The sequence below is a fragment of the Pelodiscus sinensis genome, chromosome W, assembly GCF_052426305.1.
Source record: "Pelodiscus sinensis isolate ZL-2025 chromosome W, ASM5242630v1, whole genome shotgun sequence".
Lineage (NCBI taxonomy): Eukaryota > Metazoa > Chordata > Testudines > Trionychidae > Pelodiscus > Pelodiscus sinensis.
Window position 1 is genome coordinate 7,202,028 of NC_143084.1, and position 71,397 is coordinate 7,273,424.

At 52.3% G+C, this 71,397-nt stretch overlaps 1 pseudogene across 1 annotated transcript; it reads right to left on the reverse strand.

The window, feature by feature from the left end:
- Positions 1-1,117: 1,117 nt before the first annotated feature.
- Positions 1,118-57,359, reverse strand: LOC102456402 (guanine nucleotide-binding protein G(z) subunit alpha pseudogene; annotated as a pseudogene). Its single transcript, XR_016348231.1, has 2 exons — positions 57,117-57,359; positions 1,118-2,899 (listed from the first exon to the last, which is right to left on the reverse strand). The product of XR_016348231.1 is annotated as a guanine nucleotide-binding protein G(z) subunit alpha pseudogene (transcript).
- Between the last annotated feature and the right edge of the window lie 14,038 nt (positions 57,360-71,397).

Below are 71,397 nucleotides of genomic sequence, written 5' to 3' on the forward strand. Positions count from 1 at the left end.
CACAGAGGATGCTGATGCAAGCGCCATGGAGAGTGGGCTGCAGAGCACCGAGGCTAGGGTGCTAGGGACCGGTTCAGTGGACGCCGGTGCATGCGCGTCTGGAGTGAGCCCAGGGGACACCGGCACATGTGCATTGAGGGCAAAGCCGGGAGACGCCAGTGCATGCGCAATAGGGGCAAGTCCGGGGGACGCCAGCGCAGGCGCGTTGGGGGCGGACCAGGGTGGAAGCTGGTGGCCTATAAAATGGGAAGGGCCAACTCGGTACGGGGGAGCGACTGGAATGGAGACAGGTGAGGGGTCACTGGGCCAAGAGAGAGAGGCTTGAGGGAGGACCAGAGAGTGGGGGGTAAGGAAGTGGCCCAGGGCGGGTAGAAGGAGTCTTGCCTGTGGGCTGGCGAGTTTTGGCGGTTAGCCTCGACAGTCAGGTGGGGGAGGAGACACCCCCACCTTAGGGCCCTGGGATGGGACCTGGAGAGAGGGAGGGCTCAGGTCCCCCTCACACCCTGCTCGGGGGTTGTGCACTGCCAAGGATACAAGTAAACCCCACTGCTGGGGTCACGATGTGGGATCAGGGGTGGAGAAGGTGAAGGGGAGTGGACTCCTTATGAGGGACCCCTTCACAATACCTGAAGGGTATGATAGGTAAGTGGTGCACCTTTAGGTAAACAGTAAGTTAGTTGTCTCCAGACAGTGATTTTCTGGGGGTTGATTTTAGTTCCTTCTGATGGTCAGCTGTTTTTGAAGTGGAATATAGGCAAGTAGGTAGCTATAGGAATCCTTACATATTCCTATCAACACGTTTGATTGTTTCTGAAGCATCATGTCCATTTATGGGGCTACAATAGAAGAAACATATAAAAAGTCCAAATAGTACCTATAAAGGTCAAGTTAAACAGTCTGAAAGTGATAGCAAACACATACTTACACACACTAACTGATACAACTATTTCCATAGTTACAGAATCTGTGTGCTAAGCAAATGGAAGATTATAGTATTAGCATTACAAGGGGAACCCTTAAAATTATGCCGTCTTATAAAACATTACTTTTAAACATTTTTAAGGCTTTTTCTGCTCCTGCTCATGCTGATCTTTGTAAGCAAGAACAAAACTGAGGCTACAGGGAAATCAAAACTGACTGTACACAAACTGCTGTCAAATGCATAAAATAGACTGAAATGAATAAAATTATTTTATTAAAATTACTATAAAGGAAAAGTTAAGTGTTATTTGTCACTGTAGTAGATACAGAATTTCCCAATGGAAATGTGATTTTTCTAGTTGACGCTGGACCTTTATGAGAGGGAACCATAACCCCCCAAAGACCTCTTTCAGGTTTTTAATAACTTTTGGAGTAAAACTCTTAGACCAGTGGGTCTGAAGCTTCTGCCTTAGACACAAACACATTTTCCACTCGTGCCACATGAGGAAGTCCTATCATCTTCTATTGATAGTACTGAAGAAACAAAGCCATTGGAGAAAGGCTACATGCACCTTAATAATGCAGAAAAAATACTACTAGGTCCATGTGTGCTATTTTGAGCAGGTGTCTATTTGTAACTTGTGTAACACAGTGGGGCTTGGTCCCCAGGCACTACTGAACTACAAATACCCAGAAGCACTCACCGTTTGGTTATCCTCATACAGCTTCAAGTCATATCCACTCAGCTCCACGCAGAAAATTATTGCTGTAACCCCCTCAAAGCAGTGGATCCATTTTTTGCGCTCAGACCTCTGTCCACCCACATCCACCATTTTGAAAGTCAGCTCTTTGAAAGTAAATTTATTTTCCACAATCCCTGTGGTCATGTCCCGAGAACGCAGAATATCTTCCACTGTAGGGATGTAGTCCAGTGCCGCAATCCTTTCTAGGTCATTTAAATAGTATGCCGCGTTATCCTCTAGGTGGTACTCATTGGATCGGCGAAAGCAGTCCTGCACACCGGGGTCTGCCCAGAGCCGCTTCATGACTCCTAGAAGCTCAGGTGTAATCTCTCCTTTGCTTTCAGCTGGGCCTGTCAGGGCAAAAAGCTGCACGGCATCATAGGCCCTGTCAGGATTGTAGAACTCTATCTTAAGGGTGGCTAGCGCACGAATGATGCGTGTGAGGGAGTCAATGGCATTATAAATAATCAGGGGCTTGTATTCTTTGCAAGCCTCCAAGTTAAAGCCACCACTGTGAATGATTTTCATTTGCTTGACAATAGTACTCTTGCCAGAGTTACTTGTACCCAGGAGTAGGAGCTTGATCTCACGTCGTTGTCGCTGACTCTCAGAGCGCAGGTGGCGATCAATCCTGCGGGACCGCCGCGCTGCCTCTTTCTCCTCAGAGCTTTGCCTACATCCCATGGTATAGCAGACAGTAGCAGAAGAGGAGAACTGAAGATTCTGAGAAAGAGCTGCAATATCTTTCAATTCTTGTGCCAGGTGCACCCTGTGCGGGGCAGGGGGTGGGGGGGATCACTATCCAATACCTGATGGACCAATAGGCCTCGACCAACTAGTTTAGTCCCAGCAGGGGTGCAAACAAATGTAAAAATTCAACCACAGACAGATAGTCTCCTCAGTAGAGCCCATGGCACTCCCCTTTCTTGTGAATAAACAGTGGCACATTCCTGTTAATGAAAGGACATTTCCCTATTCCAGAGTGTGGCTGGATCAGTCAAATATTCATTTATCTTCTGCTTAATTATTTTGCTCTTTTCTGTCCAAAGGTAAGGAGCTGCACCTTCATATGCTCTTCTTTAGTCCAAGTTTTCTTTTAATTGTATTTTCTGGTTGCTATGGTGATGCTGCTAATTACAGCTGAAGGTCTGGTATGGATTTGTTGTATTTGTTTTGTTTCTCCCCCCACTTCTGTAGGCTGATCCAGTTCAGATCCATGAATCTGTGCTCTCCACCTGTCAAACAATGAGAGAAAAGAAATGAATAGAATTGGGAGACTTAGTTTCCCTTCTGCAGAACATACACATTTTCTCTGCACATTGTATTACAACCCTGACAGAAAATGAGTAAAGACAAGCAATAAAAATCTTGAAATACTGCAGAATTTTAGGGCCAGCTTGAGTCTGGAGACTTCAGAAAATGTGTACCCTGAACAATAGTAAATCAAATCCCTTTTTCTCTCCAGCCTTCTGTGTTTTTATTACCCAAATCCAGGCGAAAACAGTTCTGAGCTCTCTTCCAATTCTCTCTCAGCAAGAGCCTTTTCCTGCACGGCCCTGTTCCTGAAGCAAGAGTACATGAGAGAGATTCACAGCCACTTTCCCCCTCCTTGCATTTATATTGCTCTAACTCTTGATTGTGTGTACCCGATTCTTTTGTTTGCATTGAACATTTTTGTAAATAAATGATGAAATGAAAGGTGGGGATTAGGTTTGCATGAGGGTTTTGTGAAAGTGTTTATCGGAAGAGGCACAATTACTGATCTGCACAGGAAATTATTACAAGGTGTATGTGATGTGGTGTCTGCCCCACACTGGCCCTTTAAGGGTTAAAACCCAGCCCTGGGAGAGGGCTGGAGTGGTGGAGTAAGCAGCTGTGGCAGATATTAGCCAATTAGGGCCCAGCTGGGGATGTATAAATAAAGGCTCCTGAAGAGGTAAAGACTTACTGTTGCTCCAGGCAAGCTTCCAGGCAGCAGGGCCTGAAGTGAGGCCTGAGGCTACCAGGGCTGCAGGGAGCCCATCTACACCCATTCCCCAATGATGAGTGGCCATTACAGACTGCAGTTTGCCCCTGTGGCAGGGGCTAGATGATGACTAGCAGTGGGTCACTGAGGTAAGGTGGGTATAGGGGGTTCAGGGTTCCCTGAGGGGGAGGATCCCAGAATGTGGAGGCACTGCAGCAGGGCAGTACCCAGAGGGGAGGATGCCATGGTCTGGGAGGGACGTGGGTCCTAACGCAAGGTGCTGGAGCCATTAACAAGTAACAGCAGGCGAGACACCAGCCAGAAGGGGGCACTACAGCACAGAAGAGCTAATTCTCAAGTGAGTCCTGCCCTGTTCCAGTGTATCAGCCTCATGGTCCTGCCTCAGGGAAAGCGATGCAAAGGTGGACCCTCCAGGTCTGTTTAGAGAGGTTATCTGAGTCTCCTGGGCTCTGATAGAAGGCACTAAAGGGGCTTAGCAGGTCAGTTTCTGGCTAGAATGAGAGGTGCAAGGCAGGGTGCTCCTCTTTGGCCACAGGAGAGCTTGACTGGCTACATTTGCTCAAACTGGGAAAGAGTGAGGCTGTGATAACTTTAACCCTAACGTAAGAGGTGAAGATAAAGGGGACAGATGGGAAAAGGCCCAGGGAAATCGCTGCAACAAAATGAAGGGAACAGTATGTGGCTGGTCTTTATAAGCTCTCTAGGTTGGAAACTGAAGTGGTGGTGTGATGGAGCCGGTGGGCTCCTCACCCCCGAACCGCCGGCCCCCCTGGGCAGTAAGTGCCTGGGAACGCCGACTTCCCTGAGAAGCTCCGGCGGCAGTGGGACCAGGATGCGCACTCTGGCGTCTGGGGAAGAAGCCAGCAGGGGAATGGCGCCATGGCCAGATGCAGGCGCATTAGCGCCCGCAGGTACCCATGGGGGGAACCCGCCTATCGTGGCAGAGGGTGGGGGCACAGGTTCCGGCGGGGAAGTGCCTTGGGGGTGGGGCAACCCCGAGGGCACGGGATTTAAAATGGGCCAACCTCCCAGGAGGGAGCTTGGGGAGTGCCCGGGTTCCAGGGGGCTGAACGCCTCCGGGGAAGTGAGTCTGGGGGGGATGCGATTGTGCTGTGACGTTTAGCCCAGAGTGAGATGAAGTGAGTAGGAAGAAGCCCAAGGCAGGGTGTTAAAGCCCGTGGGTCAGTGTGTTGCAGGCAACGTCCCCACTGACCACAGGAGGTGGCGAGAGAGATCTCCCCCTCCCTAGGGCCCTGGGCTGGGACCCGGAGGTGAGGGAGGGCCTGGGTCCCCCTACTCCCCACCCTGTGTGGGGAAGGCGAGGAGTACTCTGAGAGGTGCTAGAGCCTCAGGGAAAGCCGAGTGAGACTGGAGTTGTGAACAATAAATATGTGGGACACAGCCCAAGCATGGGTGTATGGTACTAATACAAGGAAATAGGGGCAGGAACTTCTCACAGGTCGGTGTAGGAGAAAGAAAGAGCCCTAAGCATAGGCCTGGTGCTTGAACCAAAGTAAGCAAGAGTTATACTATGAGTAATAGACAGGCTGTGTCAAAAGCAAATGTTTGCCTGCAAGTCAGTGTCTTTCAGCACTAGAACTGCTAGCATGAATAGAAGCACATGAAGTATGTAAATACATGCCACCAGGACAGTATAGGGACACCCAGCTGAGTACATGATAAAATAGTTTGAAACAACAAGAGTGAAAGCATAACAATGGGTGGGGAATGCTTTGGAGGAAAGTACAAGGGGGCATACAAAACATGTCATTAATGTGCGAGATAATATGTACAGTGTGTATCATAGATTGTTCATTTCTGTCTATAAATATTGGGGTACCTCAACTTAATTCTTTGGCTGGCCTAGGGGGTGATAGTGGAATCCATACTATTGATTGAGCTGAGTCCATTGTCCCAGGTACAAATACGTAGGGGCTCGGAGGCCATCTGGCTACTGACAACTATTAATGTACTTTGTTCAACAATAAACGTGTCTCAGGTGCCTTCGTATCTCATCTGAGTCTGTGGTCTTTGGGGGGGGTTCTCGTGAAGTCTATGATGCTAGTTACCTGCGCAGAGCTGGCAGGATATACTGAGGGAGCATATGAAAACGCACACAGCTGAATGTTTATCATCACTGATGGAGCAGGAGACCTGTTAGGAGGCCACACCAGTGAATCCTCAATTTACTGTATCACTGTCCTGAACTACTACAGTGGGGAGGCCTGGGTTTCCCCACCAGCCACTGATGAAGTGGCCTAAGCTTGGAGAAGGCTTGTTTAGAAGCCTGAGTGCAGGACTGAATTTAAAGGGCCTAGAATCAGTGTTGACAACCAATGTTCCCTCTTATCTTTTCCATACATGTGTGGAATAAAACTTATGTGCACCGAGGCATATGCAAATGTGTGCCACCAGTAGAAACAAAACCTAGTTGTGGGTGCTCTGCTAATCATCTGGGTGGAATTTGAATCTCTCCTGAGAGGCTGCACAAGCTCCCAGCTTACAGGGAACTCCAACTCTGGTGAGTGTGTGCTACCCTGGAAGGGGTTCATTTTTTACTGTAATACCCAGTCTAATGGGTGAGCCACAGAAAAACCCTCAGGCTGTGTCTAGACTGGCATGATTTTCCAGAAATGCTTTTAACAGAAAAGTTTTTACGTTAAAAGCATTTGCGGAAAAGAGCATCTAGATTGGCACGGATGCTTTTCTGCAAATGCACTTTTTGCGGAAAAGCATCCCTGCCAATCTAGACGCGCTTTTCCGTAAAAAAGCACCAATCGTCATTTTCGCGATCAGGGCTTTTTTTTGCAGAAAACAAATCTGAGCTGTCTACACTGGTCCTTTTGCGCAAAAGGGACTTTTGCCCGAACGGGAGCAGCATAGTATTTCCACAAGAAGCACTGATTTCTTACAGTAGGAAGTCAGTGCTTTTGCGGAAATTCAAGTGGCCAGTGTAGACAGCTGGCAAGTTTTTCCGGAAAAGCGGTTGATTTTCCAGAAAAACTGGCCAGTCTAGACACAGCCCAAATGTTTTGAGATTCATGGTAAAACAATGGAGGAATTCTTGTGAGCCCATGCTTTGCCCACAGTATAAATAAAAAAAAAATCTTCTCCACTAAACATCCTAATGAGATACTGCAAATGGTGAACTGAATTCAACAGCTCCTGATATGAACAGTTATCAACCTAGTTTTTCATATTTGAGATGGGTTACCAGAAATCATACACGACAATATGAACTCTTTCCACACTCAAGTCAGCATATTCACAAAGCACCTATAATTTTGATCCATGCATTTATTGGATAGTGAAAGAGAAAGGAGGGGAATTAGTGTAGGTAAATGTTCAAATTTAAAAACAAAAAAAAGGCTGAAGGAATTAGGACTGGGCTCCTACATGTCACGTTCAGAACTGACTGGGACACTTATGACCAGATTTTCAAAGGGGTGTAAAGATCAGATAGATATCTTTGAAGAGCCGAGTTGGCAACTGTCTCTTTAGGAGCTTAATTACCTTTGAAAATCTGAGCTTAGATTTCCAAATCCAATTTTCAAAAATTACTTTAGTCAAGTGCCTTTGAAAATTTTAACTGGGGGCCTAAAGAGACAAAAGGCAGGAGATACGGTATTCCTTTTAAAAACGTGTGACATCTATTTTTAACTAAATTTTATATTATTTTTCTCCCAAGGGCAACTGACCCCTCTGGCCCCCTCACTACGCCACTGCCCCCCCCCCACCCGCCCCAGATCTATCATCTTATGCATGTGCAAGATCTGTGAGAGCTGTCCCATGACTCTGCAGTTAGTGCCTATGGCGCCTGCTTCTGGGTGGTGTCTCAATGCTCCACATTCACCTCCAAAGAGGGGGCTTCCCAAAGCAGGCCCTTGCTGCAGACCCCCAAGGCATCCACAGATCCAGTCTCCTTTCAATGGGCCCACTTCCCAGGGCTCATTGATCTTGGGCCTGGCTTCCATCCCCTCTCCAACCTTTGCAACTGCCCAGAGGTGTCACCTTCCGCCTTATCCATTCCCACCTCGTTCACCCCACAGGGACAGTCTCTGCCTCTGTCCTAGGGACTATTCTACCAAGATGTAATACAAAGTTTCTATGTACAAGGACTCACTACAAAGCTAAAAGCTTCAATGAGAGAGTGATTAATACAGAGACGTGTCTACATCTGCTGCAGGGAGACACCTCTGCCTGCCCCCACCCCTCTCCCCCAGAGTCTACAGCCCCATTGCAAAGCGGGGGAGGGGAAGAAAAGAGGCTGAGGCCCATCAACTGGACTGAAGCAGTCATGAGCAAGCCATGCCCGGGAGCCATTCTCCTGTCCATTGCTGGTGCTGTGTTGCTTCAGGCACGCTGAAATGCAGTCACCTCTGGGGTGGGCTGGACAGCTGTTTAACACCTGCACAAGGTTTCAGGCAGGGGGCAGGGCAGGCTGCCTTCCTGCAGAGCCCCGATCAGAACTACTGTGCCCTCCTGGCTTAGGAAAAGAATAAACAGGAGGATTGGAAATTAACCCGCCCAGTCTCACGTCCCCTAGGCAGGGAATGAGCCATCTACATTAGGCCCCAGCTGGAGTATCATGTCCAGTTCTGGGCGCCACATTTCAGGAAACGTGGAGAAACTGGAGAAAGTCCAGAGAAGATCAACACAAATGATGAAAGGTCTAGAGAACATGAGGTATGAGGGAAGGCTGAAGAAATTGGCCTTGTTTACCTTGGAAAAGAAAAGACCGAAAAGGGACATGAGAGCAGCTTTCAAGTATCTAAAAGAGTATCATAAGGAGGAGGAAGAAAAATTGTTCTGCTTGGCCTCTGAGGTTAGGATGAGAAGCAATGGGCTTAAATTGCAGATATTTAAGACCAGGTTAGACAGACACCTGTCAGGGATGAGCGAGGGCAACTCAACTTTGGAAGCCCCAGGGGCCACACTGATACTTACAGAACATGCTGAGGCCTCAACTTAAGTGTGGTTGCATATGCAAGCAAATCTATACAAATAGCTTCTCTCACACTGACAGGCATGAATACAAAGATTAAGGCAAAACTACACAACACACAGGCCCCATTTAAGTCAGTTCTGCTGATATTAATAAAATGCAACATTTCCCCGATTTCTACCCATGTGACAGCACTTTTCATGAGCAATGACAGTCCAAGAATTTAGCTACTAAAACACGTATCAACAGAAGATCATTACACTGATTACTTTTTAGTTTTGGCTCCCACTCGCCGGCCATGTGTTGATCCCCACATAAACCCAAACTGCACCGCGGGGCGCAAACAAACTGGCCATGGGCAGCATGCCAAGTTATTAATAAATATTTTATAAACCTTTCCCTTTTCTCTCTGCTGCCTTGTCTCCTCTCCTTGCTCCATCATCTCCCTTGGTGCCTGCTGCCCCCCAACTCCTTACCCTCCTCTGCTGTCCTGACTCCTGCCCTTCTCACTGCCCTCGGCCCGCCTGCGACCTGCCCCCCTCCGCCAGCCCTTCTCTCCCCCCTGTGCCCACTCCTCCAGTAGCCCCACTCTGATCATGTGAGCTACCCCTCCTCTAACACCTCCCTCTACACACCTGCTCTGCCTCTCTCCTCTGGTGCTGGTCCCTCCCCTGCAGGTGTCTGCCCTTCTGCTTCACCCCAGAATCCCCTGGCACCTGCACCTTCCCTTAGCCCTGCACCCTCCTGGTGCCTCCCCCTTCCCTTACTGCCCCTGCCCCCTTTGCCCTCTTTTTCCCTGATGCCCACCCCCTCACCACACTCTGCCCCGTTCCGCTCCTGCCCCTCTGTGCCCTCACACATGACTTGCTCCATCCCCACCTTTCTCATGCCCACCCCTTCTTTCAAGCCTTCTCCCAGCACCTCCCCCTCCCCCTCTAGTCCCCAATGCCCTTCCCCTCTCCTCTCCTCTCCCAGCATCATCCTGCCCCCCCTCCCACTGATACCTCCCCTCCTGCCCTTTCCCTCATTGTCTGCACTTGGCCCCCTGCTATTTGTCTCTTGGTGCCTTCCCCTTTCTTCCCCTTCCCCTCCGCACAAGCCCCGTCTCCCCCGCTGCATAAAACCCCAAGCCCCTTCAACCTCCTACGGAGGAGACAGAGAAAGGGCTCGATAGCGAGAGCGTACAGCTGGTCCGACAGCGGACGCCCCTGACGTACCCCCTCACATGAAGCTGTCCAGCTCGGTCAGGGTCCAGTTGAGCCTGACCAAACACTCCGCGAGGACGTACAACACCCAGAGAAAACCCACAAAATGGGGCCTGAAGCCGGAGGCCTGCAGAGTGCCCAGGAGATACCCGTGGTCCATCCTGTCGCACGACTTCTCCTGGTCCAGGGACAGGAGGGCAAACGACAAGCCGTCCCTACACCCGAGCTCTAAGAGATCCCAGACCAAGTACAGATTATCAAAGATGCTACGGCCCGGGACGGTGTAGGTCTGGTCAGGATGGATCACGTCCGCCAGCACGGACCGCAGTCGCAGCAAGATGGCTTTCACTACAACCTTGTAGTCTGTGCTGAGGAGCGAGACGGGACACCAATTCCAAAGGTCGCGGAGGTCCCCCCTCTTCAGTACCAAGGCGAGCATGGCTCACCTGAACGACAGAGGGAGGACCCCGCTCTCCAAGGACTCGGCCCAGATGGTGATGAGCTCTGGGCCGAGGACATCCCAGAATACACGGTAGAACTCCACGGTCAGCCCGTCCATGCCCGGAGTTTTATTGTTGGGCATGAGACGGAGGGCTTCCGAGAACTCGGCCAGAGTGAGAGGCATCTCCAGCCGGTCCCGGTCGCCCGCGCTGACCGTCGGGAGCTCAGTCCAGAGCGCCCTGCAGGCGTCGGCTTCGGTCGGATCTGGGGAGAGCAAACTGGTGTAAAAGGCCCTGGCCCTTCCACGCATCTCCGCCGGATCCGTGAGGGGGGTGCCGTCCTCCGCCAAAAGGCAGATGACGTGCTTTTTAGCTCTCCTCTTTTTCTCCAGGGCATAGAAGAAGCGGGAACCTCGATCCAGCTCCCAAAGGAACTGGATGCGAGATCGAACGAAAGCACCCCGGGCCCTGTGATCTTCCAGGACCCGGAGTTCCTCCCGCTTTTCCCGGTATGCCTCGCGGAGGGGTGGATCCTCGGGGGCGGATGCCAGGCGCCTCTTAAGCTTCAAGACCTCCCGTTCCAGCTGTTCTACCACCGCATCCCTCCGCCGGCTGGTACCCCGGGAGTAGTCGCTGCAGAAGAGCCGGGAGCGCACCTTCCCCATGTCCCACCATCGCCACACCGAGGGAAAAGTGGGCCACCGCCTCCACCAGGCCTGCCAGAACTCCCGGAAGGATGCCACGAATCCCACATCCTCCAACAAGCTATTGTTGAAGTTCCAAGAGGCCGGCCCCAGCCTCTCCAAACTGAGGGTATGTCTACACTGCATCCCTAGTTCGAACTAGGGATGCAGTGTAGACATACCCTGAGAGAGGCTTTCACGGCCACCAAATAATGGTCCATGAATGGGGCCGGCCGGAGGCTGGAGGAGTGGGCTTGTGGCAGTTGGAAACGGGATTAGTAAACGCGATCCAACCGGGATTGGCTCGACCGATCATCCCCCACCCGATCATCCCCCACCATCATAGGTGAAGGTGGTGGTGTCGTCCGGGTGGTGGTCTCGCCAGACCTCCACCAGGGAGTGATGGTCCACGATCTCCCTGAGGATGCCTGCTGCGGCCTGCCAGTTCTCGACTCCTGCACGGTCCCAGTTCTCAAGGGTGATATTGAAATCCCCGCCCAGGACCAAGTATTCGTGAGGATACAGGGTGCCGAGGAAAGTGGCTGCCCACTGATAAAAGGTGACCCGGTCTGGACCCACGTTCAGGGCATAGACGTTGACCAAGTTTAACGTCAGCCGCTCCACGTGGGCCCGGACGTGCAGCAGGCAGCCCGGGACAACCTCAGTAATCCCCAGCACCTCGAGGAGAACAGGGTGACCACCCTCCCGAAGTAAGGAGAGCACCTGGCTCCTGCGGAGACCCGCCCTACAGCCCCAGGCATTTAATGTCGCAAAGATGGTGCACTTCATGATGAGGGCTGGGGTGGAGCTTCACGGGCAGGGTGATTGTTGGCCTTCTGCAGGCCCCGCAAAAGGCCGCTCCCCGACCCAAAGGTGAGGAGAGCGTCACAGAAATTGCGGGCCCGCCGGTAGGCTGCGATGTCCTGCCTCTTGGTTCGTCTCCCCTCCTGAAAAAGGGCCCTTGTGGCCTCCAAGATGGAATGGAAAACCCCCCAGCGCTGAAGGGCCAGCACCACCTTCCCCTTAGCCCTGCGTGTAGCCGCGAGGAATTGTCAGAGCTTGGCCCCAAGCGCTGAGGGAGTGCCGGAATTTTCCTCTGTCTGGGCCCCATGATAAGCCTTGTGAGCCACGGAGATAGGAAACAGGTATCCGATCCCCAGCACGGTGCTAAGAACGATGGTGCCGTGCTGCCCGTCCCCAACCCTGGCGAGGGAGGGGGCGGCAGAGGGAACATGGCAGCCCCTAATGGATTGGGGACCAGGGATACAAATACCACCCCCTGAGGGCCGCCCACAGCTAGCAGGAATGAGACGGCAGCCGTGGGGGTGGCAATGACAATGGGATGTGGGGACATTGGAGGGGGAGGGGGAACAGGCATCACTGTAGGGGCAGGAGTGGGGGTTGGATGGGAGGAGGGTGACGGAGGAGTGGATATCGTGATAGGGGCAGAAGAGGGGGTGGGCTCAGGGCCGGGCGGTGGGTCGGAAACGGAGGGGGGATAACGATACCAGTGGGAGAGGGGTCAGGAACGGGGAGGGACTCTGTGCTGGAAGTAGCTTCATAGAGGGCAGGGTCGGGACCAAGGGCACGAACAGGGATGAGGGGAGGATCGGGACAGGGAAGGGAACCAGCACTTTGAGCAGGGTCAGGGGTAAGATCTCCTGAGTCTGTGCCACCAGGCTGCGGCGCCTCCCAAATGGGGACTGAGGGGGCAGGAGCGAGAAGGGGGCCTGCGCCGATGCCAGGCTCAGGTGGAGAAGCAGAAGCTACAACCACGGCTTCGTCCAGAGGGGTGTACTTTGCTGGGCCCCTGACAGGAAGTGAAGATGGCCTCCCAGCCTCATTTACAGAAGAGGGGGCGCCCCCAAGCTTGGAACCTGGCCGCTTGGCATGAGCCATCGCCCCTGAGGGCTCGGGGGCTTCAGTTCCAGCGTCCGAGTCAGCCGGGCCGATGGGCAACTCTAGGGGCGCCCTGAGCATAAGGGGCATGGGGGTGAGGAGAGGAGGGGGCAGCGCAGCAGAGTTACCCCCCAGACCGAGACCCGCTGGAGGAGGGTTGTCCTCCCCCTGGGTGAGTGGGGTCAGACCCAGGGCCTCAGTCTCCTCAAAAATGGAGCTAAACTCCATCCCCTCGGCCCCAGAGCCTTCCCCACTGGCCTTGGAGGCAACAATTACCTCGGTGGTGGCAACGGAAGGCTCAGCTGGAACCGGGGCTGGGGGAGCACCACCTGAGGCCTCCACGGCTTCCTCGGCTGGTGCCTCCTGCTGACGCTCGCCGGGGGCATTCCCGGCAGTTCTGGCCCACCTCGGGATTTTTCGGAGGGGGGCTTTCCCACTCTCCTTGTCAGAGGAGGGAGATTGAGCGCGCAGACCACGGGCTCTGCGATTCCCCCGAATGAGCGTCCAACCATCTGAGGTGGAGGTGGAGGTGGAGGTGGAGGTGGAGGGTTGGTCAGCAGGGGCATGGCCAGGGGGCGCAGATGGTTTTCCAGGGTGACGGGGAGGCAAGGGAGGGAAAGAGGGGGGTGGGGAAACCTCCCCCTTGGGGGGGGCTCTCCCCCTTGCCCGGCAGCAATGGCGCCACCCTCTCCTCCTCAGGTCCTGCAGGGACAGACGGAACGGAGGCGGGGCCCGCCTGCTCGCCCAGGCATGTTGGAGGGGGTGCCTCCAGTTCCCGAGCAAAGCCGTCGGTTGGAGGAGGGGCGGCTGTGGGGGCTGGACTTCCAGAGGGGCCAGCGGTGTTAGGGCTGGAGCCCTCCCGGGCCCCAGGGGGCCCAGACACCTCCTCCGACTAGGCAAAGGGGCAGTCCCGCCGGGTGCAGGGCGGGGCCGGCTCCTCCGGCTGCACTGGGGTACAAATGGGGACTATGGGGCTGTCAAGGGGGGACTAAATAAAAAGGGGAGGGGAGGGGAGGGGAGGGGTACAAACGCTCGGGGCAGGGGCCAGGTGCTCTGGGAGGCAGGACAAGCACTACAGCAGGCTAAGCTCGGGTGGGGCAGGCAGCAAACTCAGGGAGGGAGGGAGAAACAGAACTGGTTAACAGGGCAGGGAAGGCAAGCTACTGCAGTGGGGGGCAAGGTGGGAGAAACAGGGGTGAGGGGGCCCCCAGCCAAACACTGATGAGGGAGGGAGGACAAGTCCAAAGGGGGGTGGGGGGAGCACACCCACGAGCGCTTGTGGGGACTCAGTCCTCTCCTGCTGCTGTAGCTGAACAGTCCCAGGTGGAAAAGAGGGGGGCGAGTAGCTTGCCCTGCCAAGGGGTGAGTCCAGGTGGTGCAAGGGAGTTGGTGGAGGAGGTTGCAGGGGTGCTGGTATTGGGGGGGGGGAGCTGGACTGGGGGGAAGGCTCTGCACCTCTCCCCCTGCCCCCCCTCTTGGCAACTCAGTTCACCACCACCCCAGGAGCAGGTGAAAAAGCTCAGGGTATGTCTACACTACAAAGTTAATTCGAACTAACACACGTTAGTTCAAATTAACTTTGATAGGCGCTACACTAGCGCTCTGCTAGTTCGAACTCAATTCGAACTAGCAGAGCGCTTAGTTCGAACTAGGTAAACCTCATTCCACGAGGACTAAGCCTAGTTCGAATTTACTAGTTCGAATTAAGGGCTGTGTAGCCCCTTAATTCGAACTAGTGGGAGGCTAGCCCTCCCCAGCTTTCCCTGGTGGCCACTCTGGCCAACACCAGGGAAACTCGTCTGCCCCCTGTCCTGGCCCCGGAGCCCTTAAAGGGGCACGGGCTGGATACAGTGCCCGTGCCAGGTGCAAGCCTGCCAGCACCCAGCCAGCAGACCCTGCACCTGGCACGGCTCGAGCCAGCCACCCGATGCCCCCCAGCCCTCCCCCTCTTCCCGGGACCAGGCTGGCGGCTCCCGGGAGCTTGCCCTGGACCGCAAGAGGTGGGCACCCGCCTGGTCTAGTGCGGACATCCTGGACCTCGTCCACGACCACCGCACTAGGCACAGGAAAGTGGCCATCTAGGGCAGGAGAGCTGCCAGCCTGGCCACCCAGGAGCAGGTGTGCATGAAAATCAAGGTGGTCCACTGAGACACCCCCCCAACCGTGAGCCCTGAGCTTACAATGGCCATACTGGGTCAGACCAAAGGTCCATCTAGCCCAGTAGCCTGTCTGCCGACAGCGGCCAACCCTAGGGACCCTGGAGGGGATGGACCGAAGACAGTGACCAAGCCATTTGTCTCGTGCCATCCCTCTCCAGCCTTCCACCAACTTTGGGCAGGGACACCACTCCTACCCCCTGGCTAATACCACTCCATGGACCCAACCTCCATGACTTGATCTCACTTCCCTTTAAACTCTGTTCTAGTTGTAGCCTTCACAGCCTCCTGCAGCAAGGAGTTCCACAGGTTAACTCTTTGCTTTGTGAAGAACAACAACTTTCTCTTACTAGTTTGAAGCCTGCTACCCATTCCTTTCCTTTGGTGTCCTCTAGTCCTTCTAATATGGGAACTAATGAAGAACTTTTCTGAATGCACCCTCTCCACCCCACTCATGCTTTTATAAACCTCTATCATATCCCCCCTCCATCTCCTCTTTTCTAAGCTAAAAAGTCCCAGTCTCTTTAGCCTCTCTTCATATGGGACCTGTTCCCAACCCCTGATCATTTTAGTTGCCCTCCCCTCTCCCACCCTCTCTCTTCCCCTCTCCCATCTCCTTTTCCCAGTCTCCCCCAGTTTTGTTCAGTAAAGAGAGATTCTATTTTTGAACACAATTGTCCTTTATTTTGTACATCAGGAAGGGGGGCTAGGGAGGGGTAAGTGGAAGGAGGTGAGGGAGGAATGGGGTACGAGCTCCCGATGGGGAGGACTGGGCTGGCTCTGCGGGCTTCTGGGGGTGGAAGCTCTCCTGCAGCCCCCCAATTGCCCCCTCTCCCCAGATCGCAGCCTGCGGCAAGTGCAGCCGGGATGATGGCCGAGTGCTGTGATGTGCCCAGTGTGGGTACTCCGGGCAATCCAAGCCAGGACTGCTGTGCAAGCGGGGCACCCCTGAGAACTGTCTGTCCGGGGTGGGGGTCGGGTCCCTTTAAGCACAGCCCTCGGCTAGCCTGAGGCAGCAGCTCCATGCTCTAAGTCCTCCTCTGATGCCCTGCTGGCACTGCTTCCGGCCATCCTTAACCCCGGTTCAGGGTCCACTCTGTGTGGACATGCTAGTTCGAAATAGCAAAACGCTAATTCAAACTAGTTTTTTAGTCTGGATGCGTTAATTTGAACTAAGCTAATTCGAACTAACTAATTTGAACTAAGTTAGTTCGAATTAACGTTGTAGTGTAGACATACCCTCAGTTCCAATAAACAAACCCCCCTCCACAGTCTAACTGGTGGTCCTCTTCTTTTCTCCCTCGGCGGGGTGCAGGTGGTGCAGAAGCAGCAGCAGGCGGGTGGCAGCCAGCCGGGGAAGGCCTCTGGGTGGTGGGTGCTGGTGGGGTCCTCTTCCTCTGGAGCAGGGGGACAGCAGCAGCTGGTGGTGGTGGTGAGAAGCGGTAACAGCGGTGTCCAGGGGAGCAGGTCCAGCAGCTGGGGGCCTCAGCAGGCGGGTGGTGGCTGGGTAGGGCAGGGAGAGCTCCAGCTGGTGCAAGGCATCAGGAACAGGGGGAAGAGGCAGGAGAGGAGAAGGAGCAGCAGCCATACCCTGCTCCTCCTTCTCTGTAGCGGGGCGGGCCTATTTGAAATCATGGGAAGGTGGGAGGGCAAAGCCCGTCCACATTCTAAAAGCTCCTCCCCCAGCCTTGCGGGAGGGACAACTGGACCCATGTCCAACTAATCACGGGGGACAAATCATGACAAAAGGATGAAGGGGTGCAGGTCACAGGTTTAAAACAAGGGAACCGGATGGGGACACCAAGCAGAGAACCCCAGACAGTGCCCACTGCTCCTCAAAGCTATTGATTGAGCCCGTGGACACTGCCCAGAGGAACTCTGCCCGGATCCGTGAAGCTAGGGAGGAACGGAAATAGGCCCCACAGTCGCAGAGAACCCCCCCGTCCAACATCCTCCTCCTGGTGTTGTAAATAGCGGCTTTCGCTAGAGCCAGGAGGAGGTTGATGAGGAGGTCTCGCGACTTTGTGGGGCCACGGATAGGGTGTGCATAGATGAAGAGGTGAGGGGAAAAGTGCAGCCAGAACCTCAATAGGAGGTTCTGGAGGAGCCGGAATAGGGGCTGCAACCTGGCGCATTCAAGATATGCGTGCGCCAGGTTCTCCCTCACGCCGCAGAAGGGGTAGGCTTCCGGGATGGGGGTGAATTGCGCCAGGTACACGCCCGTGCTCACGGCTCCGTGAAGGAGCCGCCAACTGATGTCCCCGATGGGCCGCGGGATTAGGTCAGAATAGACGCTGGCCCATCGGGGTTCCCCACCCTCTACAGGTCTTAGATAGTCCCACCACTTGGTATCGGGGCGGGACACGAGGGTGGGGAAATGCAGGGTGTGGAGCACGAGCGTGTACAGATGTTCCCTGGGCGCGGTTTGAAAACAGACCAGCTGCAGCTTTTGCAGCCGGCTGGGGGTCCAAAGACGGGGAGGCCGGGGGGGCCCACAAAAGAGGGGCCCGATAAAAAGGGACGGAGGGTTTGCAGGAGGGGAGGGGCGGGGCGTACCCTCTCGCATGGACCACTGCAGGAAGTCGAGAGCGGGCTGTGGCAAGGCCACCTTCACCTCCTGGCGTAGGTGCAGGGGGGTTCGGGGGGTGGAAAGCTCCATGCGCTAAGCGAGCGCTCGGGGATGCACCCAATCCCTCCTGTCATAGTCCAGGAGGTCTCCGACCATGGTGGTTTCTGCCAGGATCAGCCTCCGGCGCACCGAGGGAGACTCCGCCACCTGTACGCACAAGGCTGGATTGTGGAGCAGGGGCTCTGCGAGGAGGTCTGCCCCCTCGGAGGCCACAACGGACCTGGTCACTAAAAACAGCCTTCAGGTCTGGCGGAGGTCCTGGTAGAATTCCGGCAGCTCTGAGAGGTCTCGTGGAAGACCCCTCGGGTGGATAAAAAAGAGCTGCCGGTCATAGCGGAGCCCTCAGAGGCGGCGGAGGAAGGCCCACGCCAAGGTGCTCCATGCCGGACTACCTGCACTAAAAAGGAGTCTCTGCAGGGCCTGGAGGCGGAAGGTCCGGACCTGGCTGCGCATGCAGACCAGACCCTGGCCCCGTTCCTCCAGGGGGAGGGACAGGACCCCTGCAGAGACCCAGTGCAGTCCTGGCCAAAAGAACCCCAAAGCTGCCCTCTGGAGCTTGGCCAGGACCTCCGGGGCCGGGCGCAGGGTGTTGAGCCGGTGCCAGAGCATGGACAGGACCAGCTGATTTAGCACCAGCGCTCTCCCGCGAAGGGAGAGACACCGAAGCAGTCCCGTCCATCTCCGCAGCCGCTCACCCACCCTGGCCTCTAAACCTTGCCAGTTTTCCGGCGGAGAAGGATGCGTGGCAGATAAGTAAACGCCTAGATAGAGCAGTGGACCTGCGCTCCACCTGATGGCCTGAAGCGCGGGTGGGAGGGAGCCAGCTCGCCACCCATCCCCGACCACCAGGCCAGAGCTCTTGACCCAGTTGACCCGGGCAGAGGAGGATGCCGAGTAGACGGCTTGGCAGGCCTCCACCTGCGCCTGGTCGCCTGGGTCCTGGACCACAAGGAGCACGTCATTGGCGTATGCCGACAGGACCAGCCGCAGCTCCGGCTCTCGAAGCACCAACCCCGTCAACCTCCTACGGAGGAGACAGAGAAAGGGCTCGATCGCCAGAGCGTAGAGCTGGCCCGACAGCGGACACCCCTGACGTACCCCCCGCCTGAAGCTGACCGGCTCCGTCAGGGTCCAGTTGAGCCTGACCAAACACTCCGCGAGGGCGTACAGCACCCGGAGAAAACCCACAAAACGGGTCCCGAAGGCGAAGGCCTGCACGGTGCCCAGGAGATACCCATGATCCATCTTGTCGAACGCCTTCAGGGACAGGAGGGCGAACAACAAGCCGTTCCTACACCCGGGCTCCAAGAGATCCCGGACCAAATACAGGTTATCAAAAATGCTATGGCCTGGGACGGTGTAGGTCTGGTCAGGATGGATCACGTCCGCCAGCACAGACCGCAGTCGCAGCGAGATGGCTTTTGCTACGACCTTGTAGTCCGTGCCGAGGAGCGAGACGGGACGCCAGTTCCATAGGTCGCGGAGGTCCCCCTTCTTCGGCAATAAGGCGAGCACCGCCCGCCTGCACGACAGAGGGAGGACCCCACTCTCCAAGGACTCGGCCCAGACGGTGACGAGGTCCGGGCCGAGGACGTCCCAGAACACGCGGTAGAACTCCACGGTCAGCCCGTCCATGCCCGGAGTTTTATTGTTGGGCATGAGACGGAGGGCTTCCAAGAACTCGGCCAGAGTGAGAGGCGTCTCCAGCCGGTCTCGGTCGCCTGCGCTGACCGTCGGGAGCTCGGTCCAGAGCACCCTGCAGGCGTAGGCTTCGGTCGGATCCGGGGAGAACAAACTGGCGTAGAAGGCCCTGGCCCTTCCACGCGTCTCCACCGGATCCGTGAGGGGGGTGCCGTCCTCCGCCAAAAGGCCGGTGATGTGCTTTTTGGCCCCCCCCTTTTCTCCAGGGCATAGAAGAAGCGGGAGCCGCGATCGATCTCCCGAAGGAGCTGGATGCGAGATCGAACAAAGGCGCCCTCTGATCTTCCAGGGCCCGGAGCTCCTCCCGCTATGCCTCACGGAGGAGTGGATCCTCGGGGGCAGATGCCAGATGCCTCTCAAGCTTCAAAACCTCCCATTCCCACTGCTCTATCGCCGCATCCCTCCGCCGGCTGGCGCCCCGGGAGTAGTCTCGGCAGAAGAGCTGGGCGCGCACCTTCCCCACGTCCCACCATCGCTGCGCCAAGGGAAAGGCGGGCTGCTGCCCCCGCCAGGCCTGCCAGAACTCCCGGAAGGACGCCACGAAGCCCACGTCCTCCAGGAAGCTATTATTAAAGTGCCAATAGGCCGGCCCCAGCCTCTCCAAACTCAGAGAAGCTTTCATGGCCACAAGATGGTGGTCCGTGAATGGGGCCGGCCAGATGCTGGAGGAGTGGGCTCGTGCCAGATGGAAACGGGAGAGGTAAATGCGATCCAATCTGGAGTGGTTCGACCGATCGTCCTCCACCTGGACGTAGGTGAAGGTGGTGGTGTCGTCCGGGTGGTGGTCTCGCCAGACGTCCACCAGGGAGTGATGGTCCACGATCTCCCTGAGGACGCCTGCTGCGGCCTGGCAGTTCGCGAATCCTACACGGTCCCGGTCATCAAGGGTGGTGTTAAAGTTCCCACCCAGGACCAGACATTCGCGAGGATCCAAGGTGCCGAGGAAGGTGGCCCCCTGCCGGTAAAAGGTGACCTGGTCCAGACCCGCGTTCGGGGCGTAGACGTTGACCAAGTTCAACGTCAGCCCCTCCACACGGGCCCGGACGTGCAGCAGGCGGCCCGGGACAACCTCGGCGGTCCCCAGCACCTCGGGCCGTAGGGCAGGGGAGAACAGGGTGACCACCCCGGCCAAGCGAGCGCCGAGGTGGCTAAAATGCACCCCGTCCCCCCACTCCAGCCGCCAGCCTGCCTCGACGGCCGGAGTCATATGTGTCTCCTGTAGGAAAGCCACCGAGTACCCCCCCCCAAAGGAAGAGCACGCGGCTCCTGCAGAGACCCGCCCTACAGCCCCAGGCATTCAATGTAACGGTGGTGTACTTCATGGCGAGGGCTGGGGTGGATCGTCACAGGCAGGATGATCGTCGTCACGGAATTTGCGGGCCCGCCGTAGGCCACGATGTCCCACCCCTTGGTCCCTCTCCCCTCCTGCAAGAGGGCCCTTGTGGCCCCCAAGATAGAATGGAAGTCCCCCCAGCGCTGAAGGGCGAGCTCCACCTTCCCTTTAGCCCTGCGGGTTTCTGCAAGGAATTGGCGGAGCTCGGCCCCCAGTGCTGAGGGGGCACCGGATGTTTCCTCCGTCTGGGCCCCCTGAAGGACCTCGTGGGCCAGAGAGACGTGCAAACCGGGGTCCGAGCTCTGGCGTGGCGCCAAGAGCGACGGCGCTGCACTGCCCGCCCCCAACCCTGGTGAGGGATGGTGCGGCAGACGGAACAAGGCAGCCCCTAAGGGACTAGGGACCGGGGACACAAGTACCACCCCGAGGGCCGCTCGCGATCAGCGGGAACGAGACGGCCCCCGTGGGGGTGGCAATGACGCCAGTTTGGGAGGACAGCGAAGGCGGGACAGGCAGCACGGTAGAGGTGGAAGGGGGGGCGGGCTCACGGCCGGACGGTAGGATGGGAGCGGGAAGAGGGAGGGCGGTGACAGTAGGAGAGGGATCGGGAACAGGGGAGGACTCAGGACTAGAAATGGGTTTGTAAAGGGTAGGGTCGGGGCCAAGAGCACGTACAGGAGTGGGGGGGGGGGGGAGGCCAGGACAGAGAAGGGGACCTGAAATTGGGGCGGGGTCTAGGGAAGGATCCCCGGGGTTTGAGCCACCGGACTGCGGATCCTCCCGAATGGGAACCAGTTGGACAGGGACAGGGACAGGAACAGGGAGGGGGCCCGCGCCGACACCGGGTGCAGATGGAAAGGCAAGGGTTGTCACCACAGCGTCGGCCTGATTGATGTTCTCTGCTGGGCCCCCAATGGGAAAGGAAGATGACCGCCCCGCCTCACTTGCTGGAGAAGGGGCACCCCTGAGCTTGAGACCCAGCCGCTCGGTGCCGGCCGTCGCCCCGAAGGGCTCGGCGGCTTTGGCGCCCGAGTCGGCCGGGCCAATAGGTAACGCTAGGGGCGCCCCGAACGTAAGGACAGGGTTGGCCACTTGGGATGTAGGATTATCAATAGGGATAGGGTCAGGGTCACGGAGAGGAGGGGGCGGTGCCTTAGAGCCGCCGCCCAGACCGAGACCCACTGGCGAAGGGGTCGTCATCCCCCTGGGTAAGCGGGGTCAGACCCAGGGCCTCGATCTCCTCGAAGATGGAGCTCAATTCCATCACCTCGGCCCGGGAGCCTTCCCCGCCAGCCGCTGAGGCGACACTTACCTCGGCGGTGACGGCGGGGGGCTCAGCTGATACCAGGGCTGGGGAAACTCCACCCAAGGCCGCCTCAGGAGTGGGCTCCGCAAGAGGGACGATACCGTCCCCTCTTGCTGCCACAACATCCTCGGCCAGCGCCTCCTGCTGTTGCTCGCTGGGGGCGATCTCGGCAGCGCTGGCCCCTCTCGGGATCTTAACGGAGGGGGGCCTTCCCACCCTCCTCATCAGAGGGGGGAGATTGAGCCCGTGAATGGCGGGCTCTGCGCTTTCCCCCGACAAGCGTCCAGCCCTCCGAGGTGGAGGTGGAAGGCTGCTCAGCAGGGGCAAGGCCAGGGGGCGCAGTTGGTTTTCGGGGGGGGTGTTGAGGCAGGGGAGGGAGAGAGGAGGGTAGGGAAACCTCCACCTGTGGGGAGCCCTCTCCCTCGCCCATCAGCGACCGCACCACCCTCTCCTCCTCGGGCCCCGCAGTGCCAGATGGAGTGGAAACGGGGCCCGCCTGCTCACTCGGGCACGCCAGAGGGGGCGCCTCCGGCTCCCAAGCCGAGCCGTCGGTTGGAGGAGGGGCAGCCGCGGAGGCCGAACTACCAGGGGGGCCGGCGGTGGTAGGGCCGGCGTCTTCCCAGGCCCCGGGGGGCCCGAACACTTCCCCCGACCAGGCCAAGGGGCAGTCCCTTCGAACGTGCCCCATCGCCCAGCAGAGGAAGCACCGGGCCTCACCCGTTGAATAGTGGACCCGGTAGAGGGCCCCCTGGTGCCACCCCACCACGCACAGCCGGCGGCATTTGCAATTGCACCTGCCAGCGGAATGATAACACTTGGTGGAGGGCGGGGTCCTTACAGCCCAACAGGAGAGGGCTGATGGTCGAGATTGGTCTCCCCAGGGTGGAGAGGGAAGGCAGCAGGGTGCCACTGGGGAGGAAGGGCGGGACAGAGGTGAGCACCACCCGTACGCCCAGGTCCTCCAATGGCTCAAGGGGCACATGCACGCCCCCCACCGCCAGGCCCCTCTCCACCGCCTCCTGGGCGGCGGCCTCCGAGGCAAGGAAGAACACCAGCTGCCGTACATCTTGGAGGCTGCCATCATAGCTGCTCTAGGGGCCGTGGTCGGTTCGCCCCCGGAGCTGGTGGGGGGAACAGCAGGGGAAGGAGATGCTGCGGCGGACGATGGGGCCACAGTGGGCAGGGCAGCCTTGGCCGTGGGAGGTTTGGCCTTTGGGGCCGGGCTTTTGCCCTTCTTCCCCCCCCCCAGGCCCTTTTTTCCGGCCAAGGTGGAGGGTGCTCCCAGTCCTGGGGGAGCCGTGGCAGCAGCGGAGCTTGGGCCGGGGGTCGGGAGGTCAGCCGCAGCGTTCTTTGGGCCCGGTGGCAATGGGGGCACCGTGGGACTGACAGGGGCAGGGGTTTCCTCCATCATGAGAAGAAGTAGTCACAGATGGTGGGGGGGGCGGGGGGGAAGGGGCAGGGGTTAACCGCTCCTCCCCACCAGATGACAGGCAGGGGAGGAGGGCGTCAGTGAGGGGAAAGGGGGGGAGAGAGAGGAAGGGTACAGGTTTCAGGGAGGGGCAACTGAGGAAGGGGTGGGGGTTTAGCAGCCTCTCCTCCCTGCTGAGGCTGTGGCAGAGGAGGAGGGCGCTATTATAGGGGGAGGGACACGCGAGGGAAGGGGGTACGCAATTGGGGAGGGAGGGAAGAAAAGGAGGGGGGGCAACCACTCCCTCCCGCTGACTGATTGCAGGGAGGAAGGGTTCTACCGGTGGTGGATATGAATGGGGAACCGAGGGGCCAGCAGCCACTCCTCCCTGCTGAGGCTGTGGCAGAGGAGGAGGGCACTATTGCGGGGGGGGGGGCGTGGGGAAAAGGGGGAGGGGAAGGCAACCACTCCCTCCCGCTGACTATTGCAGGGAGGGAGGGCACCAGCAATGGCGGGACGAAAACGGGACACCGAGGGGCCAGCAACCACTCCTCCCTGTAAGGCTGCAGACAGAGGAGGAGGGCACTGGCAGGGCAGGCAGCAGGGGGCAAGGCAATAGGTGCAGGGCGGGGGGCTGGCTCCTCCGGCTGCACTGGGATACTGAGGATAGGTCAGTGAGAAGGGTGCAGTGTACTGGGGGGGGACTAACTAAAAAGGGGGGGGACAAGCGCTCGGGGGGGAACCTGGGCACTTGGGACAACAGCAGGGGACTATTGGGGGCTGGGGGAAGATAGAGACACTAAGGAAGCTAGGGGCAGGAAGAGGCAGGCTACAACTGGGAGGGGCGGGGCACACACAACAGGCCAGCCTGACGAGGGCGCGGCAGGCAAGAAGCCCCAGGGCCGGTGCAGTGGGCAAGGAACCCCAGGGAGGAAGGGGAAACCAAACCCGGCCAGCAGGGCAGGGCAGTCTGCCAAGGCAGGATGGGGCAAGCAGGGGTGGGGGCCCCCCCAGCCAAACACAGCTGAGGGAGGGGGCAAACCCATGAGTGCTTGTGGGGCTTGACCTCGCCCACCGCTGCAGCAAACAGTCCCAGGTGGAGAGCGGGATAGCAAACCCCACCAAGGGGAGAAGAGGCAGTTCAGATGGTAAAGGGCGGTGGAGGGGGCGTTGGGGGTGGTGGCAGCAGGGGGGGGGGCAGCTGGACTAGGGGGAGGGCTCTGAGCCCCTTCCCCTGCCCCCCTTTTTAGCGGCTCAGTTCTCCACCACCCCTGGAGCAGGTGAAAAAAAGCTCAGTCTGGTGAACAAACCCCCTCCACAGTTCTAGATGGTGGTGCTCCTCTTCTCCTCCTCAGCGGTTCGCAGCAGCAGCACCAGGCAAGCAGCAGTCAGTGGGGAAAGGCTTCCGGGCGGTGGGCGCTGGCAGGGCCCCCTCTCCCCCGGAGTGGAGGGGAGAGGGAGGGCAGCCGGTAGCCGGCAGCCCCCCCAAGAAGCAGCAGCAGCAGGCGGCGGAAGGTGGCGGCGTCCGGGGGGAACAGGCCCAGCAGCATGGAGGCCTCAGGTGGTGGCTGGGTAGGGCTCCGACTGGTACAGGAGCAGGGAGGGAGAAGAGAGAGAGCAGCCCCGCACCCCGCCGCCTCTCCGGAACAGGGTGGGGCACCGAGCCGGAGGTGGAGGAGCCCGTCTGGAAGCCATTTTGGGCACAACCTAACCCTTCCCAGTCACCTGACCAGAAGCCAGGAGGTGGGGCCAGGACTATAAAAGCCCAGACTGAGGGTTCAGTCTGGGTTCAGCCTCTGCAGAAACCAGAAGTCTGCCCAGTGCTCCCTGTCTGGGAGGCTGAGGCTTGACCTGGAAGATGGACCTGAACCCCTGTGCTGGCTCATGCCTGAGGACCGGTCTGGACCCTCAGCCATGCCTGACCCAGAGGACTGGCTGGGATCACTGGACCTGCAAGCAGCTGAGGACTGGCCTGGACCACCCGGACCCCAGCTGGATCTTACCACCCTCAACTCCCTGAGGGTATGTCTACACTACAAAGTTAGTTCGAACTAACAGACGTTAGTTTGAACTAACTTTCATAGGCGCTACACTAGCGCTCCGTTAGTTTGAATTTAATTCGAACTAACGGAGCGCTTAGTTCGAACTAGGTAAACCTCATTCCACGAGGATTAAGCCTAGTTCGAACTAGCTAGTTCGAATTAAGGGCTGTGTAGCCCCTTAATTCGAACTAGTGGGAGGCTAGCCCTCCCCAGGTTTCCCTGGTGGACACTCTGGCCAACACCAGGGAAACTCGTCTGCCCCCCTCCCGGCCCCGGAGCCCTTAAAGGGCCACTGGCTGGCTACACAGTTTGTGCCAGTTGCAAGGCTGCCAGCACCCAGCCAGCAGACCCTGCACCTGGCACGGCTCGAGGCAGCCACCCGCTGCCACCCAGCCCTCCGCCTCTTCCCAGGACCAGGTTGGCGGCTCCTGGGAGCCTGCCCGGGTCCGCAAGAGGCGGGTGTCCGCCTGGTCTAGTGCGGAGATCGTGGACCTCATCCACGACCTCCGCACTAGGCACAGGAAAGTGGCCGTCGAGGGTAGGATAGCTGCCAGCCTGGCCACCCAGGAGCAGGTGTGCATGAAAATCAAGGTGGTCCACTGAGACACACGACCCTGAGCTTAGAATGGCCGTACTGGGTCAGACCAAAGGTCCATCTAGCCCAGTAGCCTGTCTGCCGACAGCGGCCAACACTAGGGACCCTGGAGGGGATGGACCAAAACAATGACAAAGCCATTTGTCTCGTGCCATCCATCTCCAGCCTTCCACAAACAGAGGCCAGGGACACCATTTCTACCCCCTGGCTAATACCACTCCATGGACCCAACCTCCATGACTTTATCTAATTTCTTTTTAAATTCTGTTCTAGTTCTAGCGTTCACAGCCTCCTGCAGCAAGGAGTTCCACAGGTTGACTATTTGCTTTGTGAAGAAGAACTTTCTGTTACTAGTTTGAAGCCTGCTACCCATTCCTTTCCTTTGGTGTCCTCTAGTCCTTCTATTATGGGAACTAATGAAGAACTTTTCTTTATTCACCCTCTCCACACCACTCATGCTTTTATAGACCTCTATCCTGTCCCCCCTCCGTCTCCTCTTTTCTAAGCTGAGAAGTCCCAATCTCTTTAGCCTCTCTTCATATGGGACCTGTTCCCAACCCCTGATCATTGTAGTTGCCCTCCCCTCTCCCAGCCTCTCTCTTCCCCTCTCTCACCTCCTTTTCCCAGTTTCCGTGAGTTTTGTTCAATAAAGAGAGTTTCTATTTTTGAACACACATGTCCTTTATTTTATACATCAGGAAGGGGGGCTAGGGAGGGGTAAGTGGAAGGAGGTGAGGGAGGAATGGGGTATGAGCCCCCGATGGGGAGGACTGGGCTGGCTCTGTGGGCTTCTCGCGGTGGAAGCTCTCCTGAAGCCCCTTGATTGACCCACCCTCCGGATGGCAGCCTGTGGTAAGTGCAGCTGGGCTGATGGCCGAGTGCTGTGATGTGCCCAGTGCGGGCACTCAGGGCACTCCAAGCCAGGACTGCTTTGCTGTCCCTCATCGAATTAGACAAGCAAGCGGGGAACCCTGAGAACTGTCTGTCCGGGGTGGGGGTCGGGTCCCTTTAAGCACAGCCCTCGGCTAGCCTGAGACAGCATCTCCACGCTCTAAGTCCTAATCTGATGCCCTGCCGGCACTGCTTCCAGCCAGCCTTAACCTCGGTTCAGGGTCCACTCAGTGTGGACATGCTAGTGCGAATTAGCAAAACGCTAATTCGAACTAGTTTTTAAATCTAGATGCACTAATTCGAATTAGCTTTGTTTGAATTAACTAATTCGAACTAAGTTAGTTCGAATTAGTGCTGTAGTGTAGACATACCCAGAGAAACCTGTTGGAAGCCCAGGTATGCACCGAGGGGGAGAAGAGAAGTGGCCCAGGGAATAGTGAGGACTGTTAAGTGCTTTGCGTCAGTGCATTGTGGGCTGGAGCCCCGCTGATCCCGCAGCATATTGCACTGGGCTGGGGTGCAGTGGAGTGGGCAGGCCTGCATCCCCCCTGCCACCCACCTACCAGGTGGCAGTCTCCCCCTCTCCACCACCACAGGTGAGGTGCCTGTACCTCTCCTGAGCCAGGAGACAAACTATTTTACTACTGACTGTGTTTGTTTGTTGCCTTGCCCTGACCTAGGGCCAGGGCTCTTTAACTGTGCCTGCTTGTGGCCCCACCTAAAACAAGGCCTGGGCTACTGAACCAACTGTGTAGTGTTTGCTGTCCTGCCCTGAACTAAGGCTGGGATCCTGAACTGTGTTTGTTGCTGCCCCACCCTGACCTAGGTCCAGGGCCCTTGCCTGGGTTCGTTTGCCACCCTGCCTGAACCAAGGCCTGGGCTACTGAACCCTGGGGATCTTTGCATCTGTGCACCAGTCCTGCAGGTCCTGTGCCTCCTGCCAGTGGGTGGGGAAAGCCCAAGATAGGAAGAAAGTTGCCTTGAGACCCCTGCCCATCATAGAGGAGCCTTTTCAGAAGGTAGTGACGGATATAGTGGGGCCCCTCAGCAAGGTGACCTGGACAGGGAAGAAATACAGCCTGGTACTGGCGGATTTCGCTACCCGGAGGCCGTGGCTCTGCCCTCTATTGAAGCAGACACTGTGGAAAAAGCACTGCTGGCCCTTTTTAGCAGGGTGGGGTTCCCTAAGGAGGTCTTCACGGACCAGGGGTTCAACTTCATGTCTGCCCTGTTCCAGTCCGTGTGGGGTCCGGCTCACCTGGGCCTCAGCGTATTGCTCCCAGTCCAATGGGCCAGTGGGGAGGTTCAATGAGACACTAAAACAGATGCTAAAGACATTTATGCACCAGTACCCGCAGGACTGAGACAAGTACTTGCCCCACCTGCTGTTTGCACACAGAGAGATGCCCCAAGGGTCCACTGGGTTCTCCCCGACTGAGATGTTGTGCAGGAGAAGGGGGAGAGGACCCCTGGGCTTGCTGAGAGAGTTATGGGAGGTGGTGGACGTACTGGCTTTCCGGGAAAAGCTCGCTGAGCTCATGGGCCTGGCTAGAGAGACCCTGGGCAGAGCCCAGGGGAAATGGAAAGGCTGGTATGACCGCAGTGCATAGGCCCACGCCTGTGCCACACGGGGCCAGGGGATGGGTTTTGTCCCAGTGCGAAAGAACAAGCGGCCTGGGACGGCCCCTTCAGGGTCACCAAGCAGCCGAATGAGGTGGAACCTGCTCCTGCACGATTACGACATGGAGGTGGTCCATGTTAAGGGGAACGCCAATGTCATAGCCGACACGTTATCCTGGGGCGGGGAGCCTGAACTTCCCTAGGCCACAGGCTGAGTGACCCTGCTCAGTTCGGTCTCAAAGTGGGGAGATATGTGACCTAGTGGGGGTGCTGTCCACTCTTGTAGGACACCCTCTTGTAGTCCTGTGTTCACTCTGTTTGTTATATTCACTCTTTGCTGTATTGTGCTGTGTGTGTGCATGTACTTCAGTTTCCCCCAGCCACTGCAGCACTTTCTGCATGGGGGGGCTGGGCATGACTCACTGCAGATGTGTATTGGGCCCAGACACCTGAGGGCCAGACATAGGAGATAACTCCTGCCCAGGAAGGGAGACAAAGGATAGGTGGGGCTGACACCAGGCTGGGGGGAGGGCCTGGGGGAAGAGTCAGTCTTGGCTGGGCTAGGACGGGGAGAAGGGCCTGGGACCCCTTCTCCCCAAGAGGAATAATGCTGCCTGCTCTTGGTCCCTGTATTAACATCATTCCTATGCTATGCTGTGTCCCTGTGAACCAATAAACTTTCTGTTCTACTTGCTGGCTTAGTCACATCTGGCTGTGGATGAGGGTGCAGGGATCGGGGACCCCCCGACACTCCATGGCACCTGCACTGTGGGTCAAGAACTGAAATAGCTGAGAAGCTGGAATCAGAGAGAGCTGAAATCACTAGGTTTGGCCCAGATACAAAGCCAGTGTCGGTAAGCTGGCAGGAGCAAGCAGCCAGTGGGGTGGCTGGCGGGAGCAGGCGACTGGTGGGAGCAAGTGGCCAGCAGGCAGCCCGTGGTAGCAAGCAGCCGGCAGTGGTGAGTGGCCAGCAGGCAGCTGGTGGGCATGGCTGGCAGGTGGCCAGCAAAGTGGCGCCAGAGCAGCGAACAGGTGGATGGTTAGTGATCAGCAGAGTGGGTGAGACACCTCCTACCCACCCCCTTCAGGATGGGAGATGAGCTCTGCAAATCACCTGTGAGCTCTGGTCTCCCCGAGAAGCAAAGGATTCTGTGCTTGCGCGTGGGGAAGCATTGCCTCTCAGAGGCACCCGGGGTGTGTGCAAATTTCCCAGGTTACTGGGTGGGGGCTCGAGCCGGTTCTGTGTGGGATGGATGAAAAGGAACCCCTTGATATTGAACCTGGCCCTGGCTGCTGCCAGTGCCACGTGGCAGAAGGGTTAAGCAAGTAAAGGCCTGCTAGCAGCTGGTGTGATTTTTTTTTTCTGCCATGCTGAGGACCAAAATCTTGAGTCTGTTACACCAGTTTTATTTCTTTATTTCAATGCATTACACCAACACTATAAGCCCTGATCTATACTATTTCAAAATAACAAGTGGAGTGTGCACACTACCGAGCCTGTTATTTCTGACTCTCTAGACCCAGCAGACCCCTTCTGTGAAGTTAGTTTCCTATAAACCGCTGAGCAGGCGCCGATGAACCACTGAGTGGGCAGGGAGTGGACAGGATACTCCCCTGAGTGACTAAAATGGATGGGGATCAGTCTAAGCATACCCCCACACCGCCGAAAGGCACCCCTGCGTACTACATATATGTGCATCATGGTCCAAGGACCTGTAGGCATTTGACAGATTGACAAAGAAGGATTTGATCAAGTGAGGAACTGAAAAGTGGAAAATACCTAGAAGGTAGTAATAACATTGTTAAAAACCCTCGCATTAAAAGAGAAAGAAATTAAAGCCCTGAGAGATGAGATTGAAGCTCAGAAAAGCAAAAATCCGCCCTGCAATGAGAAATGTAACTTACAAGCAGCAGCGCCTCTGTGCCAAAAGAATGCACTAGGAGTGAGAGGAAAGGATTTCTCAGCTGGAGCACCCGAATCAACTGTGCCGCTCTCCCAAGCTTGGGGGGGAATTTGGCACAACATCACCCCTCTACTCCTCTTTATGCCCAGCCCCATATGGGCCATTGCCACACATCATTGAAGATAGAGAGGAGGCACGAAAGCTATACAGCAGCCTCTCCAGCTGGAGCTGCAGACAACCCAAGGATGTTTCACAACGCACGAGTGGGGGCTGACCAGGAAAAATATTAATAAACAGTTAAAACCTTCCCTTCACATGCCATTATAACTGGCTCTCGGGCATGGGAGGAGGTGAATTAAAAGCCACCCTAAGTCAACCGGTAGAAATTGAATTTGAAGATGTAATCGCTGTAGGCTAAATCTGCCCTAACAAGGAGGCACATTCTGCGGCATAGATCTCCTTACAGAGCATGGGGCAAGTGATCCACCCCAGAGACAGCAGCATAGATCAACCCTGCTGCAGCTTGGCTGTTATGAAAACCCCTGTACTAAGAAGTTTAAAAATTACTCTTAGCTGACTTCAATAATAAATATTTGAATAAAGCCATTTAGCAGGAATCAAGAAAGACCATGTGAAATAAGGATAAGAGGTTTGGAGCAAAGTAGAAGGAATAAGGAAAGTAGAAATACAGTCATTGGAAAGTTAAATTAATAGGAATGAGGAAAGTTTTCATATGAGGGGCAAAGCAAGTGATTAAGGGTATGCGAAGGTGAGAAGTGATTCCGTGGAAGTATGGAAAGGGTTAAGCAATTGTAATGTGTGAGGAGGAAACCTGCTTTAAAAAATGACTCCTTGTTTCTTGCAGCCTCTTTCAATAATCCAGGCAAAGAATCAATCAAATTCAAACATTTGGCTACAAACACTTTGTTAAATCTTCTAAAGGGGAAATAAGGAATTCTATTGATGCTTAATTGGTTAAATGAATAAAAGAATGAAATATACATTGTAAATTTGTACATCTGCTTTGTAGGGTTCAAATGAATTGGTTTTATTTTTGTTTTGGATGATGCCCTCTCATTTAAAATTGCAAACAGACAAGGCACAAATTGACTTGTCTCGGGGCATTCAACCCTTAAGGTTAAATTTACTCTCTAAGAAAACAAATAATTGTTTTAAGAATCCAAGTTCGGGAACTTCACTGTATCTCTCTTCAAGGCTGAGTTGATAACACTTTTGGCTTGCTTTCAGATCCAAGGCTGCATGTGAATACAGACTGCCTGACTATTTCACAGAAATATAAAATCCACTGTCCCCTGAAGTAAATTGTCCAAATACAAACAAGATATTCATAAGCACCTATTTGAAAATATAATGCTCCTATTATTATTAACATAGTGCTAATAAGTAAACCTGTAAAGTTGAATAGGATTCTTTTCAAGCTTTTTGCTTGTTGGAACAGTAACTGACCAACACCTAGTATTAAGAAAAAGTTTCTATAGCAGTAAAGCCTCTCAGTTACCACTTGTGAATAATTTGAAGCTTCACACATTAAACTTGATCCACGGTACAAGAGGGAAATTGAGGCATGCCACCTTTAACTTAATTGAACAATGAAGTAATCCACTCAAACCTTCTGAAGCTGGTGTGCAAAATAACAGCATACCATTGGGTAACAGCAGGTTGATCCAAAAATTAGCAAGGACATCTGTGAAGGAAAAGTATTCTAAGATATAATGTGCCACCCCCACAGGGGTAGAAATGTTTTCTTTGTCTTTCAGAACATCAGAAAGCGCTGGTACCAGCTGAAAAGTAACTGAAAAACAACAACCATGGTTCCCTATCTGCCATGACATAATGTTGTTTGTGTTCTGTTTGTTGTTGTTTTGTGTTTGTGTATGTATTGCAAATGTTGTTGTGTGTAGAAAATTGTTTTTTTTAATGAAAGGATATTTTGAGTAAAGCAGAGGCCTGAGTTTAAACGAAACAAAATTAATAATTGGGCCCAATCAATTGGCAACTCTGAATTTGGTGAAAGGATAATAGCGAGGTAATTGTTTAAGCTAGGAGAATGTTAACAATGTCTCCACAGGTGAACAAAAAGGAAGGTAGCCATGAGGCTGTTCCTGCTGCAGCTCCCGCTACTCCTATGGAGCTGAAGGAAAGGAGCAAAGAGTGCACCATGTGAAAAGGAGAACTAGGAGTGGGGTACCAATCCCCCTCCGCTGGGTTTGCTTTGCTTTAATTGCCACACTAGAGAAATATTTAGCCCTTGCAACTTGCACACTAACCATGAAAGTGGTTTGGCCAAAGATAACAAGAAATCTGTGAATAAAACAACATGGGCAAGTGGGACAGCAGAATATTTAAGTAAAAATGCCCACAACATCAATGCCCACAACAATGGAAAACTAGTAACCCCACCATTGCAATAATAGCCACTTGCCCTGCTACTCATTGGAGCCTTAAAAGGCCTCAAGAATTATGGAATTGCATGCAGTCCCATTAATAATTAAAACATTCTGGAACCATGCTGTGGTCCCATAAGAGAAACAGTGACTCCAGTCAATGCAACCAGCCTTCAAGTCACATACATAGAACAAATACACACTAATAGTGATGGGGAATACATGGCTTTAGGCTGCCCCTCATTCACACATAATTATTTTGCTTATTGTAATAACATGGGGTATGTCTACACTACAGCGCTAATTCGAACTAACTTAGTTCAAATTAGTTAATTCGAACTAACGTGTCTAGAACTAAAAACTAGTTCGAATTAGCGTTTTGCTACTTCGAACTAGTATGTCCACACAGAGTGGACCCTGAACCGGGGTTAAGGATGGCCAGAAGCAGTGCCGGCAGGGAATCAGAGGAGGACTTAGAGCGTGGAGATGCTGCCTCAGGCTAGCCGAGGGCTGCGCTTAAAGGGTCCCGACCCCCACCCCGGACAGACAGTTCTCAGGGGTGACCCGCTTGCAAAGCAGTCCTGGATTGGAGTGCCCGGAGTACCCACACTGGGCACATCACACCACTCGGCCATCAGCCCGGCTGCACTTGCCGCAGGCTGCCATCTGGGGAGAGGGGGCAATTGGGGGGCTGCAGGAGAGCTTCCACCCCCAGAAGCCCACAGAGCCAGCCCAGTCCTCCCCATCGGGGGCGTGTACCCCATTCCTCCCTCACCTCCTTCCACTTACCCTTCCCTAGCCCCCCTTCCTGATGTACAAAATAAAGGACAATTGTGTTAAAAAATGGAATCTGTCTTTATTGAACAAAACTGGGGGAGACTGGGAAAAGGAGGTGGGAGAGGGGAAGAGAGAGGGTGGGAGAGGGGAGGGCAACTAAAATGATCAGGGGTTGGGAAGAGGTCCCATATGAAGAGAGGCTAAAGAGACTGGGACTTAGCTTAGAAAAGAGGAGACTGAGGGGGGACAGGATAGAGGTCTCTAAAAGCAGGATTTGGGTGGAGAGGGTGCATACAGAAAAGTTCTTCATTAGTTCCCATAAAGAAGGACTAGAGGACACCAAAGGAAAGGAATGGGTAGCAGGCTTCAAACTAGTAACAGAAAGTTGTTCTTCACAAAGCAAAGAGTCAACCTGTGGAACTCCTTGCTGCAGGAGGCTGTGAAGGCTAGAACTGGAACAGAGTTTAAAGGGAAGTGAGATCAAGTCATGGAGGTTGGGTCCATGGAGTGCTATTAGCCAGGGGGTAGGAGTGGTGTCCCTGCCCAAGGTTTGTGGAAGGCTGGAGAGGGATGGCACGAGACAAATGGCTTGGTCACTGTCTTCAGTCCATCCCCTCCAGGGTCACTAGGGTTGGCCGCTGTCGGCAGACAGGCTACTGGGCTAGATGGACCTTTGGTCTGACCCAGGACGGCCATTGTAAGCTCAGGGCTCAGGGTCGGGGGTCTCAGTGGACCCCCTTGATTCTCTTGCACACCTGCTCCTGGGTGGCCAGGCTGGCAGCTCTCCTGCCCTAGCCGGCCACTTTCCTGTGCCTAGTGCGGAGATCGTGGACGAGGTCCACGATGTCCGCACTAGCCCAGGCGGGTGCCCGCCTCTTGCGGTCCCGGGCAAGCTCCCGGGAGCCGCCAGCCTGGTCCCGGGAAGAGGGGGAGGGCTGGGGGGCATCGGGTGGGTGGCTCGATCCGTGCCAGGTGCAGGGTCTGCTGGTTGGGTGTTGGCAGGCTTGCACCTGGCACGGGCACCGTAGCCAGCCCGTGCCCCTTTAAGGGGTCCGGGGCCGGGAGGGGGGCAGTAGAGTTTCCCTGGTGTTGGCCAGAGTGGCCACCAGGGTAACCTGGGGAGGGCTAGCCTCCCACTAGTTCGAATTAAGGGTCTACACAGCCCTTAATTCGAACTAGCTAGTTCGAACTAGGCTTAATCCTCGTGGAATGAGGATTACCTAGTTTGAACTAAGCGCTCCGTTAGTTCGAATTAAATTCGAACTAATGGAGCGCTAGTGTAGCGCCTATGAAAGTTAGTTCGAATTAACGTCTGTTAGTTCGAACTAACTTTGTAGTGTAGACATACCCATAGGGAAAACTGTAGACCATACCAAAACACCTTACTCTGTGGCACTCCACCAGACAGTAGAGGTCAAACCTGTAATCATGGGCAGCACCTTTTTTGGCGACGAAATACTTTGGGGATGAATTTGGGTAGTGTTTTGCCAAATTATGTGGGGAGTTTCAATTATAACATTTATAATAGTGCTGGTGCTGTACCAGCGCTTCCAAAGTAAATTAAAAAAACCCTGAAATTGTTGTATTTATCCTGGCGGGTTAGAGAACCCTAAAGTTAAGAGAAAGGAACTGTAGGGGTAAACCGAGGCAGTCCATGGTATCTTGCTGAGAACTTTCAACTCAAATCCTAAATTTGAGGTCTGGGAAACACACAGACAAACAGCTAAACTTGACCCTGGTTTCCCTGACAACCACATTCCAACAGGGCCTTATCAGAGTTTCTGGTACCATAACAAACCGTGCGGAAGTTTATTTTCTTTATTTCTAGAAAATAAGCTTGAATCCAAAGGAGCCAGCTAACTTTTAGCTCAGAAAATAGAGGCTCTTATGTCCATCAGCGAAAGACCGCTCTAGCCTCGTGCTGGAAAGGCCCTTACCAAGTTCTGCTAACCACCAACACCACTGTGAAGTGCCAAGAACTGACTGTCGGGACCCATGCTTCTCACTGAAAAAAGACTCCTCCATCTCGAAATGATCCTACCCCGACTGCAGGACAATAAGAGATGAGTATAAGGTGAAGTGCTAGTAACCTCTCCCTTGTCCACTGACAGCATTACCATACATTCAGTATCTGCCAGAAGAACCAAAATGTTACAGGGTGACATGCTAGTAACCTCTCCCCTGCATGATGCTGAACCAGAACTGTTTCAGGGGAAAAAAAGAAGAAATGTCTGTTCCGCTGACACCACCAAAGCCCAAGGATTTCTGACTACAAAAGGACATTAAAAACTGGCCTTGGTGGAAGAAGCGAAGTATTGTATATTGGCAAGGAGAAACTTGTGGGAGTGGTTTGGGTTTCTTCCAGGGTCCGGGCTCTGTGCTTACGGACGGGTACCATCAGCATGTACCTGCCCTCCCTAATTGGCTTTTAAATGCAATTAGCCCTTAAGTTCCAAATACCCTTTAATTGGACTACCTTAGTATCTGACTGATTCCAAAATTTGCTTTCACTCCTACCAGAGGTTCAGAAAATCTCTGAATTACTAGGTCAAATGTATGTGCCCCCAAAAAACGTATCAGATTGAGAAGCATGCTCTTTATTTAGCCTATAGGAGATCTCTCTTGTGTATTGATTATGATATATTGTGTTATGTTACTAAAATTATAAAACAGCCCCATCATAAAATTGTTAGGGATATTAATGATTTTATTGCTTTTGGTTATTTTAGGATTATTGTATTGTTGGTGTCATAATAGAAATAGCTTTCATGTTTGTACTAATTATGTAATGTCTAATTAAAATAAAGGCTTAGAAAGGTAGTTGTGCTAAAAGCACAAAAGGGGGGAGTGTGGTGGCACAGGGAATTGGTATGCAGCCATTTCAGGTTTGTTAGCAGTGAAGCAAGAGTCAAACTAACTCTAACCCTAACAACACGAGAGCTGTAAAAGATCTCGCCTCTCGCCTCATTTTAGGAGATAAGGATAGAATGCTGACTCGGGCAGGTACCTTGAGATAAGGAGCATCTGGGTGGAACTAAAAGAACTGTTAAGCCATTGGTGTTTGTAATGGGAAACAGACTAATTGTTTATTGTTGTTATATGTAATGGACAGTATATAAACTGCTTCATAATTGCTTGTATTCGAAGATCTGCCTCAGGGGGGCGGCCTCCCCGCCCCCCTCCCCCCCATCCGAATCAGTTTTTCCCTTGCTGCAGCTTGTAATAAAACTGTCTCTGGGTACTTGTTGTTTACAAACGCAGAGTGAAGGCTTGTTTTCTTCCACACTGGCAAGCGGCCTCTGCTACTCACACATGCCTCCTCCATCCCCACCTTCCTCCAGCGGGCAGGAATAGAAGTTCTCTCTCTGTGGGATGCCTCCAGTGCCAGACCTGATGGATGCGGGACACAGAAAGAAGCCAAACCGCCCTGTCCTCCACTCCTGCCCGCAGGCTCCTGGCCTGGCTGGCTCATTCCCATGCCTGCTTGTCCCCAGGACGTGGGTGTGCCCCTGAAAGGAAAGTGCCTGCTGTCTAGGCAACAGATGGCCTTGTTCCAAGCACATTGCCATTGTCTGAACTGAGACCTTCGGCGTTGGCTCAGAAATTAGGGCTAGGCATCATGCACAGTGTCTCCTGCCCATGTCACTTTTCTTCACAGCTGGGCCAGCTGCAAGTGTGGCACGTCCAACACCTCCCCAAAAATGGGATGTACCTGGAATGTGACTGCTTCTCATAAAACCAAACAGAAAAGAGACAAGCAACAGGCAGGTGAAAGGGGCTGGCTGAGGGTGTGCTCCACTGCCCCAGCCCCGAGCCTCCCAGTCCCCAGGCACTCTTTAGGAAGGGTGCAGGGGAGGGGTGAATCTCCACCCCCTGGCTGTTCCCCTTCATCACTGTCAGGGAGAGAAGGGAAAATGTATCAAGATAAAATTTCTTTATACCTTAAATGACTGCTTCTTGGAGCAGCTGGTTCTGGAACCCACAAGGGGAGAGGCTATTCTTGATTTAGTCCTAAGTGGAGTGCAGGATCTGGCCCAAGAGGCAATTATAACGGGACCGCTTGGAAATAGTGACCATAATGTACTACAATTTAACATCCCTGTGGTGGGAAAAACACCCCAACAGCCCAACACTGTAGCATTTAATTCCAGAAAGGGAAACTACACAAAAATGAGGAGGTTAGTTAGACAGAAATTAAAAGGTACAGTGACAAAAGTAAAGTCCCTGCAAGCTGCATGGAAACTTTTCAAAGACACCATAATAGAGGCCTAACTTAAATGTATACCCCAAATTAAAAAACACAGTAAGAGAACCAAAAAAGTGTCACCGTGGCTTAACAACCAAGTAAAAGAAGCGGTGACAGATAAAAATTATCTTTTAAAAAGTGGAAGTTACATCCCAGTGAGGAAAATAGAAAGGAGCATAAACATTGTCAAATTAAGTGTAAAAATATAATAAGAAAAGCCAAAAGGTAGTTTGAATAACAGCTAGCCAAAAACTCAAAAAGTAATGGTAAAATGTGTTTTAAGTACATAAGAAGCAGGAAGCCTGCTAAAAAACCAATGGGGTTCTTGGATGATCGAGATGCTAAAGGAGCAATTAAAGATGATCAAGTCATTGCGGAGAAGCTAAATGAATCCTTTGCTTCAGTCTTCACGGCTGAGACCACTGGGGACATCCTCAAACCTGAGCCATTCTTTTTAGGTGACAAATCTGAGGAATTGTCCCAGATTGAGGTATCATTAGAGGAGGCTTTGGAATTAATTGATAAACTTAACAGTAACAAGTCACCGGGACCAGATGGCATTCACCCAAGAGTTCTGAAAGAACTCAAATGGGAAATTGAGGAACTATTAACTATGGTCTTTAAATCAGCTTCCGTACCTAATGATTAGAAGATAGCTAACGTGACGCCAATATTTAAAACGGGCTCTAGAGGTGATCCTGACGGCAGCAAATTAGTTAAAACAATAGTAAAGAATAAAATTGTCAGACACATAGATGAACATAATTTGTTGGGGGAAGTCAACATGGTTTCTGTAAAGGGAAATTAGGCCTTCCTAATCTGCTAGAGTTCTTTGAGGGGGTCAACAAACATGTGGACAAGGAGGATCCAGTGGATATAGTATACTTAGATTTCCAGAAAGCCTTTGACAAGGTCCCTCACCAAAGGCTCTTAAGTAAGTTGTTATGGAATAAGAGGAAAGGTCTTCTCATGGATTGATAACTGGTTAAAAGACAGGAAACAAAGGTTAGGAATAAATGGTCGGTTTTTCGAGTGGAGAGGGGTAACTAATGGGGTCCCCCAAGGGTCTGTCCTGGGGACAATCATATTCAACTTATTTATAAATGATCTAGCGAACTGCTCAAGATAGTTAAGACGAAAGCAGACTGTGAAGATCTTCAAAAAGATCTCAGCAAACTAAGTGACTGGGCAACAAAATGGCAAATGAAATTTAATGTTGATAAATCTAAAGTAATGCACATTGGAAGAAATAATCCCAACTATACGTACAATATGATGGGAACTAATTTTAGTTGCAACTACTCAAGAGAGAGATCTTGGAGTCATTGTGGATAGTTCTCTGAAAACATCCACTCAGTGTGCAGCAACAGTTAAAAAACCAAATAGAATGTTAACAATCATTAAAAAATGGGATTGAGAATAAGACCATGGTATGCCCACATCTTGAATACTGTGTACAGATGTGGTCGCCTCATCTCAAAAAATATATTGGCATTGGAAAAGGTTCAGAAAAGGGCAACAACAATGATTAGGAGTTTGGAATGGGTCCCATATGAAGAGAGATTAAAAAGACTTGGACTTTTAATTTTAGGAGACTAAGGGGGGATATGATAGAGGTCTCTAAAATCATGACTGGTATGGAAAAAGTGAATAAGGAAAAGTTATTTACTTATTCCCACAATATAAGAACTAGGGGTCACCAAATGAAATTAACAGGCAGCAGGTTTAAAACAAACAAAAGGAAGTTTTTCTTCACTCAGCATGAAGCCAACCTGTGGAACTCCTTGCCAGAGGATGCTGTGAAGACTAAGACTTTAACATGGTTCAAAAAAGAGCTAGATAGATTCATGGAGGTTAGGTCCATCAATGGCTATTAGACAGGATGAGTAGAAATGGTGTCCCTATAACCTGTTTTTCTGGAAATGGATGACAGGAGAAGGATCACTTGATGATTACCTGTTGTATTTCCTCCCTCTGGGGCATCTGGTATTGGCCACTGTTGACAGACAGGATACTGGGCTAGATGGGCCTTTGGTCTGACCCAGTATGGCTGTTCTTATGTTCTTATGTACAGTTTGATGCATTCCTCACTCTGAGTGGTGCAGTGGGCAAACAAGCTGTACACTTTGCTCTTGCTCTGTGACAGGGATAGGAAGGGGAAGCGGGGGTGGGGGAGGCTTTGGTTCCTCCACTCTACACACACACACAGCCCCCTGTCATAAGCCCCTCCTCACCCCCAAACCTGACTCCTGCACCCCCACACCTCCCCATTCCCTCAACTCCATGCCCCCCGGCTTCTTCTCCTAGCCCCCCCCCAGGGGCCACCAGAGACCCTGAACACATGGCAGTAGGAACCTCTCGGGTAGGCGAAGCGCATGTCACAACCCCATCCCTGAGCCCCCCTCCCCCCTCCTCCCCTCTCCTCATTTCCAGGTTCTTTCCCCAGTCCCTTCTCTGTTGTATATCCCCCAAATAAAAAAAAGTTGTGTTTTCAAAACAAAAAGGCTTTTTTATTTGGTCTGCAGGGGAGAGGGGAAGGGAGGGCAGGGAGAAGAAAGGCACACAGCGGCAATGCAGGGGCCCTTTGTGGAGAGGCCTGGGGGTGAGTCTCACAGGTGGCCTTGGCTGAAACACTCCCTCAAGGCCTCCCGGATGAGCACAGCCCCCTGATGTGTGCTCCTGATAGCATTGGTGTCCAGCTGCTTGTAAGCCCTGGCCAGCCGATCAGCCTCTGCCCCGCAACCCTGGCAGGAAAGTCTCCCGCTTGTTCTCATATATATGTTGTGGCGCACACAGCAGGCCGCCACCACATAGGGGATATTTTGCTCGCTGAGGTCCAGGCGGGTCCTGTTCTGACCAGAACTTCTGCCTCTACTGCTCTCCTGTTGAGCTCAAAACCCCCGGGAACAGTAGAAGGGACTGTCCCACATGGCCACCACTGGGAGCCCATTGCGAGCCAGCAGCACACCACAGAACATGTGGACATGAGGTCCAACATTCCATCAGACACTGTGATGAGTGCGAGTACTTCTGCTCCCATGGGCTCCAGTTCCCAGGGGGACAGAAGAGCAACAGCCTGGAGTGTCCAGGAGATCTTGAACCTCATCGAGGTGTGAGGAGATGAAGCCATCCTCACAGAGCTCAGAACCAGCAAGAGGAATGACAAGATTTACAGCAGGATTGCAAGCTGCCTTGGGGCGAAAGGATATTCCAGGGACACCCAGCAGCACAGTGTGAAAATCAAGGAGCTGTGCCAGTTGTACCATAAGGTGAAGGAGGATAGCTGACATTCTGAGGCAGCACCTCACACATGCTACTTCTACAAGGAGCTTGATGCCATTTGGGATGGGGGGGGGGGGCGGTCAGCTCCCCCAGTGTGGTCGTGGAGTCCGGCCAGACATGCCTGGCATCAGCCCCCATCCCAGGACATCTCCAAGTCCATTGCCAACCCCAAGGAGGTCACTTCTGGTGTGCTCACAAACTTTTTCTAACTACAAGCGGGTTCGGGCAATGGGGTGTGAGGTGCTATGTTCTCTCTCTCTGCCTACACGGCACAGAGGGTGCGGAACAGCTTGTTCATGTGTCTGCAGATGGAGTGGGAGTCTTGTCTGCACAAGAAATTGCTCTACGACTTCACCATTGCCAGTCACTTATCTTAAAATTCATGTTAATTGGTCTATATGACTAAAATCTGATCTTGAAACAACTATTGTGGAATAGTATTGGCATCCTTTACTTCATGAGTGAATTGGTTTCTGAGTTGCTCTGCCATTACAGTAATGAATTCATTGTAGGTTTGGTGCTTTAAAAAGTTGGTCTTCTCTGAGCCACAATACTGATAATTTTGAGAAAATCATCAAATTCACTAAGATATTCAGGGCAGGTTAAAAAAAAACGTTTTCATTTGACACTGATGACTCATCATGTCCTCTTAGGGTACATCTAGACTACATGCCTCTGGCGACAGAGGCATGTAGATTAGACTACCCGGCATAGGAAAATGAAGCGGCGATTTAAATAATCGCCCCTTCATTTAAATGTACATGGCTGCCGCGCTGAGCCGATCAGCTGTTTGTCGGCTCAGTGCGGTAGTCTGGATGCTCCGCAGTCGACATCAAAGGCATTTGTCGACTACCCAGGTATGCCTCACCCCCACGCGTCCAGACTACCGTGTCTATTGACATGTCTATCTCTGATTGTCTGGTCTGGGAAAAATGTTCCACCGTACATCGGGAGTTTCTAAAAATGTCTGCATCATGCACTTTTCCCGACCATCCCACCTTGATGTTGGTAAAACAGCCCTTGTGATCCATGAGTACCTGCAGCACCATGGAGAAGTACCCCTTGTGGTTGTTGTACTCTGAGGCACGGTGGTCGGGGGCCAAGATAGGGATGTGTGTTCCATCTATGGTCCCACTGCAGTTAGGGAAGTCCATTGCGGCAAAGTGCTCCACTATATTGTCCACATTCCTGAGTCACAACCCTCCATAGCAGGATGTTATTGATTGCCTTGGCTACTTGTATGAGAACAGCCCCCACTGTAGATTTCCCCACCCCAAACTGATTCCTGACTGACCAGTAGCTGTCTGGCATGGCAAGTTTCCATAGGACAATTGCCACATGCTTCTGCACGGTCAGAGTGGGTCTCATGCGGGTATCCTGGTGCCTCAGGGTAGGTGAAAGCCATTTGCAGAGTTCCAGGAATGTGGCCTTGTGCATTTGCAAGTCCTGCAGCCACTGCTGATCGTCCCATGTGTGCTTCACAATGCGGTCCCATCAGTCTGAGTTGCTCTCATGGAGCCAGAACCAGCGTTCCACTGTGTCCAGAGGATTGACTGGTGGGTGCACTAGCATGAACGTCATGGAGCTGAGTGCTCCCGACTGGCGCTCCATGTGCACACACATGAACAAGCTGTTGTGCGACCCCCGGGCTGAGTAGGCCAAGATAGGAGCACGCAGCCTGTCACCTGACCCCGCTTGTAGATAGGGAAAGTTAGAGAACTCACCAGAAGTGCCTTCCCCGGGGTTGTCCAAAGCCTGGGAGATGTCCTGGGAGCGGGGGACCGGCTCCAAGGTCAGGAGCAGCTCCTGGCTGGCGGGCATGGTTGCCTGGCTAGCCGCCTCCTCCTCCTCCTTTCCCTCCTGCAGACTGATGCCAGGAGTGTCCTGGCCAGACTCAATGATGACAGCGGGGGAGGTGACTGGCTCCCCTCCCAGGATGGCATCCAGCTGCTTGTAGTAGCGGCAGGTTTGCAGTGCCACCCCAGAGCGTCCACTCTGCTCCCTGGCCTTGTGGTAGGCCTGGCGCAGCTCTTTTATTCTGAGCTGACACTGCTCAAGGGTCATGCTGTGCCCTCTCTCGGCCAGGCTGGTGGCGATCCTGCCATAGATGTCAGCATTGCGGTTCTTGGTGCAGAGATCCTGGAGGTTGGACTCCTCCCCCCACACCTCAATGAGGTCGAGGATCTCTGCACCAGCCCAGGCCAGAACTCTCCTGCGTCCCTGGGCGGTTGGACGTGCTGGCAGCTGTCAGAGGGTCCGAGGGAGCATTGGGGTTGCTCATATCTGCCTCAGGTATCTGCCTCTGTCTTTTGCACAGGGCTCACGCAGCTGGCCACATGTGAGAAGCCCTTCTCTTCCCAGGACTTTGAGAGCTCTGCAGAAGGATGGGAGCAATGGAGACACCAGGTGTGACCAGAGCAGTCAGAGCTGCAGCTGAGGGAGGCCTCCTCTGGCCAATCATTTTGAACTAGCCAATTAGCCCGTCATAAGACGGGATTTCAGGTCTCTCCTCCATGTCGGTCTTCTCTCCTGAGCCTCCGGTCTCTCGCTCTGTCTCTCTCTCTCTCTCTCTCTCTCTCTCCTCCTCTTACTGCCTTCCCCTCTCTCTCTCAGCTCTCCTCTGCCTTCTTCCTCTCTTTCTTTCTCTTCTCCCCCTCCTGCCTCTCACTCTGTGTTTCTCTTCTCCTCCTCCTGGTGCATCTCTCTCACTCTCTCTCTCACTGTCCTCCGCCTCCTCCGTTCTCCTCTCTGTCTCCTCCACGTCCTCTGTGTCTGCTCCGCTTTCCTCCTTTTGAATCCGGCACCCTTTCCTGACATCAGAGACGCACGCTCGTCCAGGCCCCGCCCCCTGGCTGTTCCCTCTGGGCAGTGCTGTTGCCTCCCGCCGTGGTGCTTGGCTGACTTCTGCGCTGCTCAGCCGGGCCGCTGTGCGGGAGCAAGCAGCACAAGTGGCCGTTTGGGCCCCGCGCTCCCCATGCAGCATGGGGAGCACGGACCCCAAACAGCCGCTTGTGCTGCTTGCTCCCATGCAGCAGCCCTGCTGAGCGGCGCAGAAGTCAGCCAAGCACCACGGTGGGAGGCAACAGCGCTGCCCAGAGGGAACAGCCAGCGTTTCAGCATTACAGAGTCACAGACATTGGGCTACTACTATTTTGAATTAGTGGCACCGGAGCGTCCACACTTACGTTAGTTCGAAATTACTATTTCAAAATTAGCATTACTCCTCATAATAACAGGCTTGGTAGTGTGACTGCACCACTTATAAATTTGACCTTGGGGCGGTTATTTTGAAATAAAGTCCTAGTGTAGCACAGGGCCAAGTGTTAGACTCATGAACCATGTAATGCCAATAAATTGGGAGGTATTGGTTCCACTCCTGATTGAAGCTAGCTTATCCCAGGGGATCAAAGCAGAATCCAACTTTTTTTTCAACTTCTTTCATAACCAGTCTTTAAGTCCTCCCCAAGAAATAATTTACTGATTCTGACAATCAGGCTAACTATCTGCCCAACACTAGATTATTCTGTTGGTGCAAGCTTTTTGAAAATGTGGTGGTGAAGTACTTCTGGAAACATTTGAGCTCCTTAGATCTCCTTGAACTGTCAGTCATACACACAGCCCGAATATGGTATGGAGGCTTCACTGGTTTTTATTGTTTGAAGATCAATGTACTCCCAGCAATTGTAGAAGATAAGGTTTCCATGGTGATTGCTGTAGATGTTAGCAGCCTTTGATACTAATGATCAACATATTTAACTTAACTATGAAGGGGTTTATACCTGAGCGGCTTTTGTTCTTGCTTTTAGAGAGATCATATTGGAGGGTAACAGCAGGGCTCATCCATCTTGCATGCGCTTTCCTGGGCAATTTTATAGAGTTCTAGTCAGTAAATCCTTCCTGTCCAACAAGTGTGTGGGACTGCTGGAGAGGATTTAAGCTGTAGTATTGCTATGTATCCCTTTTGACTTGAAACCAGATGAGTTCCGTGTCTTCGTTTTCTCAGTATCACGTTGAAAGTCAGTCAGCTAACACTCTTTCCAAAGAAGATAGAGGTGATGCTGGTTGGTGGGGGAATTATTCATGGTCAGGAGGGTCAGGGCACAACAGGGAGGCAAGATCAAATCAGTATCTTAGATGCCTATATACAAATGCGAGAAGTATGGGTAATAAGCAGGAAGAACTGGAATTGCTAACCAATAAATACAACTATGATATCATTGGTATTACAGAAACCTGGTGGGATGGGACGCATGATTGGAATGTTGGTATGGAAGGGTACGGCTTGCTCAGGAAGGACAGACAGGGAAAAAAGGGAGGAGGGGTTGCCTTGTATATTAAAAATGTACACACTTGGACTGAAGTGGAGATGAACGTAGGAGATAGCTGTGTAGAGAGTCTCTGGGTTAAGCTAAAAGGGGTAAAAAATGAGGGTGATATCATGCTAGGAGTCTACTACAGGCCACCTAGCCAGGTGGAAGAGGTGGATGAGGCCTTTTTTAAACAATTAACAAAACTATCCAAAGCCCAAGATTTGGTGGTGATGGGGGACTTCAACTATCCAGACATATGTTGGGAAACTAACACAGCGGGGCACAGGCTATCCAATAAGTTTCTGGACTGCATTGGAGAGAACTTTCTGTTTCAGAAGGTTGAAAAAGCTACCAGAGGAGAAGCTGTTCTGGATTTGGTTTTAACAAATAGGGAGGAACTAGTTGAGAACTTGAAAGTGGAAGACAGTATAGGGGACAGTGATCACGAAATAATAGAGTTCATGATCTTAAGGAAAGGTAGAAGGGAGACCAGCACAATTGAGGTAATGGATTTCAGGAAGGCAGATTTTGATAAGCTCAGGGAACTTGTAGGTAAGGTCCCATGGGAAGCAAGACTGAAGGGAAAAACAACTGAGGAGAGTTGGAAGTATTTCAAAGGGACGTTGTTAAGGGCCCAAAAGCAAACAATTCTGCTGTGTAGGAAAGATAGAAAATATGGCAAAAGACCAGCTTGGCTTAACAGGGAGATCTTGCATGATCTCAAAATAAAAAAGGAGTCATATAAAAAATGGAAACTAGGACAACTAACAAAGGATGAATATAGGCAAGCAACACGGGAATGCAGGGGCAAGATTAGAAAGGCAAAGGCACAAAATGAGATCAAACTAGCTACAGGCATAAAGGGAAACAAGAAGACTTTTTATAAATACATTAAAAGCAAGAGGAAGACCAAGGACAGGGTAGGCCCACTGCTTAGTGAGGAGGGAGAAGCAGTAACAGGGAACTTGGAAATGGCGGAGATGCTCAATGACTTCTTTGTTTCGGTCTTCACCGAGAAGTCTGGAGGTATGCCTAACGTAGTGAATACAAGCAGAGAGAGGGTAAGTTTAGAAGATAGGATACACAAAGAACAAGTTAAAAATCACTTAGGAAAGTTAGATGTCAGCAAGTCACCAGGTCCTGATGAAATGCATCCCAGGATACTCAAGGAGCTGATAGAGGAGGTATCTGAGCCTTTAGCTATGATCTTTGAAAAATCATGGCAGACAGGGGAGATTCCAGAAGACTGGAAAAGGGCAAATATTGTGCCCATCTATAAAAAGGGGAATAAGAACAACCCAGGAAACTACAGACCGGTCAGTTTAACGTCTGTCCCAGGGAAGATAATGGAGCAGGTAATTAAGGAAATCATATGCAAACACTTGGAAGGTAATAAAGTGATAGGGAATAGCCAGCATGGGTTTGTGAAGAACAAGTCATGCCAAACTAATTTGATAGCTTTCTTTGATAAGATAACGAGCCTTGTGGATAAGGGAGAAGCGGTGGATGTCATATACCTAGACTTTAGTAAGGCATTTGATACGGTCTCGCATGATATTCTTATTGATAAACTAGGCAAATATAACTTAGATAGGGCCACGATAAGGTGGGTGCATAATTGGCTGGATAACCGTAGTCAGAGAGTTGTTGTTAACGGTTCTAAATCCTGCTGGAAAGGGATAACAAGTGGAGTTCCTCAAGGGTCTGTTTTGGGACCCGTACTGTTCAATATCTTCATCAATGACGTAGATATTGGGATAGAGAGTACGCTTATTAAGTTTGCAGATGATACCAAACTGGGTGGGGTTGCAACTTCTTTGGAGGATAGGGACATAATTCAAAATGACCTTAGCAAGTTAGAGAAATGGTCAGAGGTAAACAGGATGAGGTTTAATAAAGAGAAATGCAAAGTGCTCCACTTAGGAAGGAACAATCAGTTCCATACATAGAAGATGGGAAGCGACTGTCTAGGAAGGATCATGGCGGAAAGGGATCTAGGGGTCATAGTGGACCACAAGTTGAATACGAGTCAACAGTTTGATGCTGTTGCAAAAAAAGCAAATATGATTCTAGGCTGTATCAACAGGTGTGTTGTAAGCAAAACTCGTGAAGTCATTCTGCCGCTCTACTCTGCACTAGTTAGGCCTCAGCTGGAGTACTGTGTCCAGTTCTGGGCGCCACATTTCAAGAAAGATGTGGAGAAATTGGAAAGGGTACAGAGAAGAGCGACAAGAATGATTAAAGGTTTAGAGAACATGACCTATGAAGCCAGGCTTCACGAACTGGGCTTGTTTAGTTTGGAAAAAAGAAGATTAAGGGGGGACATGATAGTGGTTTTCAAATATCTAAAAGGGTGTCACAAGGAGGAAGGAGAAAATTTGTTCCTCTTGGTTTCTGAGGACAGGACAAGGTGTAATGGGCTTAAAGTGCAGCAGGGGAGGTTTAGATTGGACATTAGGAAAAAATTCCTAACTGTCAGGGTGGTCAAATATTGGAATAAATTGCCAAGGGAGGTGGTGGAATCTCCCTCTCTGGAGATATTTAAGAACAGGTTAGATAGACATCTGTCAGGGATGGTGTAGACGGAGCTTGGTCCTGCCTTGAGGGCGGGGGGCTGGACTCGATGACCTCTCGAGGTCCCTTCCAGTCCTATTATTCTATGATTCTATGATTCTATGGAATTTGTCAGAGAAGACCATGATTACCCAATGGCTGAAGGTTCTCTCACCCTTTGCCACTGAGGAATGTACACAAATGCAAGAGACTGTAATTCCAGCTGACTCTGGTGGCCAACTTGCTTTTTAAAAATGTGTTTTTATTGCAACAGATATTTTTTTCTCGCTGATATGATTCTTGTAAAATTATCCTGTCCTTTTGTGTTCTCCCAGAAAGATTGCTGTAATGCATTGTACATGGGCCTTTGGTAACTTTGAACAGTCCTCAGAAAGTACAACTTGTGGAGGATGTGGCTGCTTGTTTTCTTCATAATGTTAGCTCAATGAGCTAAGATTGCATTATCTGCCTATTTTAACATTCGGCATAGATCTGTAAAGTCCTACATGGTTTGATTCCTAAAAGCTTGAAACAAAGCTGTTTTTCCCCTGTGCTTCCTATGCACAGCTGAACGGATGAGCTGTTAGTAACTGTGGCTACATTTGAAAGTCTGGTAACTGGAGGCAGTTTATTTTCAGTGGAAGACCTTTGCCTTTGGAATTCACTTTACTCTCATGATATGGCAAAGCTCAAGTCTGTTGAACTTCAGATAACCATGAAAAATCTACTCTTTACTCAGCGCTCTGCCTGAGAATACAGATGATGGAGCAAGTTATTTATATAGATTGGTTTTAAGGTGTCCCTGCTTAGCATTGGTTGGCTAAATGTGCATTTTTAAAACAATTTCAATGCATGTGCCTAGGGCAAGTGAAAAAGTAAAAAATACATGTGGGACTCGATTCTTGTGACTAGTTAAACTGTGCTCAAGTGCAAGAGCAAAGGGGGGGGAGGGTCAATGGTGGCTTTACATCACTTTGTGGATCTTGAATTCTGGAGCCATCTGAGGATTGGTTTGGCCCCAGTTTCACTGACAGTTTCACCATGTCAGTCTATGGACGCAAGAGACTATTTTGGTAACTCTGGCCTTCCCTAGTTTCTCCAGCTGCAAAAGTGGGAGAAGGTCCAGAGTTTCTAGGCCAGCTCTACAACAGCTAGGGTTGCCGCCATATACCAAGGGAATTCTCAATTAGCCAGTTAAGATTGCTTTATGCCTTTTTGCATTGGCAGAGAGATGCAGTGGGACTGTAGCAGAACCACAAATTAGATCCATTGTATTTAGGGTTACCAGGTAGACCCCGCCAAAGAACCGGACACACTTGATCATGGGGGGGGGGGACCGTCCAGGACGGGGGTGGGGCTGGCCAGGAGGGGGGAGGAGCGGGAAGCAGAGCTGGCGGGGGGGGGGGGTCCGGGGGCCGCGGGGCAAGCCAGGAGGAAGGGGGGGGATGGGAACCAGAGCTGGGCGGTGCCGCGGGGCTGGACGGGAGGAGGGGGGACCCGGAGGAAGGGGGGAGGGAAGTGGAGTTGGGGGGGGGGCGGTGCAGCCACTGGCTGCAGCCAGAGTTCAAGGGTATGTCTACACTACCACCCAAGTTCGAACTAGGGTGGTTAATGTAGGCAAACGGAATTGCAAATGAAGCCCGGGATTTGAATTTCCTGGGCTTCATTTGCATGTTGCTGGGCGCCGCCATTTTTAAATGTCCGCTAGTGCGGACTCCGTGCCCGCGGCTACACGTGGCACGAACTAGGTACAGTAGACGTCCAGTAATCCGGAACCTATGGGACCTAGGTAGTGCCGGATTATCAGATATGCCAGACTATCAGGAGGTACTATAAGATGGTTATATATATACTGTATATATTATATACTGTATATAAAGTGTTCTTAACCCTTTTTATTGTACATACTGTATACAGTATACTGTAATGTTTTAGTTTTTTTAAGCCTTTTTTACCCTTTTTGCTCAGTTCAGCTGCTGCTGCTGTTACCTTGTGACTCATTTTTTGCTGAAGCTCACTCACTAGGCTCTTGCCATTTTGATGCCGGACTATCAGGAGTGCCGGACTATTGGATGCCGGACTATTGGAGTTTTACTGTAGTTCGGATTAGGCTTCCTATTCCGAACTACCAGTACACCTCGTTCCACGAGGAGTAACGGTAGTTCGGAATAGGAAGCCTAATCCGAACTACCTAGTCCGTGCCGCGTGTAGCTGCGGGCATGGAGTTCGAACTAGCGGAAATTTAAAAATGGCGGTGCCTGGCAACATGCAAATGAAGCCCGGGAAATTCAAATCCCGGGCTTCATTTGCAACTCCGGTTGCCTACATTACCACCCTAGTTCGAACTAGGGTGGTAGCGTAGACATACCCCAAGGGGTTAAACCTTCGAGTTGCTCATAGAAGCTGGGCGGGGGCGGGGGGAGGGGCTTGGAGACACTCCCCCCACCCGGCTTTTGCACGCAACCAGATGCTCCCAGCTGAGAGGCGGGGCCGTGATTGGTGCTCGGAGCCTGTGGTTGTGTGCAGAAGCCGGGCGGGGGGAGTGGCTGGGAGTCCCAGCCCCCGCCGCCCCCCCCCCCAGCTTTTGCACGCTACCAGAGGCTCCTAGCACCAATCGTAGCCCTGCCTCCCAGTCGCTCCCCCGCCCCACCAGGCTTCCATCCGGTGCCCAGCTGGGAATTCAGAAAATGCCAGACATTGCACATGTCCGGTATTTTCTGAGTTTTTATACCGGACAGACGGTGCAAATACCGGACTGTCCGGTAGAAAACCGGACACCTGAAAACCCTAATTGTATTTGGGGATAATGAATATGCTAGTCATTTGGAACATGATGTTTGCATAGTACTGACCACCTTCTATGAAATGCTGAGCTCCCTCAATGTAATGAATTAGTGTTCAGGTTCTTGAGTATCTTTCGGGATCAGGCAGTTGCCAAGTTACCAGAAGAACAAAATGTGCAAAGAAGTTACTAGCAACTGTTGCTTTATCAATACGAATGTTCTAAGTTAGGTTGCTATCACATTAGACTATTCAGGGTTGCAGCATGGTACCAGTCCTCTTTGGGCAATGGAGGACTCTAATTTGCAATTACAATGACACAGAGATTCACATTTCTTTTTGATGCTAGAATTTGAATTCCAGATTTTAACACTGAGAGGGAGGAAAACGAAGTAAGAAAGGATATAGCTGGGGGTAGGAGAATGAACATGAGGAAGGGTGGGGTGGATACTAGTCTAATAGGTCATATTGGAGGTATAACGTCCGTGCCAAATTGGGTAAAGAATGTGAATGAGGCCAAACAGCAAAAATTAAGATGTTTGTACACCAATGCGAGGAGCCTAGGTAACAAAATGGAGGAACTAGAGCTATTGGTCCAGGAAGTGAAACCAGATATTATAGGAATAACAGAAACATGGTGGAATACTAGTGTCACGTTGCTGAATTGGAGGGAAGCAGCCAGATCGCTGCTGCACCCCTAGGTGGGGGTGTTGGCCCCAGAAATTGGTATGGGGGGAGCCATGTGGGGTATTGAATGGGAGCTTATTGTTTGTTAATCTTATGTACGCTATTTATGTGAGTATATAATGTCTATGTGTGTAGGTAGGAATCTGTAATCTGTGTGGAAGCTGAATATTTCTGTGAATGTGGTTAAGCATTGCTATGGACAGGCTGAGTAGCAAAGCCCTGTGGAACAATGACTCTCAATAGGCTATGGACACACCCAAAGAATGGGATTTGTCACCTGAGGGCAGCCAGCAGGAAACATAGAGATTGGCCTCTGACCAGGTGACTTGCTGCATACAAGAAGAGGCCAGGAAGGAGGTATAAAGAGGCCATGAGGTCGATGCCATTTTGTTCTCAGCTCAGCACTTCATCCCAGAGGCAGCACTGCAGGGATTGAAGAGCCCGGAAGACCTGTGAACCCATCCTGATCTCAGGATGTGCAATAAGAACTTTTAAACCAGCAGCTGCAACACCTCTGCTAGAGCCTGCATCGAGAACTGGGAGATTCGGTGCATGTAACGTACTGTACTTTAATAACCTTACTCTCATGCTTTTCTTTCCTGTAATAATAAACCTTTAGATATAGATTCTAAGGGATTGGCCCAGCGTGATTTGTGGGTAAGGTCCAGAGGGTAAATTGACCAGGGATCTGTGGCTGGTTTCTTGGAACCGGACAGAACTTGTTCGGGGTAGGTGGGATTGGGTGCTAGGACCCCCCACCTGTGTATGAGGCCCGGGGCCATCGGGGGCACGGATATTGCTGGGGTGTCGGAGGGGTTTTGCTCGGGAGGCTTCAGGTAGGCAGCTGAAGCGCTCTGTGAGACTGGTTTGCGGCCTGTTTGGAGAGGTCGCCAGTCAGGGGGACTGTAAGGAGCCCCGGATTTGAGCAATTCGCCCTGAGCGGACGCCCTTAGCTGTGCCCAGACACGGCCTGGTCCGTCACAACTAGGCATGACTGGAGTACAGGTATTGATGGGTATGTGCTGTTTAGAAAAGACAGAAATAAAGATAAAGGTGGTGGAGTCGCATTGTATATCAAAGATGAGGTAGATTGTAAAGAAATAAAAAGTGATGGAATGGAGAAGACAGAGTCTGTTTGGGCAAAAATCACATTGGGAAAGAAAACTATCAGATCCTCCCCTGGGATAGTGCTTGCGGTGTGTTATAGACCACCAGGCAGGGGCAGATGACAGTTTTGCGGGGCCCCGGGCAGCGTAATTCCGCGGGGCCCCCCCTTTGCCATGGCGCATGCGCGGGGCTTTTTGAAGCGCGGGGCCCGGGGCAGTCGCCCCGTTCGCCCTGCCCTATATCTGCCCCTGCCACCAGGATCTAATTTGGATATGGATAGAGACCTCTTTAATGTTTTTAATGAAGTAAATACTCATGGAAACTGTGTAATCATGGGAGATTTCAACTTTCCAGATATAGACTGGAGAACAAGTGCTAGTAATAATAATAGGGCTCAGATTTTCCTAGATGTGATAGCTGATGAATTCCTTCATCAAGTAGTTGCTGAACCAACAAGGGGGGATGCTATTTTAGATTTGGTTTTGGTGAGTAGCAAGGACCTCACAGATGAAATGGTTGTAGGGGACAACCTTGGCTCGAGTGATCATGAGCTAATTCAGTTCAAATTAAATGGAAGGATAAACAAAAATAAATCTGAGACTAGGGTTTTTGATTTCAAAAGGGCTAACTTTAGTAAATTAAGGAAATTAGTTAGGGAAGTGGATTGGACTAAAGAAATTATGGACCTTAAAGTGGAGGAGGCCTGGAATTATTTTAAGTTAAAGTTGCAGAAGCTGTCAGAAGCCTGTATCCCTAGAAAAGGGAAAAAATTTATAGGCAGGTGTGTTAGACCAAGCTGGATGAGCAAGCATCTCAGAGAGGTGATTAAGAAAAAGCAGAAAGCATATAAGGAGTGGAAAATGGCAGGGATCAGTAAAGAAAGCTACCTTATTGAGGTTAGAGCATGTAGGGACAAAGTGAGAAAGGCTAAAAGTCAGGTAGAGTTGGACCTTGCAAAGGGAATTAAAACCAATAGTAAAAGGTTTTATGGCCATATAAATAGGAAAAAAACAAAAAAAGAAGAAGTAGGACCGCTAATTACTAAGGATGGAGTGGAGGTTAAGGATAATCTAGGAATGGCCCAATATCTAAACAAATACTTTGCTTCAGTCTTTAATGAGGCTAATGAAGAGCTTAGGGATAATGGTAACATAACAAATGGGACTAAGGCTATGGAGATAGATATTACCATATCCGAGGTAAAAGCCAAACTTGAACAGCTTAATGGGAGTAAATCGGGGGGCCCAGATAATCTTCATCCAAGAATATTAAAGGAACTGGCACATGAACTTGCAAGTCCATTAGCAAAAATTTTTAATAAATCTCTAAACTCAGGGGTTGTACCATTTGACTGGAGAATTGCTAATATAGTTCCGATTTTTAAGAAAGGGAAAAAAAGCGACCCGGGTAACTATAGGCCTGTTAGTTTGACATCTGTAGTATGTAAGATCTTGGAAAAAATTTTGAAGGAGAAAGTAGTTAGAGACATTGAGGCTAATGGCAATTGGGACAAATTACAACATGGTTTTACAAAAGGTAGATAGTGCCAAACCAACCTGATCTCCTTTTTTGAAAAAGTAACAGATTTTTTAGATAAAGGAAATGCAGTGGATATAATCTACCTCGAATTTAGTAAGGCATTTGATACAGTACCACATGGGGAATTATTGGTTACATTGGAAAAGATAGGGATTAATATGAAAGTTGAGAGGTGGATAAGCAACTGGTTAAAGGGGAGACTACAGCGGGTCATATTGAAAGGTGAACTGTCAGGTTGGAGGAAGGTTACTAACGGAGTTCCTCAGGGATCAGTTTTGGGGCCAATTTTATTTAATCTTTTTATTGCTGATCTTGGCACCAAAAGTGGAAGTGTCCTTATAAAATTTGCGGATGACACAAAGTTGGGAGCTATTGCCAATTCAGTAAAGTATCGGGATATCATACAGGAAGATCTGGATGATCTTGTAAATTGGAGTGATAGCAATAGGATGAAATTTAATAGTGAGAAGTGTAAGGTTATGCATTTAGGGATTAACAACAAGAATTTTAGTTATAAGCTGGGGACACATCAGTTGGAAGTAACGGAGGAGGAGAAGGACCTCGGAGTCCTGGTTGATTATGGATGACTATGAGCCGCCATTGTGACATGGCCGTGAAAAAGGCTAATATGGTCTTGGGATGTATTAGGCGAGGTATTTCCAGTAGGGATAAGGAGGTGTTAGTGCCATTATACAAGGCATTGGTGAGACCCCATTTGGAATACTGTGTGCAGTTCTGGTCTCCCATGTTTAAGAAGGATGAATTCAAACTGGAACAGGTACAAAGAAGGGCCACTAGGATGATCCGAGGAATGGAAGACCTGTCTTATGAAAGGAGACTCAAGGAGCTTGGCTTGTTTACCTTAACCAAAAGAAGGCTGAGGGGGGACATGATTGCTCTCTTTAAATATGTTAGAGGGATAAATACCAGGGAGGGAGAGGAATTATTTAAGCTTAATACCAATGTGGACACAAGAACAAATGGATAGAAGGTGGCTAGTAGGAAGTTTAGACTTGAGATTAGACGAAGGTTTCTAGCCATTAGAGGAGTGAGGTTCTGGAACGGCCTTCCAAGGGAAGTAGTGGGGGCAAAAGGCACCAGGGACGAAGTACCCAGGGAGTGGTTGGGGAAGTGGCCACTATTCAGTGGGGCATGGGCCAGGTATCGCAGCCCCACTTGGGGCTACCACATAGGGCCCTGGGCCGGACCCCAGAGCAAATGGGTGGGGCTGGGTTCCCCCTAGCCCTCTTCCTGGCTGGTGGGCTGCCAGCAAGGAAAGAAGGACCCTTGGACTATTGGAGGGACTGACCTCCAAAACCCAGACTGGCCGATGATGAAAAGGGCTTGGATAGCGGGGTACCCTTGCCTCCTCGGTATTGGTAGGGATACTGCAAGCCTCTGAGGCACACAAAAGACCACGCCAGGAAGTACAGGGGCGTAGCCCAGACTTGCTACACTTTATACATGCGCATACCCACAGAATAGGGACTCTTCTGCAAAAATAACATCCAATGTATTGGTACTGGTGGATTTTGAAGGCTGTAGTTTTAAATATGCTGCATACCCAAGAGCTCCTCTACTTGATTGTACACATCAGCTGCTCTCTTGTAGAAAGCATCCTTCCTTGTATGTGAGCCCATCCTGAGATAGTGTCCTCAACCCAAGAGCAGAGATCAGTCCCTTTTGGGTAACATTTTCCCAACCAAATCAGTTAGTAATGAGCCATGTTAATGGCATGAAGCATTGTCTCCTGCACAAAGCTGAAAGTACACTTTCCATTACCAGATATATGCACTACTAAAGAAAAATCAGTACACCTGCACAAAACAGATGATTTTAGCTCTCACTTGGATATAATATACCTAAATTCATAAGGCTAAAAAAATCTTCCTTAAACAATAGTTTTTGCTTGTTAACACATATGAGTATTCACAATGGCAAGGTTTTCTAACTGACCCACTGTTATATACTTTACAGTTTAATTAATTTTTGTCTGTTGCCCTAAGGGTGTGACCCACAATGGCGCAAATTGTGGAGTCAATATTAAGAACAGATTGTGGGGACAGGAGTGTCAGTAACAGCATATCAATGAATGCTGAGTGAAAAGCACTGAATTTTTCACAGATCTTGCAGAGGCAAAATGTAATCATAATAGGTCAGTAACCCCTAGAAAAATACAGTGAAAGCACATATCAAACAAAAAGTTTGTATAAAGCAAAGGCCACAGACAGAAGGATTCTATCACCAGAAACAAAACTATCATGTATTTCCCTGCAGGTATGCAGGGCTGTAGTTTCCTGGGGTATCTTTCCATGTTTGAATAACTTATTAAAATGTAGATACACACGTATCCAATAACTCATGGCATGAGCACACAATGAGATAATGCACGCCAGCACCACAGAGCTGCTTTTCAGAGCCAGGCATGCTTAGGATTTAGCAAGATGTATCATTTATAGGGAGAAGCTATCATAAGAATCCAACAACTAGGTGCCTTTTCTAATTAATGTTATGCTATCTGCATCCCCCCGCCCCAGGATGAAGTAGTCTTATGCAGGGGAATGTGAGTCGATGGAGGGAGGAAGGATGGCTGCCAACAAGGACAATCTGGCTAATACCTTTCTGAAATATTAGCTAACCACAATGCACCTTAGTATGGCTCAGGTATTGGATATTAATGGATTATAATCCAGGATAGTAAGGGAGATTACTTTATTCTTTGCAAAAGAGAGCAGGCTGAAGCAGGAGCTGACACAAGGCCAGTATCCTTTGGGAAGGTCATTTTCACTATCAACAGCCTTTCTCCTCTTGCTAATTTTTTCTCTGCACAGTAAAACATTTCTAGCTCACAGTGACATTCAGCTGTGCCTTCAGCCAGCAAAACCTTCCTCTATTGTTTCAAAATCACAGCTCTCCCTCCTCCCTTTTTCAAATTTCTTCCTGTTGAGAAAATGGAGGAATTATGCTAATCCTTAATCTGATTTACGAGAGCCAGAGAGAAATGTGGAGCATTTCACTTACCTCCTTGCTTCCAGGCAAGCAGGCAGCCTCCACCTCTTCAATTCACCAGTACAAATGTTTACATCCACTAGAGCTTCCTCGTCTTTCCTGTGGCCCTTTTTCACATCACTCTCTAGGATTCACAGGGAGAAGCTGGACAGCAGTTGCTGAGACATTAGACCATTTTTACCTATTTTCTTCCTTTAAAAAATAAAACAGAAGCACTTGTCTGTGTCCTGTGGTCCCCTGGTGTGAGACAGGGTGGTGTTTAGTGATCACACAGAGAAGGCAATGCAGGGGGAGTTTTTGGTTGGCTGTAGTGGGAGGAGTCAGAGGCACAGAGCTTGTTTCCAAGTCAACAGAAGGTGGGGGTACAGCTATCTGTACACTGAAAGGAGGACCACACTATAGAGCACAGCTGTCTGAGGCTGAGGTGCTTGCTAACTTGCAAGAGGCACTGTACTTCAGGATTGGCCATTTTGGAAGGCAGAGCCTGGATTGTCACACCTGTTCTCCAATGTAACAACAGCAGGGAATGTGCTGCTGCTTAGGGAGGGGAAAGGCAGTGCTGGAACCATGCTCACTGCAGTGCTTCGCTTTTTCTCCATTCTCTGTTTCTTTCCCTGGCCGCTAGATAGGTCTCATCAGATAAGAAGCTATATTGCAAAATGGTTTCCTTGTCTTCAGCACTGTATTACACACAGACTATATAATGCACATGGACATATACACACTAGTTATACACACACATTTATGTGCTTATGTTCATTTTATTCTTCCATTTTTTTCTGCAGTTGTACAGATTCCCCTCATGTCGGTCTTAGTCTAGATTAGTTTGACTATTTTTTTAAATAATGTTACCATGTCTATTTCTTTTCTAAGGCATTAATGCTGTTATCATAGAATCATAGAGCTGGAAGAGACCTCAGAAGGTCATCAAGTCCAGCCCCCTGCTCTAGGCAGGACCAATTCCAACTAAATCAACCCGGCCAGAGCTTTGTCAAGCCGAGACTTAAACACCTCTAGGGATGGAGACTCCACTACTTCCCTAGGGAACCCATCCCAGTGCTTCACCACCCTCCTAGGGAAATAGTTTTTCCTAATATCCAACCTGGACCTCTCCCACCACAACTTGAGACCATTGCTCCTTGTTCTGCCATCTGTCACTACTGAGAACAACCTCTCTCCATCCTCTTTGGAACCCCCCTTCAGGAAGTTGAAGGCTGCTATCAAATCCCTCCTCACTCTTCGCTTCTGCAGACTAAACAGACCCAAGTCCCTCAGCCTCTCCTCGTAAGTCATATGCTCCAGCTGGACCCTCTCCAATGCGTCCACATCCTTTTTGTAGTGGGGGGCCCAGAACTGGACACAATACTCCAGATGTGGCCTCACCAAAGCCGAATAAAGGGGAATAATCACTTCTCTGGATCTGCTGGCAATGCTCCTCCTAATGCAACCTAATATGCCATTAGCCTTCTTGGCTACAAGGGCACACTGTTGACTCATATCCAGCTTCTCATCCACTGTAACCCCCAGGTCCTTTTCTGCAGAACTACTACTTAGCTGGTTGGTTCCCAGCTTGTAACTATGCTTGGGATTCTTCCGTCCCAAGTGCAGGACTCTGCACTTGTCCTTGTTGAACCTCATCAGATTTCTTGTGGCCCAATCCTCCAATTTGTCTAAGTCACTCTGGACCGTATCTCTGCCCTTAAGCGTATCTACCTCTCCCCCCAGCTTAGTGTCATCCGCAAACTTGCTGAGGGTGCAATCTATCCCCTCATCCAGGTCATTAATAAAGATATTAAACAAAACCGGTCCTAGAACCGAACCTTGGGGCACTCCGCTACAAACCGACTGCCATCCTGACATCGAGCCGTTGATCACTACCCGCTGGGCCCGGCCTTCTAGCCATCTTTCTATCCATCTTACCGTCCATTTATCCAATCCACATTCCCTTAACTTGCTGACAAGAATATTGTGGGAGACCATATCAAAAGCTTTGCTAAAGTCAAGGTATATCACATTCACTGACTTCCCCATGTCCACAGAGCCCATTATCTTACCATAGAAGCTAATCAGATTGGTCAGGCACGACTTGGGATAGCCTCATGACTGTATCATGCAGATGCAGCAACACTTGGGCTACGTCTACACTGGCCCCTTTTCCGGAAGGGGCATGTAAATTTCACCAGTCGTCGTAGGGAAATCCGCGGGGGATTTAAATATCCCCCGCGGCATTTAAATAAAAATGTCCGCCGCTTTTTTCCGGCTTTTAAAAAAGCCGGAAAAGAGCGTCTACACTGGCCCCGATCCTCCGGAAAAAGCGCCCTTTTCCGGAGGGTCTTATTCTTACTTCAAAGTAGGAATAAGAGCCTCCGGAAAAGGGCACTTCTTCCGGAGGATCGGGGCCAGTGTAGACGCTCTTTTCCGGCTTTTTTAAAAGCCGGAAAAAAGCGGCGGACATTTTTATTTAAATGCCGCGGGGGATATTTAAATCCCCCGCGGATTTCCCTACGACGACTGGTGAAATTTACATGCCCCTTCCGGAAAAGGGGCCAGTGTAGACGTAGCCGCTGTGTCTAGACTGGCCAGTTTTTCCGGAAAATCAGCCGCTTTTCTGGAAAAACTTGCCAGCTGTCTACACTGGCCGCTTGATTTTCCGCAAAAGCACTGACGTTCTACTGTGGGAAATCAGCTGCTTTTCCAGAAAAGCTTTGCCGCTCCCGTTCGGGCAAAAGTCCTTTTTGCGAAAAACTGTTGTGCAAAAGGGCCAGTGTAGACAGCTAGCTAACGCTTTTGTGCAAAAGCAGGCTAAACGGAAAAAAGCGGTTTGGACGCTGGGAGACCCCGTAGGAGCCCCGGACTTCCTGGTAACCCGAGCTCTTAAAGAACACGCAGGCTGCTGAGCACACGTGGCAGGACTGTGCCACAGAGCTCTTTGGCCTGAGGTCTGCCACAGCGCCCCTGTCCTGCCCAGCAGCCATCTGAGCCAGCCATGGCAGCTCCTGGCGCTGAGCCACCTGCACCACCAGCGCAGGAGGCCCCCAGGGGCCGGAAAAGACGGGATCCCTCGTGGTCCCCCAGGGAGCTGACCTCTGGCAGCAGGAGGAGGGCCTCCACGATACGAGGTCCCGGTGCCGCAATGCCGGTATCTTCGGCCGCATGGCTGAGGCGCTGGCCCAGCACGGACACCCTGCCCAGAACATCGACCAGGTCCGGGCGAAGGTAAAGGAGCTGCGCCTGGGCTGCGTGGGGGCCAGTGAGGGCAGGGGGGCAGGACCAGACACCTGCCCCTACTATGACCGGCTGCACGCCGTCCTCGGCCAGCCAGCCCCGCAAGCCCCGGACGTGCCCATAGACACCTGCGAACGCACCCCCATCACCCGGACCACCGAGGCGGGGGAAGGAGAGGAAAGCAGCGCTTCAGAGGAGGAGGCCAGCATCGTGACCCAGCAGGCCCCCTCCAGCAGCCCCTCCGAGGCCGGGGAAGGATCCACCGGTGAGTCTTGCACTTTGCACTCATAAGGGCGGGGGGCGGGGAGCCGGGCGCCCGGAGGGGGGAGGGGAAGAGCATGTCACTCAGGACACGTGAGCTGCACGCTGTGTAGCATTAGGCAGCAAGTAGCACGTGCAACCACGTGTAGCCTGGTGACCGAGCGGCACGTGGCCACGGCAGGCAGCTGCAGGGCACGCCTGGGACCGTGCTGCTCTCACACATTTCAGCGGGACCAGGGGGAAGGGTGGATGCCGGCTGGAACCAGCCAGGGCCCCAGGGACTCAGCCCAGAGCCCGCACCTCTGCAAGGGTGTAGCACGCAGAACGGCAACACTGCCCCATGCCTGGCTGTGAGGCACAGCCAGCTGCTCCTGGGAAAACCGCAGCGTCACAGCACTGTGAGTGTGGCCCCCACCGAGCCCCTCGCCTGCTCCCGGTGCCTTGGCTGGTTCCCCGAGGGGAGTCCCCACTGCGGCCACACATGTCCCTGGGCTACGTGTGTGAGGGATAGTGGGAGGGAGAAGGGGGGGGAAAGCACTCGGGCCGCCCTTAGGGCCGCCCTGAGTTTTGCTGCAAGGATGGGACACCCCCCCCCGCACAGTCACTCTCCTGGTTCCATCCAGGAGATATCCCACGCGATGGGGATCTGAGAGCCCAGACCACCTCTGCCAGATGTGCTCCCAGGCACTGTGTGGGGATGCATCTCGCTCCCTGTCAAACACCAGTGACTAGCCCAAAGCCTCACAGCCTCCACCGGCAGGGAGTTCCACAGGTGAACACAACACAAGCGCCATCCCGCCCTCCACGGGGCCAGGACACAGACCGGTGGTTACAATACATGGAGGAGGACCCTACTCCAGGGGCGGTCCTGTATGCAAACATACAACACGGGGGGCAGGGGGATAACCAAGTGGGCCCAAGCCACACTACTGTGGTATCACCTGGGCTCAGGGGTGGAGGGCATGAGGTGTGGGGACAGTGGCCGGCCTGCCTGACTGACCCATCCCTTCTTCTGTTCCCTGCAGCGGGACCGAGCACAAGCTGGGGACCCTCCAGTCCGGCAGCAGCAGCAGCAGCACCCCCAGCCACCCAACCACGCAGGCACAGGCTCTGCCACCGGGACCAGCTCCTTCGCTGGCATGTGCAGGCCGTCGAGCGCATCGAGGCATCGAGTCGCCAATGCGTCCAGGGGGACCTGCAGTGGCGCCAGGAGGCCTGGGCCGCCTTCCAGGCCCAGTGCACCAGGATGACTGACTCCATGGCCACCCTCACAGCGCACATAGCGCACGCAATACATTACGGCATGGCCGTACCCCATGCCCTTGCCATCCCTCCCCTAGCACTGCCCATGCCCCCTCCTGCCCCTGCAATGGCCCCTGCTCCAATGCCCCCTGCTCCTGCCCACCTCCCCGTGCAGCCTGCCTCGATGCGGCCTGCAGGGGCCACCCCTTCCAGTAACTCCTCCCCCTCCCCATCCCAGTTGAAGGTCCCCTCCCCCTCCCCGTCCCAGTTGAAGTCTCCCCGCCTCCTCCTCGTAAATAAAAAGACAATTTTTCTGTTGGTTATTGTGTTACTCGAGGTAACTGTAAGAAATGATTTGAGATGCCAATTATCCACCTAAATTTAAAAGGGTTACAAAATGCGGACACCAAATTCTGTATCTATCACCGGTGGTCCCTTTAAGTGGTCATTGGTTTGTGGCACATAAATAAATACTGACACTTTTCAGTAAAATGTAAACCACAACTATATTAACATAGATAACAAACAAGCAAGAACGGTTAAAAGACGCACACTAAAGATTATGTAACATAGTCTAGACGCAGGGGACGATTGCAGTGTTGCTGGCAACCTCAATCCTTTGGTCCTTCCGGGCCTCGGGAGAGGAACAGCCAGGAGATCCCTCGAAGACGACTGGAATCGGGTACACTGACTCGAACCTTCCGCACGAACTACGAATCCTCTTCCTGTTCTTCGGGACAGCTCAGACAGGTGATGGTGGCCTAAACCCTAGCCTAAACTAAAAGAAAAACCCTAACTACGTCCGACGAAGAGTCACGATGACGGCCGATGTGCTTGGAACCGACGCTTTACAATTGGGGGGAGGGGAGGGGGTGGGGAAGGGTAGGGGATGGGAGGGAGTCGTCTGGGGAGACCCAGGTGACCCTACTACGGGGCTTGGGCAAACATGTCCGTCAGGGCCTCTCTGATGCGCACCCCATCCTGGCGCGCCTGGCGGATGGCAGCTGTGTGGGGCTGGTTGAACGTCTGTGCCTCGGCTGCCATCCATTCAGGGAGGAAGGCCTCTCCACTGCGCTCCACAATGTTGTGGAGCACGCAGCACGCGGCCAGTACCTCCGTTGCATTCCACTCACCCATCTTGAGATGGGCGAGCAAACAACGGAAGCGGGCTTTCAAACGTCCGAAGGCGAGCTCCACCGGATTTCGACCCCGGTTGAGGTGGTCGTTGAACCGGGCCCGGTTCTGGTCCGGCCGCCCCATGTAGGGCCGCATTAGCCAGGGCAGCAGGGGGTAGGCCACGTCCCCAGTGACGCAGATGGGCATAGGCACATCCCCGACAGTCATGTCCCACCGGGGGAAGTAGGTGCCCGCCTCCAGCCTGCGAAAGAGTCCAGAGTTGCGGAGGATGCGGGCGTCGTGTGCCCGGCCGGACCAGCCCCCGTAGATGTCCAGGAAGCGGCCCCGGTGGTCCACGAGGGCCTGGAGAACAATGGAGCAGTACCCCTTCCTGTTCATGAAATGGGCTGCTCCATGCTCCAGGGCCCGGACAGGGATGTGGGTTGCATCCAGGGCTCCCCCGCAGTTGGGGAACCCGAGGGCAGCGAAGCCGGCCATGGTATCATCCACGTCGCGCAGGCGGATGACTCTTGGGAGCAGGACGTCGTTGATGGCATGGACGACCTGCAGAAGGGTGCAGAAAAACACAAGGGAACACATCACATATGGCAGCGGTGAGTGTGCGCTCCCTTGGCTCCTCCCCCCGTGATTCCCTCTGTCCTCACGCACACACACACACACACACCAGGGCCCCCCTCTCCCCACGGACCCCCCACCAGCAGGCCTGTGCAAGGGAGGGACGGCCCAAACCCCTGGGTGACCCAGCCTGGAGTCTTGGCTGCCCCTGGGCATGGAGTGCAGCACCCTCCCCCCACCCCACTCCCCACTCCCCCTGGGACTTACCTCCATGACGATCACACCGACGGTGGATCTTCCCACCTCGAATTGCTGTGCCACGGAGTGGTAGCTGTCCGGGGTGGCCAGCTTCCACAGCGCGATGGCGACCCTCTTGTCGACGGGGATGGGTGCCCGCAGCTGGGTGGTGGCTCTCTGTAGCGCAGGGGTGAGCCAGGCACACAGCTCCAGGAACATCCGCTTTCGCATGCGGAAATTCCGGAGCCATTGCTGGTCGTCCCATTGTCCCATTGTCGGTACTGGTGTCCAATCTCCAGAGTGGCCTCTCCACGATGGGGTGCTGATGCCACAGGGCCTCCCTGGTGAGGGAGTCGAATACGATCTCTGCCTCCTGGTCCTGGAACACCAGGGCACCGGCCTGCAGCATGAGCTGCAGGCACTCGAAAATGGCCGACAGGGGCCAGAGCAGGCACATGGCCACCCACGGCTCCATGGCAGACAGAGCAGGGCACAAGAAAGAAAAATCAGGGAAAAGCAGTAGGGGGCAAAAGGGTGGTGTCCCCAAAAGTCAGAGGGCAACCACCAAACCTGCTATGGCTGTCAGTCCCTGCCAGAGGTCCCAATGCACGGAGCAGGAGACAAATGGCTGTCCGGCGAGACCCCTTTAAGCACGTGTCTGAACAGAGCTCCAGCCCCGCCCCCGGAAAGGTCTGGTGGCCTTTTGCCCTCTTCAAAATGGTTCCGGGCTTCTGCTTTTGCGCAAAAGCACGCCGCCAATCTAGACGCGCTTTTCCGCAAAAGTGCATTGTTCTAACGATAACTCCGGGACCAATCTAGACGCGCTTTTCTGGAAATACTTTTAACGGAAAAACTTTTCCGTTAAAAGTATTTCCGGAAAATCATGCCAGTGTAGACGTAGCCACACAGTCTCCGCAGACCAGCATAGGGCAGTAGGGGTCAAACACAGCACAACACAGCAACCGCTGAATGCAAAACCAGAGTGAACCTAGGGCCACAAGAGTGGACAGCATCCCCCCCCCCCCACTATGTTACACACGTAGTTGGGGATTGTGGAGCAGGGGCTCCGCAAGGAGGTCTGTCCCCACGGTGGCTCCCAAGGACCTGGTCACCGCAAGCAGCTTCCAGGTGCGGAGGAGGTCCTGGTAGAAGGCTGGCATCTCGGAGAGGTCTTGCGGAAGACCTCTCAAATAAAGGAGCTGCCGGTCATATCAGAACCCTCGGAAGCGGCGAAGGAAAGCGTGCGCCAGCGTGCTCCATGCCGGACTACCTGCATTATACGAGAGTCTCTGCAGGGCCCAGAGGTGGAGGACATGAATCTGCATGCGCAAACACATCAGGCCCTGCCCTCCCTCCTCCAGGGGGAGATGGAGAACCCCTGCAGAGACCCAATGCAGTCCTGGCCAGAAGAACCACAGCATCAGCTGCTGGATACGGGCCAGAAAACCCGGGGTTGGGACCAGGGTGTTGAGACAGTGCCAGCGCATGGACAGGACCAGTTGGTTAAGCACCAGCGCCCTCCCACGCAGGGAGAAGCACCGGAGCAGTCCTGTCCATCTCTGCAATAGCTCAACCACCCTGGACTCCAAACCTTGCCAGTTCTCCGGCGGAGAGGGATGCGTGGCACAAAGAAAAACGCCAAGTTAGAGCAGCAGACCCATGCTCCACCTGATGACCTGAAGCGTGGGTGGAAGGGAGCTCGCCTGCCACCCGGCCTCTACCACCAGGCTAGAGCTCTTGACCCAGTTGACCTGGGTGGAGGAGGCTGCTGAGTAGACAGCTTGGCAGGCCTCCACCCGCGCCAGGTTGCCCAGGTCCTGGACCACGAGGAGCACGTTGTTGACATACGCCGACAGGACCAGCCGCATCTCTGGCTCACGGAGCACCAACCCTCTCAACCTCTTGCAAAGGAGACAGAGGAAGGGCTCTATGGCCAGAGTATACAGCTGGCCCGACAGCAGACAGCCTTGATGTACTCCCCGCCCGAAGCTGACCGGTGTGGTCAGGGTCCAGTTGATCTTGACCAAGCACTCTGCGGAGGCATACAGCACCTGGAGAAACACCACAAAATGGGGCCCGAAGCCAAAGGCCCGCAGGGTGCCCAGGAGGTACCCGTGGTCCATCCGGTCGAGCGCCTTCTCCTGATCCAAGGACAGGAGGGTGAACAACAGACCGTCCCTACACCCAAGCTCTAGGAGATCCCGGACCAGAAAGAGGTTGTCGAGTGGAAGGCAGATACGCAGGGAGCTGGGTATGCGGTTTTACGTTCCCAGCATAGGCTGCCAGAGACTGCGGCCCAGCCAGCAACAACTGAAGCCCCTCTGGCATCAGCCTGAAGGGAAGGCTAATTGGAACACCTGCGGTCAGTTAAGGTGGATGAGCACACTATAAAAACCCTCCCTCAGGCAAGGCTAGGGGGGAAGGAGAAAAGGGAGGGACTATAGCGAAGGTAAAGGAGTATGAGAGCAGCCCAGCACAAGGGAACAGACCCAAGACAGCTGGTGTCAAGACTTGCTCCACAGCATCAGGGAGGAGGTACCGCAGGAAGGGTTGGGGAAGTGGCCCAGGGAGGGGCTGCTGCTCAGGGGGGCAAGGGCCAAGCTACACGGCCTGCTCGGGGCTGCCCCCACCCATAGGGCCCTGGGCCGGAACCTGGAGCAAGTGGGTGGGACCGGGTTCCCCCCAACCCGGAAGGGCTGGTAGGAAAAAGGACACTGGACTGGCCAATGATGAAAAGGGCTCTGGTAGTGGGGTACCCTTGCCTTCGTGGCATCATTAGGGACACTGCGAGCCTCTGAGGCATACAGAAAGACCCGCCAGGAAGCGTAGGACCCATGGGGCTTAGCCCAGACTTGCTGCACAATATATTATAGGAGCAGTTCCTGCTATCAGTAGCAGTCTTACAAGGGAGCTCAGCGTGTGTCTACCCTACGCCGACAGGTGCGGGTAACCCATTGAACCCCATTTGTGATGGGTATCGGGGATTGCAATTATTCCCCATGAACGAGGGGAAACCTCACCCGGCCCGGACACGGAAAGGATTGACAGATTGATAGCTCTTTCTCGATTCTGTGGGTGGTGGTGCATGGCCGTTCTTAGTTGGTGGAGCGATTTGTCTGGTTAATTCCGATAACGAATGAGACTCTGGCATGCTAACTAGTTACGCGACCCCCGAGCGGTCGGCGTCCAACTTCTTAGAGGGACAAGTGGCGTTCAGCCACCTGAAATTGAGCAATAACAGGTCTGTGATGCCCTTAGATGTCCGGGGCTGCACGCGCACTACACTGATGCGCTAACAGGGAGTTTAGAGAGGGAGTTCTCCAGGTAAAAGAGAAGCAGATACAGGACTCTTGAGGGAAGTGGCTGTCTGCAGTGTGTGTTGTGTTTAGGGCTTTCTTGTTGTGTGCTGAGAATACGAAAGGCGTAACAAGCCTTTGCCATACTACAACCAGTCTGGGGTACAAGAGCCATTTCAATAAGAACCAAACTATGCATTTTCACTTCAATGTGAAATCAGTGCTGCTGTATGGCTCGAAGGCGTTGCGCGTTGTCCAGAGCAACACTAAGGGTATGTCTACACTGCCACCCTAGTTCGAACTAGGGTGGCTAATGTAGGCATTCGAACTTGCAAATGAAGCCCACGAGGAGTAACGGTAGTTTGAATTAGAGAGCCTAATTCGAACTACCTACTCTGTGCTGCGTGTAGCTGCGGGCACGGAGTCCGCACTAATGGGGATTTAAAAATGGCAGCGCCCAGCAAGATGCAAATGAAGCCCAGGATATTTAAATCCCGGGTTTCATTTGCAACTTCGAATGCCTACATTAGCCACCCTAGTTCGAACTAGGGTGGCAGTGTAGACATACCCAAAGAGAATTCAGACATTTGTCAATAAATGCCTTAGACACATTCTCCAGCTAAAGTGGTACGATAGAATGCCAAATGAAACCTTGTGGACCAAAACAAATCAGAAACCAATGGAGGTCCAGATTAAGAAGAGAAAATGGTGATGGACAGGCCACATCCTGCGTAAGGACTGTGAGGAATGTATCATAAGACAAGCATTAGAATGGAATCCAAAGGGAAAGAGGAAAAGGGGACGTCCCAAACAAACATGGCAACGAAGCTTCCTGGATGAAGTAAAAGCAGCTGGCTTAACATGGGATCAAATCAAGACTATCGCTAAGGATCGCAAGAGATGGAGAATGACTGTGGAGGCCCTATGCTCCATTAGGAGCCCAAAGGACAAATCATAGAATCATAGAATGCTAGGACTGGAAGGGATCTTGAGAGGTCATCGAGTCCAGTCCCCTGCCCTCATGGCAGGACCCAGTACTGTCTAGACCATCCCTGATAGACATTTATCTAACCTACTCTTAAATATCTCCAGAGATGGGGATTCCACAACCTCCCTGGGCAATTTATTCCAGTGTTTGACCACCCTGACAGTTAGGAACTTTTTCCTAATGTCCAACCTAAACCTCCCTTGCTGCAGTTTAAGCCCATTGCTTCTTGTCCTATCCCCAGAGACCAAAATGAACAAGTTTTCTCCCTCCTCCTTATGACACCCTTTTAGATACCTGAAAACTGCTATCATGTCCCCCCCTCAATCTTCTCTTTTCTAAACTAAACAAACCCAATTCTTTCAGTCTTCCCTCATAGGTCATGTTCTCTAGACCTTTAATCATTCTTGTTGCTCTTCTCTGGACCCTCTCCAATTTCTCCACATCCTTCTTGAAATGCGGTGCCCAGAACAGGACACAATACTCCAAGACTGTGTCTACATTGGCACCCTTTTCCGGAAAAGGGATGCTAATGAGACCAGTCGGAATTGCAAATGCCGCGGGGGATTTAAATATCCCCCCGCGGCATTTGCATGAACATGGCTGCCGCTTTTTTCCGGCTCGGGGCTTTGCCGGAGAAAAGCGCCGGTCTAGATGGGATCTTTGGGAAAATAAAGCCTTTTCCGGAAGATCCCTTATTCCTCTTAAAATCAGGAATAAGGGATCTTCCGGAAAAGGCTTTATTTTCTGAAAGTTCCCGTCTAGACTGGCGCTTTTCTCCGGCAAAGCCCCGAGCCGGAAAAAAGCGGCAGCCATGTTCATGCAAATGTCGCGGGGGATATTTAAATCCCCCGCGGCATTTGCAATTCCAACTTGTCTCATTAGCATCCCTTTTCCAGAAAAGGGTGCCAATGTAGACACAGCCCAACTGAGGCCTAACCAGCACAGAGTAGAGCGGAAGAATGACTTCTAGTGTCTTGCTCACAACACACCTTTTAATGCATCTGTAAATGTATCATTTTGAATTATGACCCTATCCTCCAGATTAGTCGCAATCCCTCCCAGCTTGGTATCTAAATCATTGAAGATATTGAACAGAACTGGTCCCAAAACAGACCCCTGTGGAACCCCACTTGTTATGCCCTTACAGCATGATTGTGAACCATTAATAACGACTCTGAGAACGGTTATCCTGCCAGTTATGCACCCACCTTACAGTAGCCCCATCTAAGTTGTATTTGCCTAGTTTATTGATAACAATATAATGCGAGACCGTATCAAACGTCTTACTAAAGTCTAGGTATACCACATCCACCGCTTCTCCCTTAGCCACAAGACTCGTTATCCTATCAAAGAAAGCTATCAGATTGGTTTGACATGATTTGTTCTTTACAAATCCATGCTGGCTGTTACCTATCACCTTGCCACCTTCCAAGTGTTTACAGATGATTTCCTTAATTACTTCAACTAACTGGTCTGTAGTTTCCTGGGTTGTTATTATTTCCCTTTTTATAAATGGGCACTATATTTGCCCTTTTCCAGTCTTCTGGAATCTCTCCTGTGATTTTCCAAAGATGATAGCTAAAGGCTCAGATACCTCCTCTATCGGCTCCTTGAGTATTCTAGGATGCATTTCATCAGGCCCTGGTGACTTGCAGGCATCTAACTTTTCTAGGTGATTTTTAACTTGCTCTTTTTTTATTTTATCTTCTAAACCTACCCCCTTCCCACTAGCATTCACTATGTTAGGCATTCCTTCATCAGACTTCTCGGTGAAGACCGAAACAAAGAAGTCATTAAGCATCTCTGCCATTTCCAAGTTTCCTGTTACTGTTTCTCCCTCCTCACTGACCAGAGGGCCTACCCTCTCCTTGGTCTTCCTCTTGCTTCTAATGTATTTATAAAAAGTCTTCTTGTTTCCCTTTATTCCCGTAGCTAGTTTGAGCTCATTTTGTGCCTTTGCCTTTCTAATCTTGCCCCTGCATTCCTGTGCTGTTTGCCTATATTCATCCTTTGTAATTTGTCCTACTTTCCATTTTTTATATGACTCCTTTTTTATTTTTAGATCATGCAAGATCTCGTGGTTAAGCCAAGGTGGTCTTTTGCCATATTTTCTATCTTTCCGACACAGCGGAATCGCTTGCTTTTGGGCCCTTAATAATGTCCCTTTGAAAAACTGCCAACTCCCCTCAGCTGTTTTTCCCCTCAGTCTCGATTCCCATGGGATGTTACCTATCAGCTCTCTGAGATTACCAAAATCCGCCTTCCTGAAATCCATTGTCTCTATTTTGCTGTTCTCCCTTCTACCCTTCGTTAGAATTGTGAACTCTGATTCCATGGTCACTTTCACCCAAGCTGCCTTCCACTTTCAAATTCTCAACCAGTTCCTCCCTATTTGTTAGGATCAAATCTAGAACAGCTTCCCCCGGTAGCTTTTTCAACCTTCTGAAATAAAAAGTTGTCTCCAATGCAGTCCAAGAACTTATTGGATAGTCTGTGCCCCGCAGTGTTATTTTCCCAACATATATCTGGATAGTTGAAGTCCCCCATCACCACCAAATCTTGGGCTTTGGATGATATTGTTAGTTGTTTAAAAAAAGCCTTATCCACTTCTTCCACCTGGGTAGGTGGCCTGTAGTGGACTCCTAGCATGACATCACCCTGTTTTTAATCCCTTTTAGCCTAACCCAGAGACTCTCAACACTTCTGTCTCCTATGTCCATCTCCACCTCATTCCAAGTGTGATGATTGTGACGGGGCGGAGCAGCCCCACAAGCCGCCAGGCCAAGGTAACGGAGGCCCGGCAGACGCCGCCAGACGCAACACCCCAGGCGCGCAAAGCGCCGGAGGGCCGGCGGTGGCTGATGACGTCACCGCGGCGTCGGCCAGCATGGCGATGCCGGCACTGGCCGATGACGTCACCCACCGTGGTGGCGGGGCATTCAAAAGCGGCCCGGAGGCCGCTGGCATGGGGGTGAGCCTCGGGCTGGCCAGGGGGGAGGCCAGGGAAACCTGCAAGGAGGCCGGGGAAGCCAGAGAGGGGGGAGAGGACGGGAGGAGCCAGGAACCAACCGGGGTGAGCAACAACCCCGTGCCGGCTCCGGAGGGAGAACCACAGGTGGGGTAGGAAGTGGCCCAGGGTTGGGCCGAGGATCCAGAGTGCGGGTGAGTTTAGGGGTTCACACCCCATCCGCAGGCAGGTGGGAGGTTCTTTCCCCCTGCCTTAGGGCGCTGGGCTGGGGCTCGGGAGAGTGGGCGGGCCCGAGCCCCCCTACCCCACCGCTGTACGATAGTGTTTCGGTAATAAAACCTGACCACCTGCCACGACTTCGGGGTGGCCTTTGTACAATGATGA